Here is a 63,039-nt window from a genome sequence, read left to right on the forward strand (position 1 = left end):
CCAGAAAGGGATATACAGTGAGACCCTGTCTCAAACAAACAAACACACACAAAAGTATGTATATTGAAAAAAAAAAGTATGTATATTGCTTTGAAAAACAGGCATACACTAGATCTTGGCCAAAAGGCTGAGAAGAGATGAAAAATATATATGGAATTAAACAGGATCATGAACACTGAAAGTATAATGCTTTTAGATTCCCTTTAATGTTATTATAGTGGATAAACAATCACACAAAGAGAGTCATTGGTATAACCTGTGAGTAATTAACAAAAACACGAACTTGTGCAGACAGTAGCTGGGCTTTCTGTCCCCTTCAGCCCATGTTGATTCTTTTTTTTTTTGGGGTTTTCGAGACAGGGTTTTTCTGTGTAGACTTGGTGGTCCTGGACTCACTTTGTAGACCAGGCTGGCCTCGAACTCAGAGATCCACCTGCCTCTACCTCTCAAGTGCTGGGATTACAGGCGTGTACCATTGCACCCAGCTAAATAGCTATTTTTTTATTTATTTTTTATTCTATCTGTGTGAGTGTTTTGCCTGCATATATATATGTATGTATGTATATATTCATGTGTGTGTGTGTGTGTGTGTGTGTGTGTGTGTGTATGCATACATGTATGTGTGAGTGTCTGGTGCTGGCAGAGGTCAGAGGTAGACACTGGATCCCCCTGGAAATGGAATTACAGATAGTTGTGAGCTGCTGTGTGGATTCTGGGAATAAAACTCTGGCCGGCATGGTGGCGCACGCCTGTAATCCCAGCACCTGGGAGGCAGAGGCAGGTGGAGCTCTGTGAGTTTGAGGCCAGCCTGGTCTACAAAACAAGTCCAGGACAGCCAAGACTAACACAGAGAGACCCTGTCTGGAAAAACAAACAAACAAACAAACAAAACTCTGGTCCTCAGCCTGGCATGGTGGCACAAGCCTTTAATCCCAGCATTTGAGAGGCAGAGGCGTGCTGATCACTGTGAGTTTGAGGCCAGCCTGGTCTACAAGGCAAGTCCAGGACAGTCAAGACTACACAGAAAAACCTTGAAAAACAAAACTCTGGTACCCTGGAAAAGCAGCCAGTGCTCTTAACTGCTGAACCATCTCTCTACCTTGCCCCTCCTTCTGTTTTTTTTTTTTTTTTAAGACAGGTTTTCACTGTATAATCTGGGTTGGCCTGGGATTTCTCTGTGTAGATCAGGCTGCTTTGGAAACTCAGAGAGATCTGCTTGCCTCTGCCTTCAGGGTGCTAGAGTTTAAAATTGTACACCACCATGTCAGGCCTTAAAGGGCTCCATTTTAACTGCTATATATAAGTACACACATAATGTCTATAACTTTACCCCCTCAAGCCCATAAAGCTTAAATAATTTATATCTGATCCCCAAGGAATAATTGCTACTCCTTTCTAGCCCCCAACAGGGAACTTAGTGACCAGTTAGTTAGGAACAAAACAAGCTGTCACTGCCTGGACTTCTGGTCTGGCTTGGCTGTGCCGCTGGTACCAGGTGGCAGCAAGCCTCACAGTCCTCTTGGGAGTGGGTTGGGCTCTCCAGATGTGGCCAGACTGCAGCAGAGTTGTTTGTAATTGATGAGACTCTCATCAGAGAGCTTCTGAAGCTTGGGACGGTGCTTGCCGGTGGCGGGGGCAACCCCACCGCTCACGAAGACAGAAATGCCAGAGCAGGGCCGCACAGCTCAGCAGAACCAGGGCTGTGCTCACTCCTACAGCTGCATGGACCAGGGTGACAGGCTTAGGTGGCAGGATAATCCTGCGACAGGGCCCAAAGGGAGGGCCAGCCCAGTTCTCCGAACCCTCACCATCTGCCTCAGGAACATGGCTCTCACCAGCGTCATTAGCAGCCACCACACAAAGGTTGTAAGCAGCCCCAGGCTTCAGTCCCGTCAGCTCTGCCCTTCGAATTGTAGCATTGAGGGGACCAGTCTTCTGTGGAGCCCCGTTGTTCTCCCAAAGCAGAAGCCAATAGTGGCTGACCGGCGAGAAGGGAGCACACCAGTGGACCATGGCACAGCCTTTCTCAGCCACAATTTGTATTTCTCCCAGCCTCGGGGGGTCTGGCTGCTGATCTTCCCTGGAGAGCCCTGGGCACATGCAAGCCACTGGCCCAACCTTCTGCAGCTCCTTGCAGGACACCTGCAGGTGGCGGCAATGGTCATAGTTGCAAGGGACAGACCGGGAAGGTGTAGTTACCCTCTCATCATCCTCTTCCTCGTAGTCTTGCGGGGTCAAGATCTGAGCTTTGGAAACCAAGGAAGTGGTCATGGCCACAAGGCACAGAAGGGAAAGAGGGCCCAACATGGGGTCTGGAAGGGAAGGAATGAATGGGTAAATGAGGCTTCTGTGAAAAACACAACACAGGATCAAGATGCGCAAAGGGAAGAGATCGGACTGAGACACACAGTCATTTGTCAATTGATCTTCAGAATCCAGCCTTTTGTTCTTTGGCTGGTCCTCAATTCCTGTTCCCCGTCTACACTTCTGATCACTAGCATTTTTAGTGCACCGTCACCAGGCCTGGTTGTGCTTGGTTTGGGCTAAAAACAATGAAATACACTTCCACAGGAGAGGCAGATGTTTGGGCGGCACCATGCAAAGTGCTAGCAACAGGCAGCTAATGGATAAACAACAGTGCTGGGGAAAAAGGAGGAGGAGGCAATAGCTCTGAAAGGTGGAATGAGTTAGCCGCCACCCGGAGAAATGACTTACTGGAAACAACGCTCAGTAAGACTTACAAAAACCCAGACAGACAGAAGAGAGACGGGCGCCCGGGAGCCCACACTCCCTACCTGCATTTGTGCAAATCCTAGCCAAGCAAGCCAGGGTCCTCCCTGCCCACCCTCCTCCGGGGACCCACAGCAGCCTCTCACCAGTGGGTAGGCCTTGACACAGTGAAAATCTGCCTCCAGACATCTGTGAAGATCAGGGTGAGGGGGTCCCTGTCATAGGGACCAACTGTCAAGTTGTATCTTCAATTCTATTTTGACTGAGAGCTTTTATATCCCTCCACTCCGACGTCACCACCTGCCCCTGGTTGCCAAGAAGAGGGCTGGTTCCCTCAGAGGGACTGACTGAGTCACGGGGGCCGGGGATAGGGAAAGGCACATGCAGCGGTCCCAGCTGGAGGCCAGGATGCCTGGCTCCTGATGGAGGAATGAAGTGTGGCAAGCAGCCAGGGCCTGAGACTCCAAAGGCTGCGGCCATGGGAACGGGTGGGAGGGGAGTATTATCAGAGGGCGGGCGGGCACCTGGCTGGTACCAGACAGGAAAACATCTGTGGATGGTACAGGGCCTGAATTACAAAATGCTGTTCTGGTAAAAATTGTACCACATTCGTGGCAGTCATTTCCTGTCCTCTGCCTCCCAATGGGCAGAGAAGGGAGGGGTGGAAAGTGCAGAAAAGGCTGTAGGCTAGGTCTCTCCGACCTGCCCTGGCCTATCCCCCTCCCCTGGGGCAGATGAGAATCACATGGATGGAGGAGGAGGCCTGTTTCTGGCCGGGATAGGGTTTCCTCTCTAGCTTATGGATGGAAACAGCTACATTGGATGTGGTGGTTCCTGTCCTGTTTTGAATTCCTGTCCTGATTTCCTTTAACGATGAACAGCAATATGGAAGTGCAATCCAAACAAACCCTTTCTTCCCCAGTTGGCTTTTTGGTCATGGTGTTTCATCACAGCAATAGTGACCCTGACTAAGACAGTGGCCCACAGCCCACAGTGGCAACTCCGGAGGATCCAGTGATCTCTTCTGGCCTCCAAGGGTACCCCAACTCACATAAAATATTTAAAAAGGGAACACACTGGGGGCTGGAGATGTCTCAGCAGTTAGGAGTGCTGTTCTGGCAGAGACTGCAGTTCAGTTCCCGGCACTCCTGTGGGGAGGCTCATAGCCACCTGTGACTCTAGCCCCAGGGGACCTTGCATCCTCTTCTGACCTCATGGGCTCCTGCACACATGTGGTACACATATACTTATGTAGATACACACACACACACACACACAAACACAAAACAATCTTCCATGACCCAAGTTTGACTCCACAAAACCCACATGGTGGAAGGAGAGAGCTGACTCCAAAGCTTGTCTTCTGACATCCACGTAAGCAGCTGGCACAAAATAGTTTATTAAGGGAACAAGGGGAAATGGGTCCGAAAGTGCTGGAATGTGAGGAATCAGCCCTCTTTTGCTCAAGAACTGGAACATGTTGGGCGTTGCCTGAGGGTGCCGCTAGAAGGCTCATGGCTCCCCAAAGTCTCAGGGGCAAGGGCAGATGTCGAGGCAGAAGTAGGCAGGTTAGCCTCTGTCAGCAAAGCTGTATCTTCCCAGGAGCCTGAACCTGAGCCAGGAAAGGCCAAACACAGTTGCAAATGAGACAGGTTAAGATGGGTGAGATCGGCACCCCCACCTCACGTCACCCATTGTACAGTGGCCCTCACCATCGCTAGCCTCCGGCTCTTGCTCATCTCCACTCAGCGGCTGCTTCTCTGGTTTCTCTTCCTCAGACAGCTGGCCCTCTTCAGCCAAATGGGGGACAACAGAGGAGTGACAGAAGGTGAGACCCAGGCAGGGAAGGGAAGTGCGGGGTGGGGGTGAGGGGGCGGGGGGGGGGGGGAGAGTGAGGAAGAGGGACCTCATCCTACCCAGTCCTGAGGGATCTTCAGGGCTCTCACCGTCCTCTGTCACATCTGACTGCTGGGTAGACTCCTCCTGGCCTTCAGGTTCCGCAAACAGAGGACAGCTAGGCTCAGTGGGTCGGCTGGCTTGCACTGCCAAGCCCTCCCTTCAGCCCCTCCCTTCACCCACAGCTCTAGAGTAGCTTGCACTTCATCCCAGAGGCAGGCAGCCCCGCTACCCCAGGCAGTCTACCTCTCAGGCACACCGCCAACCGACCTGGCTGATGGCGAGAGAGCCGCCGCTGGACACCGGGCCGGGAACTATCCCTTTGTCGGATATTGACCTGTGGAGGAGTAACCGCTGAGCAGTGAGGGCTGACTTCCCTTGGCAGCAATCGTGCCAGATTCCTACCCTGTCCCCCCCACCACCAAAGACCACCAAAGAAGAAAAACAGGGCCTTTGCCCCTGGAGACCTGCAAAGAGAAGCGGTGTCGGGGCCAGATACCGCCCCACACCCACTGCATGTAGCTGAAGAGCACGATGACGCTGAGGAACGTGAAGTTGCTGGCCACACCCACGAAGGCGCAGGTCATGGGGAAGTTGTATAGCAGGTACCTGAGGTGGGACACAGGGCCAGGAAGTAGCAGTTACCAGAGAGCACGGGCCTCTATCACTCCAGTAGGGTTTGTAGGACAGTGCGTGAGGGTGGCCACAGCTGCTTTCTGCCACTATGGCACCCACTCCCCAGCCCAGTTTCCAGACCACACCATACCAGGTTCTAAAAAAATGGCCAAGGACTTCAGGCTGCCTCAGTGTCACAGGGCCACAGCATTAAGTTGGCTTCCACTGCGACCTCACTAGTCACTCCAGTTCTTGCTCAGCAAGAGGCGGTGGATTTCATAGAGATTTCACTGGGTGGAGCAGGAGCGTGTGTGTGTGTGTGTGTGTGTGTGTGTGTGTGTGTGTGTGTGATGGAGAGGGTGGTGTGTGTGGCTCCCGCTGTGTTGCCTGAGTAGCAGGGACTAGACACAGGGCAGGGCACCTGACTCATATGGTACTTTTCCCCTTTTCATTATTCATGTTGAGAGTCTTGTTTGTAGCTCAAGATTTCTTGCCTTAGCACCCCACCCCCACCCCAGTGCTGGAATGAAAGGGTATCATCACATTTAGGATTTTTTTTTTCTCTCCCAAGACAGGGTTTCTCTGTATAGCCTTGGCTGCCCTGGACTCACTTTGTAGACCAGGCTGGCCTTGAACTCAGAGAGATCCGTCTGCCTCGGCCTTTCAAGTGCTGGGATTAAGGATGTGTGCCACCACACCAGGCCACATAACGGATTTTAAAAACTGATTCTTAAATTTTTATGTGTATGAGTGTTTGCCTGAGTATGTGTACATGTGCCACATGGATGCCTGCTGTCCCCAGAGACCACAATACATCCAATCCCCTGGGACTGGAGTTACAAGATGGCTGTGAACTATGCCTTGTGGGCGCTCTTAAGCCCGGATACGCATAGTAAAGCCAGGGAGGAGAGCCTCTGGCCTTTGTAAAATATAATGTGATGCTGTTCCTGGTCCCCTCTGCATTTGGGGGCGGGTTTCCTTCCATGGCTTCCTACCTGAGCCCAGTGAAGTGGGCATGGATCCGGAGGGAAGCGCCGTACATCTGGATGCGCTTGCTATGGATCTCAATAATTGCTCCAGTTGTTGGCACATACTGCAGGGGAGGGGTGAGAGCAGAGTCAGGCCGGCTCCTGCCGCGCCAGCCTTTGTGGCTATTGCAGTTGACTGCGCACGGGCCCTCAGGTGTAACCTGGGCTAACAGGGCCCCGCAGGTGTAACCTGGGCTAACAGGGCCCCGCAGGTGTACCCTGGGCTAACAGGGCCCCTCAGGTGTACCCTGGGCTAACAGGGCTGTCTGTCAGGTGTACCCTGGGCTAACAGGGCTGTCTGTCAGGTGTACCCTGGGCTAACAGGGCTGTCTGTCAGGTGTACCCTGGGCTAACAGGGCTGTCTGTTGTCCCACTCACCGAATTCTCCCTATAGTCCGAGTAGAGTTCGACCTCCAGCAGCTGCTTCTGCTCAGCAAAGCCAAACAGCAGGAGGCTGGAGAACACCAGCGTGTCAAGCATCTGGAGCAGGTGGGAGCGGTAATGTAGCATCACCTGGTGGGGCCATGAGACCAGGTTGGGGACAGGCGCTCTCTCCAGTCCGCCCACGTGTGAGCGGTCCATGTGGGCAACACGCTCATTCTGGGCATGCTTCTCCACCTTCTCTTTCTCGCTCCCAGTCTCCACCCAACCTTTCCATCTGTCCCAATAACCGCTCCCTACTACCCAACCTCATATCTCAGATCTAACGCAGACACGGCCCCCTCTCCCCTGCACGCGAGTAAGCAAGTAAGCAGTCTGCTCTCCTGTACCTTCCCTCTGTACTCTGTCTTCTGGGTTGGAATCTGCGTCCCAGTGCACCACCTGAAGCCTTCCTCAAATGCAGATGTTCACAATATGGCTCTCCTCACAGTCTAACAGTGGGCTCCAGCGCTGCTGGAGCGCCCACTACATGCTAATAAGAACCCTATATTTCTTCTTAGTCTTGCAAAGAGGATGTTACTCTTTTTTTGTTTGTTTGTTTCTTAAGTGGATTCTTCACTTATCCTGGGGTGTGGGCCTGATCTCAGAGCCAAGGAAGTCTTCTCTGGAAGCACTAGTCACTTGCCTCATTCCTAGACTGTCCATAACACTTACTGAGCGTGAAGACGTCGAGATGACACGGCCACCTCTGGTGTAGCAGGAAACAGTGACTAGGAACATGCCCAGGGCTTGATTCACAGGGGACTCTGGCAGTTCAAGCTCCAAGGTGACTCGGTATGGCTGTCCATACATCAGTACCTACCCAAGGTAACATACATCTTGTTGAAAAAGTTTTTCATGGGGACAGATGGCAAGGGGGATTTTTTTTTTCTTCCTTTGCCGGGGTGGTGGTGGCGGCGCACGCCTTTAATCCCAGCACTTGGGAGGCAAAGGCAGGAGGATCTCTGTGAGTTCAAGACCAGGCTGGAATTAAAGGTGTACACCACTATGCCTGGCTTAATTATTAAAAAAAAAAAAAAAAAAAGTGGACAGTCTCCAACCCTTAAATACCCTATAAACTCCCATGGACAGCCAGCACACAGGCCACCCATTGTTTATCATGACCTGATGCTGCCCTCTCCTGGTCACAGGACACCCTGGCTTTTCAGCCGGCGATCTTGTTTGCGGGTTTGAGTTTATTTGGGGGTTGGGAGTTATCAGGTAGGGAACCCTATGTTTTGAGAGAGTCTTGCAATGTATCTCTGGCTAGCCGGGCACTCAGCATATAGCCTCAAATTCATGGAACTTTTCTTGCCTTGGCCTCTGGTGCTGAAATTTTGGGCATGCAGCATCACACTCACCCTGTCGGCTAGGTCTGAGTTGGACTACTATACTGGCCTGGGAGGAGCCCTGTTGCATTTCTTTTCCAGAAGTGAACAGTCACATTGCCAAGTGGGCCATCTGTGATTCAGGCCTGTGTGCCGCTGGAGCTGTCCCCCTGGGCCCAGCCTGACCTCGCTTGCTAATTAAGCAAGTACAGCTAAGCCTCCCCAGCCAGCTCTTGCACAATCACTGTAGTGGCAGATCATCCTGTTATCCTGGTCTCTCTTTTAATTTTTTAAAGGCAATTTAGTTTATTAATTTAAAAAATGAAATTTATCTATTTCTGTTTGTGTGTGTACAACACTGAATTTATTAAAAATGATAGAACTGCCTGGGGTGGTGGTGCATATTTCTAATGCCAGCAGTCAGGAGGCCAGTGGAAGTGGATCTTTGTGAATTCAAGGCTAGCCTGGTCTTGGCTATCAGTCTTTCTTAACTTGAAAGTTTTGTTTTTGTTTTTTTTTTTTTAGTGGTATTTAAGAATAAACTAACTTTATGGTAAGGTATCAACAGCTCTGGCACAGTGGCACACATCTGTAATCACAGCTACTTAAGTTGACATTGAAGGATGCTTTTCTCTCTCTCTCTCTCTCTCTCTCTCTCTCTCTCTCTCTCTCTCTCTCTCTCTCTCTGTGTGTGTGTGTGTGTGTGTGTGTGTGTGTGTGTGCAGAGACAGGGTTTCTCTGTATAACCCTGGCTGTCCTGAAATTCAAGAGATCTACCTGCCTCTGCCTCCTAAATGCTGGGATTAAAGGCGTGGGCTGTCATTGAGATTTTAATTTGGTACTAGAAATTGAATCCAGGGCCTTGCACATAGGAGGCAACTGGGACTTGGTAGAGTCCCTGACCCTCCTTCATCTGTTTTTTTTTGGGGGGGGGGAATTCTAGGGTACTGCTATATAGGCCAAGCTGATGTCACATTTAGAATAACCTTGCTGCCTTTTCCTCCTAGTGTTGGGCTTACAGACATGTGCAGAGTGATTGGGACCACATTCCAGACTTTCCCCACCTTTCTCACACAATCAAGCTTTCCTGACACCTCTACCTAGCTCTCACACTTACCCGGTCACGTCCATTCTTAGCCAGTGAGACATTGGCAACAGGGAAAGAGCAGAGCGAAGCAGTGGAGGAATCACAGTCTGTCCTAAAGGAGAAGGGATCAGGTGTACTTCGTGGAGTTACAAAGCCCACCTGCCCACACACCGGGGCTCCAGGGCTCCCACCTGCCCACACACCGGGGCTCCAGGGCTCCCACCTGCCCACACACCGGGGCTCCAGGGCTCCCACCTGCCCACACACCGGGGCTCCAGGGCTCCCACCTGCCCACACACCGGGGCTCCAGGGCTCCCACCTGCCCACACACCGGGGCTCCAGGGCTCCCACCTGCCCACACACCGGGGCTCCAGGGCTCCCACCTGCCCACACACCGGGGCTCCAGGGCTCCCACCTGCCCACACACCGGGGCTCCAGGGCTCCCTCCTGCCCACACACCGGGGCTCCAGGGCTCCCTCCTGCCCACACACCGGGGCTCCAGGGCTCCCACCTGCCCACACACCGGGGCTCCAGGGCTCCCACCTGCCCACACACCGGGGCTCCAGGGCTCCCACCTGCCCACACACCGGGGCTCCAGGGCTCCCTCCTGCCCACACACCGGGGCTCCAGGGCTCCCACCTGCCCACACACCGGGGCTCCAGGGCTCCCACCTGCCCACACACCGGGGCTCCAGGGCTCCCACCTGCCCACACACCGGGGCTCCAGGGCTCCCACCTGCCCACACACCGGGGCTCCAGGGCTCCCACCTGCCCACACACCGGGGCTCCAGGGCTCCCTCCCGTCATCCACCCCTCTTCTCCATGGCAGGGAAATGGGAAACAAATGTGGCCACGAGATTCAGGATCTCAGAATAAGGCTTTCATTCTCTTCCCACTATTTCAGTTTATTTCCTCATTAAATCAGAACCTAGCCAGGTGTGGTGGTGCACGCCTTTAATCCCAGCACTCGGGAGGCAGAGGCAGGTGGATCGCTGTGAGTTCGAGGCCAGTCTGGTCTACAAAGTGAGTCCAGGACAGCCAAGGCTACACAGAGAGACCCTGTCTCGAAAAACAAAAAACAAAACAAAACAAAAAAATCAGAACCTATAGTGAGGAGCCAAAGGACACTAGGTGTCTCTACAGGCTTCCTTGCAGAGCTCATGGCGTAGAGACTTCAGGGTCCCATCCTAGAGATTCTGACTCAGCAGTTCTGATCTAGTTTCAAAAAGAAAACATTCCTTCAAAAGGCTCTATGAATACCTCTTTTCAGATAAATTATAGACAAAAACCGAACAAGGTATATGGTATATGGCTCATACCTGGGCGCACATGCGCACACACAAACACACGCCCTATATATATAAGACTCACGTTCTCACCAGGTGTGGTGGAGCACGCCTTTAATCCCAGCACGTGGGAGGCAGAGGTAGGCAGATCGCTGTGAGTTCGAGGCCAACCTGGTCTACAAAGTGAGTTCAAGACAGCCAAGGCTACACAGAGAAACCCTGTCTCGAAAACCCAAAAAGAAAGAAAAAAGAAAGAAAGAAAGAAAGAAAAGAAATAACAGCACATGACTAGGGATTGGGGACAGGGAAGTAAAGATTTTAGGCTGATAATAAAACCATTTTCTGTATGTAGTGATTACTAGTCTTACAGCTATTGTGGGGAGACACACAGAGAACTTGGCAGCATAAGTGAAGCAGGCATAAGCTGGGAGGCTCCGTAAGAAGCAGGACTGGAGGAGGTCGGTGCCTTCGGATTCTTTGTACACCAGTGGGGGTGAGTGGCAGCGACTGAAAGGCAAAGGAGCTACTTCCTGAAGCCTCCTGTGTTAATAGCCAGGGCAAGTCTTACGCCCACTGGGTTGAGTTGGGTCAAAACTCTAAAGTGGCTTAACAGAACAGACTCATTATTTGAGTCTAAAGCTGAATTTTCTTTTTCTAGACTTCAGTTTTTGTTATTTTTCTTTTTTAAACAAAGTCTCAACCTGTAGCCCAGACTGGCCTAGAACTCATGGTAATCCTCCCAATCCAGCCTCTCAAATACTGGCATTACACACGAGACCAGGACTTTTCTAGTTTTTTAACCAGAACTTAGCAGCAGAGGTAGACCTAGAAGCCCAGAGCCCGACCAGCCCAGACCTGCTCCAGCCTTAGCTTGTGAGGTAAGACATCCTGTTAACACACTGGGATAAGATTTCACCCTCTGTCAATACTGGGATCCAACAGAGGATGCGCCAGGAGTCCTTGCAGTAATTTTCAAGGTAAGAGTCTTGTCCCTGCCTGGAGCAGCCCTCTCACCTGTAGTGGAAGTGCACAGGGCTGAGGTGGCTGACAGTCGGCATGTACGAGTAGTAGAAAGAGCCATAGAGGAAGACAGACACCCAGAGCAAGAGGAGGATGGTGCAGAGGAGCACCCCAAACTGCAGCAGCAGCCTGCGGGCACGGACTGCCAAGATATGGCCCACTTCCTGGGCCCACAGTAAGGCGGGTACTGGCGGGTCATTGACCATGTTGGGGACAGCAGAGGATCTGGTCCCAGCTTCAGGCTTTGAGTTCCTGGCTGGTCTTCCACAGGCACGATACCCTTGGCCATGGGATAGGGCAGCTGAAGGTTTCTCCTGGAGAAAAAGAAAGGAGAAAAAAAAAATAGTTTCTTTCCCAGGGGAGCTAGGGATAAAAAAGACAAGCTAGTAAACTGGCTTTGGGAAGTAGAGACAGCAGGACAAAGCAAAGTCACTGTTTCACATGTGCGTCTTTTCCATTGCCGCCTTCACCTTCCTCCCCCTGAGTGCTTTTCCAGCCACTGCCTCAACGAACCCTTCCTCCAATCACCGGAGCCTGGGACAAACCTCCTTGATATAGTCACAGCTCTATTACATACAGAGACCAAGGAACTTAAATCTCTCTCAAAACGCAGATGACACGGATCCACAATGGCAGGGGTTGGTTGCAAGGTGAGGGCGAGTGACTTGCCTACGGTCGCACAGCCAGTCCGGCTCAAAGCCTGCAGCAGCCTTAGAACAGTTACAGTAACCTCCCGAGTTCTACCCCGCGCCCGGACCTGTGCTAGCTCTCGGAGCGGGTGATGCCTATCCGGTGGCACAGCTCCCTGCGGCCGACGTTGCGGTGCCCACCCCTGGGGTAACGCGGTAGTAGACATCAGCCCTCCACCGCAAAGAGGCGGACTCACCAGTCTCCGCAGCCCAAGCAGTCTAGAGAAGGGAGTTCCGGCTGCCGAGGGAAGCCCCGCCCCTTCTCTCAGTCGCCTGTTAGGCGCATAGGAAAAGCTCCTGCAGGGGCGGGGCCCTGAGCAGGGGGCAGAGCCTGTAAAATGCTTTGCTCCGGTCCCCACTGTCTCTACCAGAAGCCACACTTCAGTTGAGTGACTAAAGGGGCAATACACTCCTCATTCAGGTCCCATTATAACCCCCAAGGCAGTATCCTCCTTTCGGGGCCGCAATCCCGGCCTTTTTACCCCACAAGCCAGGCAGGATCCGGGTGGAGGCCCGGTTAGGGGAGTGGAGACGGTGAAGTAGGAGCTATTTTTATTCAGCAGAATTCCATGGGTCTGTAGGTGTCCAAAGGGAGTGGAGGGGGAAAGACGGGTTCACGCAGAGAACCTTGCACCGGGCACGGATAGCTTGCCAGTCAAGCGTGGCAGCATTTCAACCCCTTTCAGTCTCCAGGTTTTAGGCTGTGTGATTGACCTTCTGTGACCCACGTGATGCAATCAACCTCAGAATCCCTACAAAAACACGAGACCAGGTCTCTGAAGGTAGTATCTTCTAGAACACATCCTCCAGGAGGCAAGGCCAATGTACATCTTTTTGAATAGCAGCAGTCTTCTCAAATCACATGAAAAAAAAATTAAAATCAACTCCCTATCTTCCCAACTCACTGCTTGCCACCGTACTCCCCACTCCAAGAAGCCCGCCTGGGTTGACAACATTCACACTGCCTCCCGTGTATGGCGGCTTACCTCCTCTTTGTCCGATCCTTTGACCTGGTCTCTGCATGTCCCTTTCCCTCCAGCTTGTCCTCTTTGGTGTATCATTGCTTTAGATATCTTCCTGACGGGTCTCTCTGCCGCCCCCTGGGTCACCCCACTCAAGTCACTTGTAGCTAGAAAGTGGTGATCTGGCAGCTGCTCACCTGTAGAGCATCACATTTTCCTGGATCTGCAGAATGGAGGGTCACTGAAAGAAACGAAGATTCAGGTGCTAAGTGCTGTGTCAGGGTGGGGGTGGGGGTGGGGGTGGGGGTGTGCAGCACAGCTGATGTCAGATTTTCAAATGAGCAGGGTCTCCTGCAGCGTGTACAGACTCCTGCAGGGTTCTCACAGGCCCAGACCACCCCATTTGAGAGGGGGAGCCTGCTTCAGCCTCAGGTCCTTTGGGGAGGGCTCTAGTTCAGACTAAGGACTTCTACAATGGGCATGAGCAGGGAGTGAGGTAGTAACTGTGGGGGTGTGCACAGGGGACGCAAACAGCAACCAGACTCCCCCACTGGCCAGGCAGTTGGTATGCTCCAGAATCTGAGCAGCTCCTTCTAGCATCCTTCATCCTTCAGGTACCAGCCATCTGGACAGTGCTTGAGCAGCAGAAACTGAGACCACCCCTCCAAAGGAACTCCACTCTGAGCATCTTTAGTTACCTTCTCTGCATTGCCTGTCACTGCTACAGATAATTTTAGCTCCAAGTCCCTGTAGGGTGGGGCACCTATCTGAGGCAGGGTTTGGTGCCCCTTCCTCACTGACCCTGCGTCCCAGGCTGCTGCTGCCGCCTGTCACTTCAGGTGAGTAGAGAGCAGCTTGTTTCTCTCATTAGGGCTTAAGGGGACAGGTGGCTGATGTGATTTCATCAGGGTGGGGCTCTTTCCGACTGAGGCTTTCATTGCTGGTAACATACTTGGCTCAAAGACTGAAAATTCTTAAGTCATTTGTACAGTGTAATGACCAAGATGCAGGGAGTTGGAGAGCATTTCATCTCAGTGTTTCCATTCTCCCCTCAGACAAAAAGAGAGGGGATGGCTAATGAAGAATAGAGAAAAATAGGGGGACAAAATATTGGGGTACAGTCTCAGCTGTGTGGTTATTGAACTGAGTGCTTCGGCTTAGAGTACTGAGTTGTCTGTCTTTTTCCAGCATGAAAGGGGAGACCCCTGTTAACAGCACTATGAGTATTGGCCAAGCACGCAAGATGGTGGAACAGCTTAAGATTGAGGCCAGCTTGTGTCGGATAAAGGTGGGTGCGACCCTGCCTCCCATTAGTTCTCCAGGCCTCAGCTGTAGGTTTTCACCCCCCGGGGGGGGGGGAGATGCTTCTTTTTTGATAGTCTGAAGTCAGAGGCAAACCTGGGCTTTGTCAGCAAAGCTGTTCCTGAGGACTGGGGATACGGGAGAGGACTGTCTCAAAGGGCACTAGAAACTAAAAGAGAGCCTGTTTGGCGAAGGGAGCTGCAGTCCCTTTCAGAATTCTGCCTAATGTTCCCCATCCTGGCTGTGCCCCAGGTGTCCAAGGCAGCAGCAGACCTGATGACGTACTGTGATGCCCACGCTTGTGAGGACCCCCTCATCACTCCCGTGCCCACTTCGGAGAACCCCTTCCGGGAGAAGAAGTTCTTCTGTGCCCTCCTCTGAAGAGCGTTGCCCCTCCTCTTAACTCCTCAGCTCCCTCCCCGAGGCCCGCCCTTAGATCGGAAATTGTAGCAGTCTGATTCCACCCGTACCTACCCTGAGGTTATCTGAAGCACAAGGCCCTCCCTTACCCATGCCTGCCCCTTTTCCTCACCCTCTGAGGCCGATTCCAAGCACCTCTTATTCTATCCACGGAAGGACCCCGCTAAACTACTAGAATCCTGCTTGTTTCCCTCTGTGATCCATCCGTTCAGGTGATGGAGAGGGGGATACCCGGGTGCTTGCTCTAAGTCTCACCTGGAGCTAGTGGAAAGATAAAGGCATTTGAAGAATAAAGTCATCAAGAGCCTCAGAGGACAGCGCCTAAATTAGCGTTCTTGGTAAAGAGGATTCCTAGTCGATACACTTGCCATATCCAGGGAACAGGGCCAGTCGAGCCGGTTAGACATTATAAGGGCTGGAGAGCGCCGGGCGGGAGGCGCGCGAGCGCCCCCAGTGGGGGGTTGCTGAACGAGCGCTCAGAAGCCGCGGAGCATTCACACTGGCGCGCAACGAAAGCAGCGAGAACTTCTCTCCGCACCCCGAGTATGGTGGGTTTCCGCGGGCCCAGGGACAGCAGCCCCGGGTGGAGATGCTCTGGACGGAGGGGCGGGACAGGGCGACTCAGCGCCCGCAGCCGATGTCCAAGATGGCGGCTGCCTGTGCGTGCGTGTGGTACAGCACTTTTCTTAAAATGGCGGCCCCCAGCGTTCTCAAATATGGAAAGATCCCTGCTCTTAAAATGGCTTCCCCTGTCCTCTCGAAGTCAGGCTCTGTGTCCCATAGAATCTGGAGAAACCAAGCACCGGGGGTTAGAAAGAAGAGGTCAGTATGGTGGCCACACTGGGGAGGCAGAGGCAGGTGATCGCTGAGTTCCAGGTCAGCCATGGATACAAAATGAGATCCTGACTTAAAAACAAAACAAACAAACAAACAAACAAACAAAACCCAAAACCCCAAAACCACTGGTCTCTGGGCCCAGGGCCCATGAAGCACAATGTGGATTTTGTGAAAGAATCTCAAATGTGTTACAGTCCATTTTGGAGCACTGTTCCTTGGTCTTTCTGGGAGGTAAACAGTACATTTCAGTTTGTGTTTCCTTGCTAAATTGAGCCTTTTTATTCTCACCACAAGGTGACTGAAGAACATATATTAGGAGAGTACCTAACACTTCGTTGTAAGGGTTCAGAATGTTGCCTGGCCAGAGAGCATGTCTCATGGGCAGAGGCAAGAATGTGGTGGTACCTGCCTGTAATCCCGGCACTCTGGGAGGCAGAGGCAGACAAAACACTTGAGTTCAAGGCTGGCCTGATCTACCAAGCGAGTCCAGGACAGGTAAGGCTACACAGAGAAACCCTGTTTCGAAACAAATAAATAAAAACAAAAATTGTTGGAGGCGTCCATGTGGTGGCGGCACAGGCCTTTAACTCCAGCACTCAAGACCAGCCACGTCCACAAGAGCACAGGACAGCCTGGGCTCTTACAAAAAGAAACCCTGTTTTAGAAAAGAAAAGCAAAGCCAGGCACGTCTTTAATCCCAGCACTCAGGCAGAGGCCGGTGCATCACTGTGAGTTCAAGGTCATCCTGTTTTACAGAGACACCCTGTCTTGACACCCCCCCCCCAAAAAAAAAAGGAATTGGAGAAGGTTTAGGAGACTCATTATCTTCCTAGAAGCTTTCTTTTTTTTTGGGGGGGGGGAGGCTTCCAGACAGGGTTTCTCTGTGTATCCTTGGCTGTCCTGGACTCGCTTTGTAGACCAGGCTGGTCTCAAACTCAACAGAGATCCACCTGCCTCTGCTTCCGAGTGCTGGGATTAAAGGTGTGCACCACCACGCCTGGCTGCTTTTTTGTTCTAAGAGTGAACATAGCTGCTATAGACCCTGGGCCATGATTTAACTGCCTCAGCTGTTTTTATGCATCACCATCTCCTGATTTCAGAGACATCTGACTAGGAAGGACTGGTAAGAGGAGTTAAATTCTGCATGGATAGAATTGTGCTGCTCAGAATGACCAGCATGTTCTCAGGATGGACCACCATTCCCAGCCCCCTTTCCTAAACCTTGTCCTTTCCCAACATGGTAAGTGGAGTGGAATAAACAAAAGTGGGGCGGGGGTGGTGACAGGCAATTCCCTGATGTCATGACTCAAATGACTGAATAGGCAGAGGTGCTGGAGGTGCCTGACTGCAAGCCCAGTGACCTGAGTTCCATCCTTGGACTCAACAAGGTGGTGGGGCAGAACTCAGAGTTCCTCTGACCCCCATAAGGGTGTGTTGGTCAGCACAGGTGTACGCACACCACCACCAGACTTTCAGTGATGAAGTCTGACTTCAGTATTTTAGAATCGTTGTTCCTTCTTTCTTGGCATGTGTGGAAACTCCAGAACAGAGCCTTGTTATAATCTGTTTGTTCACAATGCCTAGTATGCAATAGGTGTTTAATATATAATGAATGGCTTTTCTATTTGTACATATAGCTTAAATTGTACACAAGGAATAGCAGAGACTAAAAACCTTTTCCTAATGTATTAGTGTTGGGCAAATACCAAGGTAGTAAGAAAATCTTATCAGCTCAGATGTGGCAAAAAGCCAAGAGTACTCAAATGTAACACCAATATTAGATTAACCCTTACTCTACCTTACCCTTTAAGACATGCATCTTATTTTTCTCAATTTGGTACCTATTCAGGTGTGATGTCAGGTTGAGGAAACAGGGCTAGCAGCTACTACAGACAAGGTGTAAGCCATACCCACTAAAAATAGACTGGGGCTAGAAAGATGGCTCTGATTACATCAGCTGTTGCTCTTGCAGAGAACCTGGGTTTAGTTCTCAGCACACATATGCTGTCTTACAACTGACCTTAACTCCACCTCAAGTAGATCCAACACCCTCTTCTTGCTCTGCACACACCAGACATACACACGGTACATACAAATACATGCAGGAAAAACATGTATAAACATAAACCTTTTCTTTTAAAAAAATTGGTGCTGGGTGGTGGTGGTGCAGGCCTTTAATCCCAGCATTCAGGAGGCAGAGGCAAGATCTATGTGAGTTTAAGGCCAGCCTGGTCTACAAAGCAATAGCCAGGGCTATTACAAGGAGAAACTGTCTTAAAAACAAAACAAAACAAAAAATTAGAGCTGTGGACCATTAGCAGATTTTTGGAGACAGGGTTTGATCGTCGGCCCCCAACTCCCAAGTGCTGGGATTATACATAAACACTGCTATACTCAGCTGTTCTTGGTTTATATATGAAACAGGGTCTTGCTCTGTAGGCCAGCTTGATCTAGAATATACTAGCATTGAATTCACAGTATTTCTCCTGCCTTGACCTACCTAGTGTTAGGACAAAAGACAGGTTATATCAGGCCCAGCTGTGCACTAATTATAATTAGTTCTAACACTAAGTTTAAAAAGTCCCAGGAACGGAGGCCAAGAAGATGGTTCACTGGATAGATGTGCCTGCTGTCCAGCCTGATGACCGGCATTCAATCCTTGGGACCTACCCTTGGTAGAATAGAGAACAAACACCAAAAGTCATCCTCTGGGCTGGAGAGATGGCTTAGAGGTTAAAAGCATGGCTGCTCCTCCAAAGTTCCTGAGTTTAATTGCCAGGAACCAAATTGTGGCGCAGACATCTACAATGAGATCTGGTACCCTCTTCTGGAGTACAGTTGTATATGCACGTACAACACTGTATATAGAATAAACACTTTGTTCTTCAAGACAGGGTTTCTTGGTATAGCCACAGCTGTTTTGGAACTCACTCTGTAGACTAGGCTGGCCTCAAACTCCCAGAGATCCTCCTGCCTCTGCCTCCCAAATGCTGGGATTAAAGGAGTGTGCCACCACGCCGGCCTAAATAAATTTTTAAAAAATTATTTTTATTTTTATTTTATTTATCATATATGCACAGTGTTTTGCCTGCATGTACACCAGAAGATGGCATCAGATCTCATTATAGATGGTTGTGAGCCACCGTGTGGTTGACTGGGAATTGAACTCAAGACCTTTGGAAGAGCAGCCAGTGCTCTTAACTGCTGAGCCATCTCTCCAGCCCCAATAAATCTTTTTTTAAAAAAATCCAGCCTCTGATGTTCAATCAGCTGAGAAGAAGAACAGGAAGTGGAAGGCGGGACTTCCTGGAGGGGAGGAGGAAAAGTTGGACGGTTGGAGAAAGAGGCTTTTTTTTTTTTTTTTTTTTTTTTTAGCTTTTCAAGACAAGGTCTCTCTCTGTAGCCTTGGCTGTCCTGGACTCACTTTGTTGACCAGATTGGCCTCGAACTCACAGCGATCCGCCTGCCTCTGCCTCCCATGTGCTGGGATTAAAGGCGTGCGCCACCATGCCTGGCAAGAGGAGGTTTTTGACGGAGGATGACGGAGGGAACTGGACAAGGACCGGCTCAGGGGTCATGGTGGCAAGTGTTTAGAATATATGTATGTTATATAAGGTTTAGAGTAGTTTGTTTAGTTTACGAGTAGATTAGAATCAGTTCAGACTCTGCCCAGCGAAGTGCTGGCAGCTTTAAAGTACGTTTCAGTCTCCCTGTGTCAGTTATTTGCTTTGTAGGCCGAACAGATACAAAATACTGTAACACAGGTGTACCGTGGAACATGTGTGCCCCCACATACAAAATTAACAGGTTAAAAAACAAACAAACAGCCGGGCGTGGTGGCGCACGCCTTTATTCCCAGCACTCGGGAGGCAGAGGCAGGCGGATTGCTGTGAGTTCGAGGCCAACCTGGTCTACAAAGCGAGTCCAGGACAGTCAAGGCTACACAGAGAAACCCTGTCTCGAAAAACCAAAAAAACAAAAAAAAACCAAAACAAACAAACAAACAAACAAAAGTTGGGCTGTGGAGATGGTGAAGTGGTTAAGAGCACTGTCTGCTCTTCCAGAGGTACTGAGTTCAATTCCCAGCAACCACATGGTGGCTCATAGCCATGTATAATGAGATCTGGTGCCCCCTTCTGGTGGGCAGGAACACATGAAGGCAGAACATCGCATACATAATACATAAATCTTAAAAAAACAAAACAAAAAAAAAACAAACCCAAACCCTAAAGGTATTAGGGAGCCTAGTATGGTAGCAGTCTAGGTTACAATAATCAATAAATACCCTGTTTCAAAAGACAAAAACAAAACAAAAAGTTCTAGCTCCCAGCAACAGCACATACACACCAAACCCTGTCTGTTCAGTACTAGTGTTGTAATGTTTCTGTTTTAAAAAAAAAAATTGTTTTTGTTTTTCGAGACAGGGTTTCTCTCTGTAGCCTTGGACTCACTTTGTAGACCATGCTGGCCTCGAACTCACAGTGATCCACCTGCCTTTGCTCCCAGAGTGCTGGGATTAAGGGTGTGCATCACCACACCCTGCTGTTTCTGTAATTCTCATTCTTCAAATTCATTAGAAAAATGAAAATTTTTCTTCATAATAATTATTCGTGCATAAATTTAATGACTTTCATAAATGAAACCTTTGATTTAATCTCAAACATCCAAATCCAAGTGATTTTAGCAGAGCCCAAGAGTTAAATTTTCTACTCTAACGACTCAAGATCTTAGTATAAGAGAGGGGGTGGGGGGCTTGATGGTCTGGACACTTGCTGCAGAGCACCAGGATTCAGTTGCTACCATCCCCATAGAAGCTCACAACCATGGCTGACTCCAGTTCCAGAGGATTCAATGCCCTCTTCTAGCCTCCAAAGGCATTGCATACATGTAGTGGATCTAGACGCAGGCAACACACTCACATAAATAAAATAAAACATAAAAAAGAGGTTACTATAAGCACACGTAGGGTAGACAGACCTCCCGTATAGCTGATTCCTAAGTGAAGGCATTATAGAAAGGGTACAGCAGTCACACACACAGAAGCTACCCTTGGTTGTACCTAGTGCACTTTAATAACTAAGCATTTAAAAACAGATGAAGGGGCTGGTGAGATGAGACGGCTTTGCACTTCATGCAAGTTTGGCAATTTGAGTTTGATCCCTGGAACCAGCATAAAAGTAGGAGGACTCAACAAAGTTGTCCTCTGACCTCCATGGGACCTCTATGTCCCCATCTTCTGAATGTACACTTGATCACTGTGTACATCTGTGCACACCCCAAAATTTAAAATAAGCGAATACGCTATTTGTGGTGACAAACATGTATAAATGCTGTATTTTCGGGCTTAAGGCATGATGATCAAGAGTTCCAGGCCAATCTGGGCTACAATGAGATTCTGTCTCAAAATAAATAAAAAGTACATTATTAAAACAAGCACCTCCAAAATCCAGTCAGTGCAGTCACAGGAGATAGGGAAATTCAATCAAAATGGTAATTTATTCTAAAACTGGAACTACCGTGCCCACTTTTTTTTTTTTTTTTGCCAGAATGGTGTAATGAGAACAGGGTTAAGATTTACAGATGTAAACAATAACACAGTTACATTTTTAAAAAATGGTGCCCCCCCTTTTTTTACTGGCCACTTCCAAGAATGCTTTACAGGTTGTGCAAAAACATTTACAGGCTCCATGTGGTGTTTGTTTTTCTCACAAACGTTTCCATCTATAACTACAACAGATGTCTGATACGTCCGCTAAGGAAAAGCCAGGGATCTCTCCTGTTACCCTCCCCCAATACCATAATATTTCTTTTCATAATAAAAACACAAGACAGAAACAAAATGCAGACACCTCCGTTGACACAGGGGACCTCCTGGACAGATCCAGCAAGGATGTGGCCGTTTCCTTCTTCATTCAACTACAAAACCAGCTTTTAAAAAAGACAACTTGGATTTTTCTAGCATCAAAAATCAATAGGAAGTATACTCTCTAAGCCCTGTTGCCCCAAACTTCAGCGTTAAGTTTGTGCCTGTCTGAGGGCCCTACCATTCAAACCCAAGGTCACAGACTACTATAAAAGTATTATTTGTTGGAGGACTAAACATCTGAAGCAGTAGCTTCTACCTCCAGAAATCTAAGTTTTCTACTATAACATAATCTTCTCCTAAGGGATTTCTTTTGGCTCCAGTTTTTACCTTTTTGCCCTGACATTATAAACAACGCTTTCTCAAACTCCCTTAATAATGTCAGTGAGTTACAAAAGATACATGCAGTAATTCCACCCACTGCCACACACAGGTCCATTTGTGGCACCTTAAGGGACAGGTGCAATAGAAAAGACACAGTATGAGCAAGCTCATCTCATCTCCTTCCAGGCCCCACTATGGCCTTTACAAAGAGGCCCTTGAGCAGAAGGGTGTGTCCCAACAAACAGGAAAGTCAGAATGAGGGTCTGCATACCCCAAGAAGCAAGCAGTGTACGGCAAGGACATCAGGGCGGGGCGATCCAAACCTCAGCACAAGGTCAAGTAAGAACTCTTAACTGCTAAGGTGAGGAAGTGTAAGTCAAGTATGTTCTAGTAGCTCAGCCTAGAGGTTTTCTCATCAGGAAGTACTGTAGGATGCTGTTGCTGTTGCTCAGTAAGCCTTTAGCTAAGCAAGATGAGGATTTAAATGGAAGCTCAGTGTTGAAAGCGCACGGCCACATCATCCTACCCACACTCTTGAACACAGCAAGCCGAAGCTGTTTTGTCAAGAACTGGGAGGGTGTTGTTACAGTTACAAACTATATGATCCCAAATGAAGTCTCTTGATGAGAGGCCTCTCTGGGGACTAGACGGGAGCACCCCAGAAGGAATCCTGATTTAACAAGTCGGGAAATGGTGCTCCCTTGCACGCACTCACGCACACACATTCACATCGTCTTCCCAAGTTTCTGCAGCCCAACTGAGCTGCCTCCTACCCCTACCCCCTTCTGCTCACTCTCTACCTGTGTATCAAAACAAAACACAACAGCAGCAGGGCAGAGTCCCCCACCCTGTATAAAATAGTTGCTATTCTCAGCACCCGGGCCTGACAGCCCTCACCACAGGACTCACCTATATACATAGCCTGACGCAGCCAACAGCGTCTTGCTGCGTTTCTGGGAGCTGAAACCCTGAGAATCATTCCTTCCCTCCCACTCTAAGAGGCAGGCAACCTTAGCAAATGAGTCTAGAGATCTCTTGCCTCTATCAACTTGGGAGACAGAGACTAGGGACTGGAAAAATCACCATTTTCAGGCTGAGGGCTGCGTTCCCCTCCGCACTTTATGAGAATCCAAGGAGCATAATATGGATGGGGACAAACTATTTTGCTCTGCAGTCCAGCCCCCATGTCCCTGTGGCCTGGAGATCCTATATAATAGAACCACCCAACTAGCAGTCTCTGTGCCTTAGGCAGACAGCACAAAGGCACAACTAAGTGGACAACTGGACATTTGGGTTCCCATCTTAATAAGACTACGTATCCCAAAAGGGAAAGGTTGGTAAAGAAAATACAAACGGTTAGTTGGTACAAGTGATTGATAAGAGCCAATCGTTTATTTTCACTGCCCTGGTCACAGGCACTCCCTCTGCCCCTGCCCCTGCCTCCTCTGTCCCCACTCTTTTCTGCTATGCAGAGTTCCCTCATGCCGGTCCCCTTTCCCACTCTCCCTCCCTGGGCTACCAGCTTAGCTGTCTTAGAATGTTGGAAGGTATCATTTTTACTTCTTTTCCTATCCAGCTGCAGGGTACAGAACAGGCTGCCTTAAGTGCTGCTTTCTGTGCAAATGTTTTTTGATTACAAATAACCTAACTAGGTTTGAAATGTTTTATAGAATAAGACAATATTCTTTTCAACAAACTTTAAAAAAAAATGTACAGTTTTGTTTGTTTCCACTTCCCCCCTCCCCGCCCCCTGCTTGCACACCCTCCCCCCAACCACCCCTCCCTGGCAGCTCAGCCCCACCCCGACAGCCCGTTTTCCTTGGTTGTGTTTTTTGGGGTGCCTGGCACCCCCAGAGACTCAGCTTCATGGCTGACAGGCGAAAACAGCACGGGCTTCACCGATACCCTTGGTAACCGTAGTAATTCCTGTAGTATCGGTCTCTGTCCTGTTGGTGGTGGTAGTAGTAACTCTGCCACTAGAAGAGAGGGAAACCCCATCACTCAGAGCCAGAGCTGGCCGCGGAGGAAGAGGCACAGCACTCATCCAGCTGGCCCTGTCCCCTTCACCCTCACTCTATCCCAGGGTAATACTCACATCCCGGTTGTACTGTCTGTAAAAGTCTCTGTATCTGTTGTACTCATAATCTCGACTGTAGAATCGTTCATAGTCACCCCTGTATCGATCATAGAAATTACGGTAGCCCTGAAGGAAGAGAAAGAGGAGTGAGGATGATGCACGGGTCTCTGGAAGCACAACCCAGTTTCCCATTACTGAACAAGACATATTTCATCTTGATGCTGTATATAAGCAGGGTAAATTCTTCCAGATGATCATATTAAGTGGGCAAAACCCTAAAGCCCTAAGAAAACAGCCCAAACCCCTCTGCTCCCCCAAGTCAATAGGAACGGCTTCACAGCCCAGAGGGAGGAGCAGAAGGAGAGCTGCACTCACCCCTCTGTTTCCAGACTGCCCCCAGTACTGCTGCCCGTAGGCCCGGTTGTCGTAGCCTCGGCGCTGCCCGCCCACTGGAAGAGAAATGGAGAGGGCGCTCAGACAGCTGGCATGGGGTCCTGGCTCCACATTGGAGTGGAAATCAAAAAGCTGGAGCCAAAGGCAATACTAGGGGAGGAGGAGGCTTGCTCTGGCCAGGCTTACACACTGTTAATTAAAGCACCAGCCAGGATCTTTATTAAAAGAGTCTGAGAGGGGAGGGCAGAAGAATAGACATAAGAAAACAAAAGCCACCCTGCTTTTAAAGCTCCCTAACCCTACAAAATATTTTAGATGACGAAAGGATACATGGCAGAGTTGGAAACATGAATAAAAACTGCCACTCATAGGATCAGACTCTCAGCCCAGAAAGGGAGCTAAGGTGTTGTGTAGCCTACACCCATCACACCCATCACTGTACACAAAGTGAACTCTACACAATACTCTAGAAACCGTTGTTATTCCCAGTGTCTAGGACACGGTTAGCTCTAACCACCTGTTCATTTACAGTCACACAGATAAAAACACGCTTTTAAAAAGAGCAATAAATTCACACTGGGGATTTAGACAACAAACTAGACATTTAGAGGAAAAATTAATTCCACTAATAACTAACTTTCCTTTTTACACTCTAAAATGATGGAAAAATGCATTCACTTTTGTCTGTGCAATTGGGTTGATTCGATAAAGCACCAAGAAATCTTAAGATGAGAATCAGATCTCACTGCACACATCCTTAAGACCCCTTGAAGTGGGGAACCCACTTGCTCGCATGGAAGCTGGGCAGATCATGAGGCACAGCACTGTGTTTCAAAGAAACATATTTTTGCCCCACAGTAACTATTTTCTGGCTGAAAGACTATGGAGAAAGCATAGGAAGCAGAGGTAAAGGACACAAGGAGAAATAAGCTTCCTCAGGAGGTGCATGTTGTGGACAGCCAGGTCCTGCAGGACTCACCATAGCCTTGGCCACGGCTGCGGTTCTGCCTGTTTCTCTTGTTGCGGTTGTTCCGTCGGTTTGTCCGCTTCTCCGAGGGGGGCAGCAGCTTCCTCGCTTCCTCCTTGTACTTAGTTACAATGGGTTGAGCTTCCTCTTTTTCCAGCTCCCCATATGTCACTTCATCCATATAGTCGCATTTCTCAGGCAGAGAGAAGTTGGCTATAAGAATAAGAGAGAAGCTTGTGGGCCTGGAAAGTGCACAGACAGGGTAAGAATGCATGAAAATCTACCAGAGGAAGTGTGCTTTTTTTTTTTTTTGGTGGCTTTGGGGATCAAACCCAGGGCTTTGCAAATGTTAACAAAATGTTTTCTCATTGGGCTATATTCAAGGTTTTGTTTTCTTGTTTGTCTTTCGATTCTGAGATTTAGTTATGCGTGCCAGGCTAGTTTCAAGTGCCTTACCCTCTTGCCTTTTGAATGCTGGAATTACAGTTATGGGTCAGTACCCTTGGTTTGTTTTTATTGAGGCATGAGCTCTTTACGTAACCCTGGCTATCCTGGAACTTTCTATATAGGCCTGGGTTTGAATTCAGAGATCCACCTGTCTCTGATGGGACAAAAGATGTCCATCACCATGTCCAGCTTTCTTGTTAATAATATATGTCTAAGTGACACCATTCCTTTGGAAATAGGGTTCCTCACAGAATCCAGAGCTCACCATCCTCCTGTAGCTATCCTGCTCAGTGGTAGGATTTCAGGAGTGCACAGGGTCCTGGCTTATTATGTGGGTGTGGGTACTAGGACCAAAACACCAGGCTTCGTGCTTATGCAGCAAATACTCTTTAAGGGCTGAGCCATCCAGCCCTTGTTGTTTAAGACATAAGGGCTCATGTACCCCAAGCTGGTCTAAGCCTTTCTGCCTCCTGCCTTCTGAAAACTGGGATTACAATTTTAGTTGTTACCCACACTTTCCTGCTGCTTTTTTTGTTGTTGTTGTTTTGTTTTGTTTTGTTTTGAGACAGGGTTCCAGGCTGTCCTGGATTTGCTCTGTAGAACAGACTTGCTCTGTGGATCTTCCTGCCTCTGCCTCCCTGGGTGGTGCTGGGATTACAGGCATGAACCACCATGCTGGCCATATTCCCCACCCCCACCTTTGAAATAGTTTTGTTATATATAATTCAGGCTGGACTTTAGCTTGTTATGCAGTCTGTGCCAGTACTGTACCCTCCCCCAAGGGATAGAATAATAGGTCTGATCACCACAGCAAGCCAAACCTAATGCTTTCAAAAGTTAACTTAGTCATGTACTAAAATGTGCTGGGCTCATATCAACTCACCCTTAAATAATCAAACCAACTGCTTTTTTTGAGACAAGTTTCCATGTAGTCCAGGCCGGCCTAGAATTCCCTTATACTTGAGGATTATCTTGATACTCCTGCTTCCGATCTCACTAGTACTGAGATAATAAGTGAGTGCCACCATGGCTTTCTTTGCCCTTGTAAAGGCAGGGTCTATCTACAGAGCTCAGAATGAGCTAGAACTCACAGCAATCTTCTTGGCTCGTCCTTCTGAGTGCTAGACAAGTGCTACCATGCCTAACGGCAAATTTTCTTTTCCCTAAATTGTAGTAGCACAAGACAGAGGGCTAGATGCACAACAGATTTACAAGTTCTCAAGTGATCCATAATAAATTAGCAGCGAACTATCAGGACAGAAGGAACACAGGCTAAATATAACTGAGAAAGTTTTGGTGTTGCTTGGATAAAAACTTGGTCTCAGAAGCTGAAGAGATGACTCAGTAGTTAAAATCACCTTGTTGCCCTTGCTGAGGTCCTGGGTTTAGTTCCAAGCACCCACATGGTGGCTCACAGCCATCTCTAACTGCAGTTCAGGGGCTTTGATGCCCTCTTCTGACCTCCAAAGGCACCAGCATGCATACAGTACACATACATATGTAGGCAAAACACTGATAAAAATAAGTAAGCCGGCACTCGGGAGGCAGAGACAGGCGGATCACTGTGAGTTCAAGGCCAGCCTGGTCTACAAAAAGAGTCCAGGACAGCCAAGGCTACACGGAGAAACCTTGTCTGGAAAAACCAAAACAAACAAAGCAAGCCAAAAAAAAAAAAAAAAAGGACTTGGTCTCATTATGTAGCCTGCCTGGCTTATAACTTGCTGTCTAGACTAGGCTGATCTTGAAATTACAGACACCCACCTGTCTCTCTCTGCCTCTGCTGGGATTAAAGGCATGCACCACCCCTGCCTGGCCAAGAAGTAACATTATCAGAGCTTTAAGCTGGTACTGAGGATATAGGTGAGGATATAGCACTTGCCTAGCATGTACAAGGCCCTGGATCTCAATTCCCAGCATCCCACCCCATAAACACACACAGACACACCATGAGATTAAAGTATCTACTATCTTTAAAGGCTCCTCATCACATACATGGAGGCCAAGCTCATCTGTCCATCTCTGGACATCAAGCCCATAAACTTTCACGGTGAATTTTATTTCAATTATGATTCTCAGATGAATCCAGTTATCCCTACTTTATAAACTGTACTAACTTCCTCTAAGCGCCAGCTATGGATGGCATAATTCATTCTGTATGACTTCAGACACTGCAGATGTGCAGATGTGCAGGTGACAGGGCAAATGGGCCACCACAAACTGAAGGAAACAGGACGGAAAACATGGTCCAAGGGGAAAATCGTGAAGCAAGACCAATCAACATAGTTAATACTGCCTGAAAGGACAGTACACTCAGGCAAATATAAAACCAAGGAAATAAGCAAAAATAATAAAAATGTACCTAATATACCAGAAACCAAGATGGTAAAGACACAATTTTCTACCACTACTGCATTTTTAATTTGAACCCTAACAATCATCTTTGTCATTTTCATAGAATTTAATCTTTTTTTTTAGGTGGGGTGGAGTTTTCGAGACAGGGTTTCTCTGTGTAGCCTTGGCTGTCCTAGACTCCCCCTTTACAGACCAGGCTGGCCTCAAACTCACAGTGATCCACCTCCCTCTGCTTCCTGAATGCTGGGATTAAAGGCGTGCACCACCATGCCTGGCTTAGAATTTAAATCTTTTTTTCCCTAATTAAATAATAAACATTCTTATTTCTTTGATAACTTTTAAAATGAGAACGTTCTGATTTAACCAGTCTTTACTTCCAAGTAACTTCTTCACTGGGCCGCAGTTCCCTCTGAAACAGCATGCTCTTATTCTGGAAGGCAGCTAGCTTTTCATCATCCCTCCTGGCTAGGTAACATCCAAAGGCAAAGCCCACAGGGACAAGTACATGAACCCAGTGGACATGGAGAAGCTGAAGTAGCTTATCTTGACCGCAGCCTGGTGCCAAGCCAAGCACGACCACACAACCAAGGGCAGCGGTAGAGTTAAATCTTAAAAATTTCTTTTAAGAGGGTGGAATTTCATTTCAGTATGTTGATATTTCCCTAGGACTAGAGCAATGCTGGACAAACAGTAGACACTGTAAATACTTATTCATTAAGTGACTCAAGCCTGTTCCTTCTAAGTATCTTCTTTGTATTTAAACATCTTATTTCCTCTCTCTCTCTCTTTTTTTTTTTTTTTTGGTTTTTTGAGACAGGGTTTCTCTGTGTAGCCTTGGCTGTCCTGGACTCACTTTGTAGACCTCGAACTCACAGCGATCCACCAGCCTCTGCCTCCCAAGTGCTGGGATTAAAGGCGTGTGCCACCACGCCCGGCTATTTCTCATATTTTTGAGACAGCATCTTGATTAGTTCAGACTAACCTTCAACTCCTTATCTTCCTGCCTTCAACTGCCACATGCTGAGATCCAGGCATGCATTACCCTGTTTTTTCTCCCCATGTAAAACATGGTATACTACTATGCATCAAGGCTTGCCTCCTAATTCATAACCTTCTGTCTGAAGCTTCTCAAGTGCTGGGGTTACAAGCATGTGCTATAAATATAAAGCACAGATATTCACCCTTTTTTGTAGCTTATCCATGAGTCAAGGGGTTTACTGTTTTCCACTCTACTCATTAGCTTATCCACAGGTGCTTGCACCCATTAAGTTGCTCTTAAATTTACATTTTGGATTGGAGTCACTCTTGGTAATGAGAGGTCACAGCAGGGTTGTACTAGCCAGGGACAGGGTTCTCTAGTCCATGTAATTTTAGCCCACCTTTCATCTCCAGCATTATAGACTCAGGCACATCATCTCCCTCCACTTCTTTCCTCAACTCCAGCCTCTTCTTCCAATCTTCCTCATTAGGGACAACTACCACCACTTTCCTAGAGAAGGTCTTGAACAGCAATAACTTCCTTCGTTGGCCAGAGTTGTATACGTTACACTAGTAATAGGAGTAATAACATATTTAAGAATAAAAGTCACCAACTTATGAAAGAAAACTTATTCTTCTACAACTGAAGCATAAAATTAGAAGTCATATACAGTTTCCTTTAATAATTTAACAATATTATTGCTTTGTGGCAATCAGGATCAAACCTAGGGTTTTTGCATATGCTAGAAAACTGCTCTATTGCTGAGCTATGGCAGCTCTCCTTTGATTTTTTTTTCTCCCCCAAGACAAGGTTTCTGTGTATCCTTGGCTGTCCCGGACTCATTTTATAGACCAGGCTGGCCTCGAACTCACATCCATCCACCTGCCTCTACCTCCCGAGTGCTGGGACTAAAGGTGTGCACCACCACACTTGGCTCTCCTTTGATCTTTGAGACACTACTTGGACAAATATTATTTCACACATCAGAAAACTGAAGCAAAGGAGGTAAAAGACTTGTCCAAGACAGCAAATATAAGTAGGCCATGACAGATTCAGAAATTCAAGTGAAATGAATGAACCAAAATCTCCTCTCCCTCTATCACCTGAGTCCACACACTCGGGTAAATAGTGTAAGCTCAGGTACATTAAACAACTCATTAGGTGATTTGAACCTATTTCTTTCTTTCTTTCTTTCTTTTTAATTCCCCCCCCCCTCTTGAACCTATTTCTTAATTCAGTTCTACATATGCATCCTCATCTGACTCTTTAAAAAGATGCACATTTTCCATCTCTGGACCTCCTGTAAAACCAGGTTCCTCTTAGTGTCTGAATACCTGATCAAGAATGAAGTTCCTCTTTGATCGGGAAGCAATCTGGACCAGCTTACTAAGGCACTGGGAGGCTTGCTGAACTAAGAGGTCTCGGCTTTTGGGGTCCATCTCTGGCTCTTCGAGCCCCTTCATCTGATGAATGAGAAACACAAGGAGTTACACACCAAGTTCAAGAGCCCAAAAGTCACCTGCTGCTGCTTTAAATGCTACGTGGGTCACAGGAACTCATCTCATTGCCAATTTCCTGTAGCACTCACTTCCTACTTAACCTGGATTTACTCCAGATTGCACATTTTCAGAAATTTGACAATCCAGCAGGGGTGGAGCATATATTTTTGTAAAGATTTATACACTGACAGAAAGTTACATTTCTGTGTGTGGTGTCTGTGTTCTCACATACTTCAAAGACCCTTCATCCCTGACTAAGGATAGGCTATCAAAGATTTTCAGTTATCTCCAGAGCAAACGTCACAGTGGACTAAGCATCTCTCCCTACTTCTCAGCAACTGACCTTCATTTGATTGAGCACACTCTCAGCTCCCAGGACATTGTATCTTTTCTCAGGGTTTTCCTTTGCATATTTCAGTGCCCACTGGGTCTTTCCAGATCCAGGAAGTCCCACCATCAGAATCACCTGCAAGTAAAAAGAAACAGGAATGCAATAAAAATCAATCATTTTTTTAAAAATCCAACTTTCTTTTTAAAATATTCTTTTAAAAAATGTTTTATTTATTTTTTAATTTATGTGCATTGGTGTGACGGTGTCAGATCTTGGAGTTACAGACAGTTGTGAGCTGCCATGTGGGTGCTGGGAATTAAACCCAGGTCCTTTGGAAGAACAGGCAGTGATCTTAACCACTGAGCCATCTCTCCAGCCTGAGCATAGAATCCAGGTGTGATAGTAATTTCAGAATACACCTGAAACCACACATCCTTCACTCTTCTACCACATGAGGCCTGTACTTCTGCATACCTCACACTCCTCTGTGGTCTTAGGAGGGACTGCAGTCCGCACACGCTCGTCAACAGGCACCGCATGGATGAACACAAACTCTTGTGGTGGTGGAAAAAATGGCTCTTCCTTCTGACCAAAGTTTAATTCTACAACACAATTCTTGCAGAGGACATGGGGTAGAAGGGCTCGATCTGCCAGAGATTCCTTACTAATCCGGAATGCCACACCCAGGTCTTCCCCATTCTTAGAGAAGGAAAGCTCGACTTCTTCAGTCTCAAAATTCTGCAAGAACAAAAGCACAAGAGCACTTTATAGCTTGACAAGTTAAGGACAATGAAGTCTTACCACTTACTCCCCCCCCCGCCCCCCCGCCGAGACAGGGTTTCTCTGTGTAGCCATGGCTGTCCTGGACTCACTTTGTAGACCAGGCTAGCCTTGAACTCACAGCGATCTACCTGCCTCTGCCTCCCAAGTGCTGGGATTAAAGGCGTGCGCCGCCCCCCACCACCCCACACACTTACTGTTTATTTAAAGTTGGGTGGATGAAAAGATGGGTCAGTGAATAAAGGCACTTATCACCATGTGTGATAAGCCAAGTGTGGTTACTAGAGCCCACATAATAGGAAAAACGGTCCTGACTTTCACACATATACATTCATATGCCCCCCCAATAAATAAATAAATGTAGAAATAAGCAAATAAGCTGGGCATGGTGGCGCACACCTGTAATCCCAGCACCTGGCAGAGGCAGGTGGATCAATAATAGCTCAAAGGCAGCCTGGTCTACAAAGCAAGTCCAGAACAGTCAAGGCTACACAGAGAAACCCGGTCTCAAAGAAACAAACAAACACACACCTCAGAATTTATTAGTTAGTTAAACGAATTCTCTTTCTTTTTCTTTTTTGGTTTTTCAAGACAGGGTTTCTTTGTGTAACCTGGCTGTCCTAGACTTGCTTTGTAGACCAGGCAGGCCTCGAACTCACAGGATAGTCAAGGTTACAGAGAGAAACTCTGTCTCAAAAAAAAAAAAAAAAGAAAGAAAGAAAGAAAAAAAAAACACAAATTAATTCTGGGGCTACTGCACAGCTCAAATAACCAAGCAATGCATCAAATGAATAAAGTATTCAGAAATGTATAGAAGCCAGCAGTTGGCAGTTGGCTGAATTCTCAGCCCTTTCTCTACCTTTTGCTACAATCCGTAATTTTCGGGAACACTTACAGCAAAACAGCCAATGACATCATTCTCCCCAAAAGTCTGGCCAAACTCCTCAAAATGCCCATTCTCTGCCTTGAGTCCTCGTCCATCAAAACCATAAGAGAATTCATCTTCACCTGAAAGAGGCAGCAATCCATTACTAGCTGCAAAGCTTCCACAGAGTAAGCACTATGGTAACAGACACAAGCAAGAAGTTACAAAACACCCTTACCAAGCTGTGGACGGGAAGAATCAACAGACCACCCAACCCGAAGCAGAGAAACTTCTGCGCAGCCTTCTTTCATCGGCAGATTCTGAGTTACCTGGTCAAGTCAGAAAATGAGTTCTTAGGAACTTTGACCAATGCAGGTACAAAGTCTGAATTACAAAGATAAGATTTGTATACAAACTGGAAAAAAAAATAGATCACAGCTCAATATCAGAAAAAGACCTTATTAAGCCTAAACCAAAGCTGTGGGCCTGGGGTGTAGCTCAGAGATAAAGCACCCGACACGTACAGGCCCTGAGTCCAACCCCAACTCACAGTCACTAGGGTCCTTTTGTTGCTCAGAGTCAAGGATACTTCCTCTGAACTAATAAAATGCCGGATAGAAATCTAATACACAGTTTTCATTTAAGATTTAATTTAAAGATTCCCTTACCTTGGCCTCAAAGCATACTTTTCCCTTTGTTACTCCATAAGTACTTCTTGCCCCAGACCAAAGGGTAGGGAATTTTTCTGAGAAAAGTGGCTGGCCTCCATATCGGTCTTTGCTTATTTGAAAATGGAGATCCGAGGTATCTGTTAAGAAACAAAGAGGTAAGTGTTAGCTGGGTGGAGTGGTTGTGCCTGTAATCCCAGGGCTCAGGGAGGCAGAGGCAGGGGGATCTCTATGAGTTCGAGGACAGCCTGGCCTACAAATCAAGTCCAGGCTAGGCAAGGCTACACAGAGAAAACTCTGTCTCAAAAAACAAAAACCAGAGCTGGTCATGGTGGCTCACACCTTTAATCCCAGCACTCAGGAGGCAGAGGCAGGCAGATGGCTGAGTTCAGATGGCTGTTGAGTTCGTGGCCAGCCTGGTCTACAAAGTGAGTCCAGGACAGCCAAGGCTAACACAGAGAGATCTTGTCTCAAAAACCCCAAAACCCAAAACCAAAAAGATGTAACTGGTTTACTGACAGGAAGTGCTGAGAGCGCCATATGCCTTGTTATCACAGACGCTGTGCTAGTCCTCAAGCCGTTACATTTCACTCTCAAAATCATTTTTAGATCACTACAGAGGCCATAAGTGGGAAACCAGGCCCTATTTCAAAACCCAAAGCCATCTACTTTATACATACACGTGTCCAGGTTCACAAGTGTCTGATCCTCCTCTTCGTCTTTTGCTTCTTCTTCTGGAGGTGGTGGGGACTTTGAGCTACAGGTAGGAGAGGAGAGCAAACACAATATAAGCAAAGCTACCTTCTATGAGGTATTTGTGCGGCTGTCCATCTTAAAACTATCAGTGAATTAATCAAATTCCAGCAGACGGCTCCTTTCAGTCAATGAGAAGTGGGAGCAGGACCTTCCATCATAGGCTTATTTACTCTCAAATGTATGCCTATAAAGACCTATGCACTTTTCAGTCCACCCTCCGTCCACACTGTCCAGTCAACACCAGGAACACCAAAAGCAGAGCAGACATTCCCATCGGGGCGTGTTCCCTCACCGGCTGTGGTAAGCCTCCTCTCGGAATTCATAGTAAGCTCGGCCATGTTCATCCTTCTCATCCCGCTGTCTCTTTACCCCCCGCCGCTCACCATCTGAGCCTGCTGCTTTTGACTTGTCACTATCTTGGTCATCTCCTACAAAAGGGAGGGAAAGAAAATCAGTAGTTTTTATACAGGAGCATAGAAAAAGCTCAGAACTAAGAGAATCTGAGTTAACCAATATGGGAAACTGAGGGTATTGGATTGAGACAGAGTGCTCCTATAATATCCGTATGTTTTATTTCCAAGTATCTTTTCACTGGTTAAGATGAGGAGACTATGGACTAATTAATTAAAGTCAAGCAGGAGAAAATTTTTGGGCAAATTTTCCATTCTAAATGTATCTACTTCAACCAAGCCAACCTGGCAGATCTCTCCACTAACAGAATAGGAAACTATCCCTTAAGTCTTTTTAAATTCACTTCACAGGTGAATTTCAATTATTAGATCTGGATTTATGGCAAGCAGTTTTCAGCAGCTACATGACACAGAAGCCTCACATTTTAAGAGTGCCCTTTCTGCATTAAAATGCACAGCCACACAATGGCAGCAGCATTTTTATTTTATTTGGTTTTTCCAGTTTTGGCTGCCCTAGACTCATTTTGTAGACCAGGCTGGCCTCAAACTCAGAAATCTAACTGCCTCTGCCTCCTGAGTGCTGGGATTACAAGTGTGAGGCGCTGTGCTCAGCTGCAGCAGTATTTTTAACAGGAACTTGAAAGTTGCCAGAGCAAATCATTAAGTCACAAGCAAACTGTAACTAACACTGCATGGAATTTGGGGCAGGAAGGTTGTATATTTAGCAACACTTTTTTGTTTTGTTTTTTTCTAGACAGGTCTCACTATACAGACCAGGCTGGGCTCAAACTAAGAGACCTGCCTGCCTCTGCAGCTGGGATTGAAGGCTTGTGACACTAAAGCTGGAGTAACACAGCGAGTTTTTTCCTTAGGCTTTTGTGTTTTGAAGGCTTAAAAGTCTTCAACAGTTCCTCTAAAGTATTCCCTTATCCTTCAGTGCTTTTTATCTGCTATTTGGGATACACACAAGGATTATGTAATAGCCAGGACATCAGACACAACAAAAAAAACCCCAACACTATACTTTGTATATAATCATTGTAAAATAGATTACAACTTCATGACACTCACTAACTGCATAAATAAAGAACAACCTAAGGTAATCTACTTGAAAGTAAGACTGAGAAGCGCTCTCTCCTCAGACAGACTTGAAGGGATTAGCTCGTACCATGCAAGCATTTCGAAGGAGAAAGGTCATTAACTCTGGGGGAAGTCTCCACACATCTACCACAAGGTTACTCAAATGGCCCACTAGAGTCCCTCAATCATTTCAGCTCAGGAAGTTAGGAGCCTTAAAGGCAACAGTGTAGAATATATCTACAAATATTCTCATTTACTGACTCAGCAAGAAAATTAAAATATAGACACAATAGGGACCAGGTAAAAAGCCCTAGTCAAGTTAACTAACATGCTACTAAAATGTTAGCAGCCTAAGACTTTCTCTCTGCTAGTTAATGATTAAACCCAACAGGCTCATACACACTGTCTCCTACCACTTAAGCAAGGAGCAAGGTTAGACAGACAGAGTCTCTGTGAGGCTTAACGTGGGTTTGACAGCGCAGCATTTCACGGACTGTTTATTGCTTAACATTTTTACGGTAAGTAATGAACCGTCAGGAAGGCGGAAGGCCTAAGCTTTCAATTGGTCCCTGTAGATGATCAATTTTTCGGTTAAAGGTATTTAGCCAAAGAGGGGCGGGGAGGAGTATCAGAAAACTCATCCACAGGTAGCTCGAAAGCAGTACAGTATGTACACAGGCGCGCGTGAACGTGCACACACACGCGCGCGAGCACACACTTCCATCCATTAACACCAAGTAACCACGTTAGGTAGGAACCTCCCCTCTGCAAATAGTGGAGCCACAGAGCGCCCAAAAAACGCTCACAAAGATGGGCTGTGGATAAAAGCCACCTTCCCTGGGGAATCTCATCAAACAGCTGCGGGAACCATGCACCTTCGGGCAAGTGGAAACAAGGAATCAGATCGCGCGGTGCAGGGTGGGTGTTGGATTAGAGACGCACCCGACAGGTTGGAGCCTGGCTCTGCTGCCAGTTCCTCACCTTGTTCCTCCGTGGCCTTGTCACCCGGTGGCTCGGAGCCCGGCGTTTCGTCTCCGCTCCGTTCCTCCGGCCCGTCTTCCTCCCCCTTGGCGCTGTCATGCTCTTCGCCACCATTTACTCCACCTGACCCGGCCGTGGCCTCCGCCGGTGTGTCGGAAGCTTCGGGCTCGGCCTCCATGGCTGACGCCTCCGGAGGTTCCGGAGGCGGCTGCGCGGCCTGGTCCAAAGCCTGAGTGGGAGGTGGCTCCTCGTCTTCGTCCTCAAGCAGCGCCTCCTCGTCCTCCTCCTCTTCGTCGTCGTCCTCGTCCTCGTCGTCCCCGCCCGGGCCTCCGCCCGACGCGGCCACAGGCCGAGGCTCCGCCTTGCAGGCCCCGCCGGGCCCGGCCCCACCAACGCCGGCCTCGTCCTCCAGCATCTCAGCATCCAGTGCCTCCTGAAGCCGCTGCGCTAGATCCATTTTGAGGCCGCGCGAATCCAGACCCCGCCGCTGCAGCTCCGACCGCAGCTCGGTCACTTTCAGCCGCTTCACCTCCATCGCCGCCGCCGCCTCCTCCGCCTCCCGCCGCCTCCTCCCCTGCGAACTGTCGACCGAGCCCGACCGCGCAGGCGCCGCCGCCGCCGCCGCCTGCCTCCGCCTCCGCCTCCCGCGCCAGCACTGAGCCCGCGCTAGCAAGCGCACACACACAGCGGCGGGGGCCGCGCTCTCTCCGCGGCGTGTTCGGGTCGCCTTCCTTCTGCCAAGCCGCGTTCGGCTCAGGGAGCCCAAAACGAGGCCAGCGAGGAGCAGCTTCCTAGACACCGGGTTCCCGATCGCCGGCGAGTGCGCGCCGAGGACGACGGAGTTCCCTCACTCCTCCTCCCTCCCGCCCCTAAGAGATCCGCGCCAATCAGCGCAGGCGGCATAACCGCGCAGCCGCACCGAGGCGGGAGCCCGGCGAGGCTGGCGGCGGCTCAAGTGCCTCGTTGCACGGAAGCGCGTACGCGCCCCTCTTTCCGTACTTCAGTCGTAGGCTCTGCGCAGTCGCGCCGGAGCCCCGCCCACCTTCTCACGCCTCTTACTTCCTGCTCGCTCCCCTGTGCCGGGCACCCTAGGTCTTCCTCGACCCCCTCTCTTCCTTACTCCTTGACAGCAACTCTTGAGGCTAAGACTGAAGACAAACTGGAAGGTTGGGTGGTGCAGAGTTCTCGTGGCTAGTAGGCGAAGGCCTTTTCAGTACCAAGGAAGAGCACGCAATGTCCGAACCTCTGAGTTTAAACTTCTACCCAGCAACAGAGGCGCCAATCCCGCCCTTCGCCTCTCTAATTGGTCATCTTGAATCGTAGTCTATTGCTCTGATTGGCCATCCGAGATCGTGCGACTTTTTTTCCTATTGGAGAAGTGGCCGGGAATTTTTTTTTTTCCGGGTTGGTCCGCAGGAGAGGCGGGATCATTTCTGGGGGATTATTTTTCTAGGCTTGTTTCTGATTGGGTTGTGTGACGCAATGCGCGTGCCCCATTAGATGCTAAACTGCTGGCCGGCCTACTCTTTTCCTGTCCGTGTTCCCGCACTTAAAACTGAATCCCAGGAAGAGTCTTCCGGGCTTGGGCCCTTGCTGTGGTGCGGTTGTTGGGCTTGCCCGGGCTTATACGGTCTTTCGTGCCTCACCTGTGGACTGGAGGCTCCGGCTTCATTCATTTCGCTTCCTCAGTTAACTGCAGAGCCATCAACAAATGTTTGTAGAATAAAGACAAATAAAAAGGTTGGAAAGGAGCGAAGCCTTTTTGACTTGTTTCAGTTGTTCCCGCCTACTCCGTCGTCTTCTTCCAGGTCAGGGGGTGTGCCTCACAGAAAGAAGAAACGAATTTGCGGAGGGTCATTCACTTGGGACGGTTGGTTGAGCCTTTGATTGTTCCTAGGGTCTGTACTGACTCCGGGATCTCTTCTGGAAATCATCTGGTCTATGCCTTCACTATTCCCCCACATTATTCCTTTTTTTAGTTTGCGCAACTTCTGGAAACTGAAAACTACCACAGTAGGGTAGATGGGGCTGTAGTAAAAACAGCAAAGCTCAAATCCTGGGGAGCCTCTTGAAGAAGGATACTTTTCTGCTTACAAAATCGACTGCCAAAATCAATTATTTTGATCCCAACGCTACTATCTCAATTTCCCTTTCATTTAACAAAGCCAACAGTCATGGAGAAGCGCCTGCAGGAGGCTCAGCTATACAAGGAGGAAGGGAACCAGCGCTACCGGGAAGGGAAATACCGAGATGCTGTGAGTAGGTACCATCGAGCTCTTCTTCAGCTGCGGGGTCTGGACCCCAGTCTGCCTTCCCCTATACCAAATTTGGGACCCCAGGGCCCAGCTCTCACGCCGGAGCAAGAAACCATACTGCACACCACCCAGACAGACTGCTACAACAACCTAGCTGGTAAGCATGGGACTGGAGGGTGGGTAGTACCATCAAGAGTCCGGCAGTGGTGGTGTATGTCTTTAATCCCACGTAGAGCAGGCCCATCTCTGAGTTCGAACCCATCCTGGTCTACAGCGTGACTTCCAGAACAATCATGGCTACAGAGAGAAACCCTATCTCAAAAAAACAAAACAAACGCCTTTAATCCCAGCACTGGGGGGGTGGAGGGGGGGCGGGGGCCGAGGCAGGTGGATCACTGTGAGTTCGAGGCCAGCCTGGTCTGGAAAGCAAGTCCAGGACAGCCAAAGCTACACAGAGAAACCCTGTCTTAAAAAACAAAAAAAAAAACACAGTACCATCGAGCCCTGTGAACATTGGAAGACGTTCTTCGATGTCATCTGGTTATTCAGCAATGAATGGAAACGAGTGTCCAATCTCTTAAGCAGGCAGGGTTTCTCAGTCCTCGCCTGGACAGTTTGTGAAAATACAACTTCCTGGGCTCTAAATCCCAGAAAGCTTGATTTAGTAGATCTAAGGTGAGATAGTCACAGTTCTAGGTATGTTCCATTTAAGAAAAGATGGGTACATAGGATTCATAGATGTGACATATATGACATGGAATGACAGGTGCTGTTCATATCACACTGAGCAATGTGATTGTCGCAACAGTTCTTCCAGATCAATCTAAGGAAATTGTCGAATATCTAGCAAGGAGTGGATTTAATTATACCCAAACAATCTTAATTCCCAGAACTTAAATTCTTATTGCAAGATTCTGTGCCCTACTGAAAAATTAGAAATGTACTAAGAAATTAGCCCAAAGATCAAAAACAAGAGATTTAGAGATGGGTTCTTTTTTTTTCTTTTTTTTTTAAAAGATTTATTTATTTTATTTATTGCATATGACTGCTTTATCTGCAGAAGAGGGTATCAAATTACATTACAGATGGTTGTGAGCCACCATGTGGTTGCTGGGACTCGAACTCAGGACCTCTAGGAAGAGCAGGCGGTGCTCTTAACCGCTGAGCCATCTCTCCAGCCCCTAGAGATGGGTTCTTATGCCTGCCTTGACTTCCCAGGTGGACCAAAAGGAGGCACTGTTTCTCCCCCCTCCCCCCCTCTTGCACTCTTTACAAACTCTGGGTAATTACTTCCTTAGAGAAACCTTCAGTTACCAAGCAACAATTTAACACTATTCTCCAGCAGTTTTATTTTCTTCAAAGTATCTTTAAAGTTTCATTTGTTTCTATATTCCTCCCACTTGGTGCCCTGCCTTTGCAGCTCAGTAGAGATCAGTCAAGCCTTATACACCAGAGTGTTTTCCCTCAGCTGGTAAAAATCCTCCCTCGTAGCAGGGGCCCAATGGTAGTGGGACAATAGGATTGAGTGTATTATATCTTGTCTATTGTCATTACTAAGCTGTTAAACTCAGATCCTTCCTCTCTAAGCTCAAAGACCTCTGTCTTCTAAAGTCTTTAAAAAGGAACTTCCCCCCTTGTTTCCTGGGTTGTTGCTGGGCTCTCCTACCTCAATCAAACCCGAAAGATATTTCTCCTGAAATCTGTTTCAGCACATCTCACATCAAGCCTTGGGAGGGAAAAACTTTATTATTTAGAATAATCAAGGCTGGAGAGATGGCCCAGTAGTTAGGAACACTGGCTATTGTAGCAGAGGGTCAGAGTTCAAGTCCCAGCACCCACAAGGCGATTTACAATTGTCTCTAACTCGTGCCCCAAGGGATATGACATGATTCTTACCTCCTCAGGCACCAGGCACAAACACGGTTCACAGAATTTTAAATAACCATCAAGACACATGCCTTGTTCTCTTTACTCGTTGCCTCTAGTTTACTGTCTTAGTATAGTCAGTACCTGGTAGGTAGTTATCGGTTGAAATGCTGAAGCTAAAGGGCTGGATTAATTGACATGTGGGAAACACCTCATGTAAAGCCTGTTTGGTGTGGGTGTTGTAGCAGTGATGCAAGCATAGTCCAGGCTTGCTAATGGCTTCATTATACCTGAATATCTGCCATCTGAGCATGATTTAGTTTTAATATACTTAACTCTCATAGCTATGAAATAGAATGTCTTTCCCTTCTTTTTACTTTTTTTTTTTTTTTTTGGTTTTTAGAGACAGGGTTTCTCTGTGTAGCCTTGGCTGTCCTGGACTCACTCTGTAGTCCAGGCTGGCCTCGAACTCACAGCGATCCGCCTGCCTCTACCTCCCGAGTGCTGGGATTAAAGGTGTGCGCCACCACGCCCGGTCCTTCTTTTTACTTTTAAAAAATAATTTTTATGTGTCTCTTTGGATGTGTCTCTGTGGGCATATGCACTTGTCAAGGAAGATGCCTGAGGTGTCCTGAAGAAGGCATCAAGTTTCCTGGAGCTTGCAGTTACAGGTGGTTGTGAGCTGTCCAGTGTGGGTGCTTGAAACCAAACTTGGGTCCTCTGCAAGAGCGGAGTGTGCTCTTCAACACTCAGTCATCACTTTGATTTTTGGTGGTGGTGGGGATTGAATTTAGAGCCTCAAGTATGCCAAGCAGTCAGTCAGTCTATTGAGCAGCAGCCTTTCTTTAAGGCAGAGTTGTTTTGAACATTGTTTCGAAACCAAGATTTATTCTGGGGTTCCATTAATTGGCCAAAAGAACAGTGACTTAATATCATGTCGTTGGAAATAAGGTTGCACAGAACTGTAGTCCCAGTGCTTTGGAAGGCTGAGGCAGGAGTGTTTAAGGCTACCCTGAGTTACAGAGTGAGTTTCAGGGCTGCAGAAACTACAAAGGGAGGACCCAACTGTTCTAGTCAGTGTTCTGTTGCTGTGAAGAGACACCGTGATGACATCAACCCTTATACTGGAAAGCAGTTTTTTTAAACTGGGGCTTGCCTAGATTTTCAGCATGCAGTCAGACATGGTGCTGGAGAAATAGCTGAGAGTTCTACATCTGGATCCATAGCAGGGAGAGAAGAGAGAGAGAGAGAGCAAGAGAGCGCACACCCCCGGCCGCCCCCAGTGGCACAGTTTCTCCAACAAGGCCACATCTCCTAATCCTTTCAAGTAGTGACACTCCCTAAACATTTAAATACATTAGCCTATGGGGGCCATTCCTACTCAAATCACCACACTGACTCAACAAGCCCAAACCCTGGGGGAGTTGATGCATGCCTATAATTCTACTGGTGGGGTATGGGGAGACAGGAAGATCACCATCTAATCCAGGGTATGGTGAGTTCAGAGCCAGCTGCAGCTCTGTGAGACCCAACTCAAAGTAACTGCAGTGACAATTCTGAATTTTGGTTTCTTTAACAAACACAAAAATAGGGCTGGAGAGATGACTCAAAGGTTAAGAGCACTGTCTGCTCTTCCAAAGTTCCCGAGGTCAATTCCCAGCAACCACATGGTGCTCACTACCATCTGTAATGAGATCTGGTTCCTTCTTGTACAGTCAGGCACACATGAGGGCAGAATACTGTATAAATAATAAATCTTTTTTTAAAAACCACAGAAAGGCCGGGTGTGGTGGTGCACGCCTTTAATCCCAGCACTCGGGAGGCAGAGGCAGGCGGATCGCTGTGAATTCGAGGCCAGCCTGGTCTACAAAGTGAGTCCAGGACAGCCAAGGCTACACAGAGAAACCCTGTCTCAAAAAACCAAAAAAACAAACAAAAAAACAAAAAAACAGAAAGCCAGGCGTGGTGGCGCACACCTTTAATCTTATCACACAGGAGGCAGAGGCAGGCAGATCACCATGAGTTGGAGGCCAGCCTGGTCTATAAAGGGAGTCCAGGACAGCCAACGCTACACAGAGAAACACTGTCTCGAAAAACCAAAATTAAATAAATGAATAAAAATAAAAACCCACAGAAATATTATAACAATATGTTTTTGTTTTAACCCCAGGTGTGGGCTATGGGGCTGCTTCAGGCTGACTATGACTTGCCTTAGGGTCTAGGGAGGTGTGGTTTTGTCAGCTGCAGATAGTTTCTGTGATTGTGTGACATTTGGAATTCTGGGAACTTTTCAGAGGGCATATAAATGCTAGGGTCCCAATGGGGCGGGGGTCGCTGTTTGCTCAGGGTGGTGGTGGTGGTGGTTTGTTAGTAATCATGCTTAAGAAGAAGCAAGAAGGAAAAATTAGATTTGAGAATCTCTCTATCCCCTCTATGCTTCATTTTCTCTTAACTAGCGATAGGGGATGAAAGGGAGGGGGATAAAGGGTGGGAAAAAGAAGAACCCACAAAGTAGCAAAGACCAGCTACGTGCAAGAAGAAACAAAAAAGAGATTGGATTCAGAGATCTCTTTCTCTCCCCTCTCTCCTTTCTCTCCTATCTAGTGATAGGGGGTGAAACTGGGGGAAATAAAGATAGGAAAAAGAACTGTGGACTTTAAAAAAAAAAAAAGTTGACTCTTGTTTTTAAAACTCTGTTTTATTTGGGGGATTGATGCCTCTACCTCCTCCCTTCCACCAACCCCTTAACCCCGGGTATTAGAAAGAATGTTAGTAGGAAGAGGGGTGCAGATCTCTTCTCCTGGCTGTTTAGGGTCAGCTGGGTTCTTTTGGGGCAATACCAGTTTCGGCAACAGCAAACACAACAAGCAGTCTTCTCTGAGCCTCTGCGTCCTCCTTGAACCATTTCTCTCCATCTGCCACTGGTCTGTGGTCCCTCCACACGCACACCACACCTCCTCTCGCGCTGCTTCTCCTGTTTATTTCCTCAGAGTCCTAGACCACGCCACTCTCGGGCCTCATGAGGCAGGCTGTTACCAGCTGGCAAAGATCACACCCCTGACAGACAAGTATACACTGTGGACAAACTAAAGCCCAAGCTAAAATCCCACCCTTGGGATTAAAACAAAAACATATTTACATACTGTAACTGAGTTTACAAAAAAAAAAAAGCCAAACTCCCATTACAAAGAAGCCACAATGTAACCAAGTCTAGCTCCAGTGAACAAACAGAAGACGCAGCACTTGGTACGGCTTTCCTGTTCATTCTACTGGGATGCTCTGAGATCTAGGGCAAACTGCTTATCATCCCAGAGCCTGGATTTTTTTCTATCCATTAAGTGGAGGCTCCACTGCTTTTGTACTGTGGGTGAAAAGATAGGATATATTTCATGTATCTTGGTCTTTCGTTACATAGTGACAAGCATTAACAATGCTGCAGTGTAAGAACTGTGAGGAGAGCAGGAAGAGCACTGGGTAGAAGACATAATGAAGAGTTTCCCCTGCTCCCCAGAGCCAAAGGGACGGGAGGAAGAGAGGCAGGGGGACTATTAGCCCAGACTGGCCTTGTAGCTGAGTCTCTTTGTCACTGTTCTGTTGCTGTGAGAAGAACCCATGACCAGGGCAATTCTTTTTTTTTTTTTTTTTTTTGGTTTTTTGAGACAGAGTCTCTCTGTATAACCTTGGCTGTCCTGGACTCACTTTGTAGACCAGGCTGGCCTCGAACTCACAGTGATCCGCCCGCCTCTGCCTCCCGAGTGCTGGGATTAAAGGCGTGCGCCACCACGCCCGGCTGACCAGGGCAATTCTTTTTTGTTTGTTTTTTGTTTTTCGAGACAAGGTTCCTCTGTGTTAGCCTTGGCTGTCCTGGACTCACTTTGTAGACCAGGCTGGCCTCGAATTCACAGCGATCCACCTGCCTCTACCTCCCGAGTGCTGGAATTACAGACGTGTGCCACCATGCCCGGCTCCAGGGCAGTTCTTTAAAAGGAAAGCATTTAATGGGAGACTCACTTACAGTTTCAGAGGCTTAGTCCATTATCATCATGGCAGGGAACATGGTGGCCTGCATGGCACTGGAGTAGTAGCCAGGCCACAGGAAGATGAGAACTGGACCTGACACGGGGTTTTGAAACCTCAGAGTCCACCCTCAGTGGCACACTTCCTCCAACAAGGCCACACCTCCTAATCCTTCTCAGATAGTGTTACTCTCTGATGACGAAGCATTCAAATACGTGAACCTATGAGGGCCATTCTTATTCAAACCACCACACTGAAACTGACCTTGGATTCCTAATCCTCCTGCCTCTACCTCCCACGTGTTGGGATTATAGCTATGCACTACCATGCCATATAATTGAGTTTTGAATAAAAAAAAGAGCACTGTCTGCTTTTCCAGAGGTCCTGAGTTCAGTTCCCAGCACCCACATGGTGGCTCACAGCCATCTATACCCTCTAGTGCCCTCTTCCAGGGTGCAGGTGTACATGCAGATAGAGCCCTCGTATACATAACATAAATAAAATCTTTGGGCTGGAGAGGTGGCTCAGAGGTTAAGGGCATTGACTGCTCTTCCAGAGGTCCTGGGTTCAATTCCCAGCAACCACATGGTGGCTCACAACTATCTATAATAAGATCAGTGCCCTCTTTTGGTATGCAGGCATACATGCAAGCAAAACACTATATTCTTAATAAATAAATAAGTTGTGGTTGGTGGTAGCGCATGCATTTAATCCCAGCACTTGCGAAACAGATCTCTGTGCGTTTGAGGCCAGCCTGGTCTACAAAGAGAGTCCAAGACAGCCAAGGCTATCATAGAGAAACCTTGTCTTAGAAAACAAACAAACAAACGAAGTATTGGGACTGGAGAGATGGCTTACCAGTTAAAAAGTACTTACTGTTCTTGCAGAGGACTTCGGTTTGGTTCAGCGCCCACATAGTGGCTCACAGTCCACAGTTCCAGCGCCTGAAGCCTGTTATGACTACATTGCACATATATACACACATATAAAATGAAGTAAACTCAGCCGGGCGGTGGTGGCGCACGCCTTTAATCCCAGCACTCGGGAGGCAGAAGCAGGCGGATCGCTGTGAGTTCAAGGCCAGCCTGGTCTACAAAGTTAGTCCAGGACAGGCAAGGCTACACAGAGAAACCTTGTCTTGAAAAACCAAAAAAAAAAAAAAAAAAAAGTAAACTCATGTATTTATTGTGAGTGTGCACATGCTTAAGGATGATCTACACATGTTGTGTCAGAGGAAAACTTGTGGGTGGAAGTTTTCTCTTTCCCAGGGATCAGCTGCAAGTCATCAACCTTGGTAGCAAGAGCCTTTACCCACTGGGCAAGCTTGTCAGCCAAAACTTTTACATCCCCAGTTCCTACACGAGGGTATGGATATGGGAAACAAAAGCATTAGTCAAATAAACGAACATCCGTGAATGCTTTGAGCTGGCCGGTGGAATCTCCTGTAATCTTTCCTCCTCTCTCCCTTTAACTTGGCCCACTAGCCTGTCTCCTCCAGATGGAGCCAGTGAACTACGAACGAGTGAGGGAATACAGTCAGAAAGTCCTAGAACGACAGCCTGATAACGCCAAGGCCTTGTATCGAGCTGGAGTGGCTTTCTTCCATCTGCAAGACTATGACCAGGCTCGGCACTACCTGCTGGCTGCTGTCAATAGGCAACCTAAAGGTAAGTGAATGAAAGGCACATTAAATAACAAGCACAGTACAGGAAGGGATCAGTATTTAAGGAGGTGACAGTGCTAATTGTTGTGCTCTGACGTTACACACTGTGTACTTCATGTGCTGAATTATTTGCACTATGTCCGTTAGAATGTATAGCTCTTACAAGTCAACAGAAAAATGCCTCTTAAAGAAACAAGGGGTGGATGATATATATATCTTATATACATATATATCATATATATATATATATAGTAGTTGGTAGGCTTGCACAAAGCTCTGGTTTTAATCTCTAGCTTTGCATAAAGTGCATGGAGTGGTGCACATGCCTTTACATGTGCTTTTACAATGCCCCAGCACTTGGGAGTCGGGGCATTGTGAGTCTGAAAATGGCCTGGGCTATATGATATCCTGTCTCAAAACAAAACTGTCTCATGCTGGGTGGTGGTGGTGCATGTCTTTAATCCTAGCACTTAGGAGGCAGAGACAAGTCAGATCTCTTGAGTTTGAGGCCAGCCTTGTCTATATAGAGTGAATTTCAGGACAGCCAAGGTTACACAGAGAAACTCTGTCTCAAAACAAACAAACCAAAAACCATAACAAACCCCAAACAGACAAGCCGAAAAAACCTGTCCAATTGAAGTAGTACCTGTGAAAATGAACTTTTAGTTTAACTTTTCAGTTTATTTTTTTTAAGACCTATTTATTTTTCAGTATACCAGTGTTTCACTATATATATAGTTTACCGTTTTGCTAGTAGTGTAAACCTGGAAAAGCAGAGCCTAAAAATGAAGTGGACTAAAGTCCCGTGCTGTAAATAGCCAGCTTTACTCAGAGCATCAGACAGTTTATACTCTGACGATTAAGACTACTCAAGAGTAAGGACCATATCCTCAGCACTGAGGAGGCACAGGCAGGCGGATCGCTGTAAGTTCGAGGCCAGCCTGGTCTACAAAGTGAGTCCAGGACAGTCAAGGCTACACAGAAAAACCCTGTCTCGAAAAACCAAAAAAAAAAAGAGTAAGGACCAGACTCAAAAGGACAAGCCGCATGTGGCAAAAACATGTTTTCCATAGAGGCGGATAAACAAATAACAACAGCCAGCTGTGATGGGTAGTCTGAAGTAAATTCATTTCCTTATCCCCTACACCTGGGAGCGGCGTGAAATACAGTCCAAGAACAATTCCTTATTTTTTAAGAAACTGAGGTCACAAAACTCTTGTCTTCTTATAGTTTTCTCACAAGCACTCAGAATTCCCCTCACACATTCTTGGACTGTGTTTGACAGTGTGGCTGCGCACCACATGTGTGCCTGGTGTCTTTGAGCCAAAAGAGGCAGTCATTTGATCTTCTGGAACTCGAGTTACAGCCTGGAGTGAGACACCATTTGGGTGCCAGGGCTGAGCCTGGGTCCTCTGTAAGAGCCGCAAGTGTTCTAAGTAGCTGGCTCACTCTCTAGCCCCAGTTTTTAATTGTTTTTAAGGTAGGTACTACAAGCCAGGCAAAAATCCCAGGAGGGATCAGGTGGGCATGAAATTCCCAGCCGAGGAGCTGGCATTTAATAGCCGATGAGAGAGGGGGGGGGGGGAGGGGGGGGAGGGAGAGGGGGGGAGGGAGGGAGAGGGGGGGAGGGAGGGAGGGAGGGAGAGAGAGAGAGGGAGAGAGAGCGCTAGTTCTGGGGCTAGAGAGATGGCTCAGAGGTTAAGAGCACTTGCTATTCTTCCAAAAGTCCTGAGTTCAATTCCCAGCAACCACATAGTGACTCACAACCATCCATAATGAGATCTAGTGCCCCCTTCTGGCCTGCAGTTGTTATATGCAGGAGAATATTGTATACATAATAAATCTAAAAAAAAAAAAAAAGAGCTAGTTCTCTGTAATGATAGGATCCTCTTGTAGGTCAGCCATACTCCAGGGCCAGCCCTGCTCCCAGGAGTACCTGGACAGCACACACTAGACTAGATGGGGTTAGAGAAGAAGAAAACGCAACCTGTATTCAAAGGGACTCGGAGGGTGGAGTGGGCCGAGTGGATGTGGGAGGAATCGGAGGGAAATTAATATGATTAAAATGCATTGTGTAAAATTCTCAAAAGAATAAAATATTTTAAAAAATAGATGACATTTACTGGGTGGTGGTGGCACATAACATTTTAAGAAATTTTAAGTATAAATATAAAAGTGTGGCTGGGCGGTGGTAGCACAAGCCTTTAATTCCAGCACTCAAGAGGCAGTGGCAGACGGATCGCTGTGAGTTCGAGGCCAGTCTGGTCTACAACGTGAGTCCAAGACAGCCAAGTCTACACAGAGAAACCCTGTCTTAAAAAAAAATAAAAATAACCCCCCCCAAATAAGTAAATGTAAAAGTGTGCACATGACTAAGTTTCCACTTCTGTGGGGGGAGGGGTTTGAGGGTTTTTTGGTTTATTCATTTATTTGGGGGGGGGGGCTGTTCACAGGCTACAGCACACGTGCGGCCAGGGGACAGCCTGTAGGAACTACTTCTTTCCGCCCACCATGTGGGTTCTGGACTCCCTCTGGTTGTCAGCCTGGCTGGGCAGTGAATACCTTTCCTGAGACCTTTGGGTAGTCTGTGGTTTTGTTCTTCTGAGGCAGGGGTCTCCTGCAGCTGCATCCCTAGTGTCAGCCTCCCTGAGGAGTGCTAGGTTTTACCACCGTACCCAGAAGACTTCTGTCCATATCTGTTGCAAATAACTTGTCAGTATGGCCTAGGGCGCAAATAACTGACACAGTGGGATTATAGTGTATTTTAAAGCTGCAACCACTATGCTGGGCAAAATCTAAACTAGTCTAATCCTATGGCCTCAAAACCTACCAATAACTTGCCAATCAGATGACTCCTGGGGCAGCTTCTTTCCCAACTGTCAACTGTCCAGCTACCTGCTCTTCCAACCCCCTCGAAAGCTCCGCCTTCCACTTCCTGTCTTTCTGCACAGCTGATTGGCCAAACTGTGCTTTATTGACAACTGCTACATCCACTCAAGGCATTCCTCCACATATAGCCTTAGGACTATTGATGCTTGATTAGGCATATATGTAAATATTCCCTGTACCAGCTCTGTAGATCAATGGTTTATGTATTCAAGCCTGTTTCTGTTTATTTTGCTGTTCTGTAGATCAAACCCAAGGCCTTGTGCCTGCCCTGAAAATACTCTAATCCTGTGACCTCTAGTCTGTTTATTCTGTGTATGTAAAATACCTACTGCTGCTCCCTCTAACCCTCTCCTGTTCTGTTGCTGGGAACCACACTCAAGATATTACACCGACCAGGTGCTACACACATGGCCTTATTAAGTTAAATAATGTGTTTATTGTAGAGGTCTGAGGGACAGAGTTTCACCATATAGCCCAGGTCAGTCTGGAGCCCACCTAGCACCCAAGCTGACGTTGAACTTGTGATCCACCTGCCTCGGCCTTCTTAGTGCTGGAGTCACAGATGAGTGTCAGCGTAGGGGATTTTAGGAACTTCGTCTTTCTTTTCTTTTTCTTTTTTCTTTTTACTCTTTTATTTTAGGCAAGGGTCTCGTGGATTTTAGACTTTCCTCAAACTCAGTTTGTAGCAGAAGCTGGCCTTGAATTTCTGATCCCCTACAGATATGTGCCACCATACCAGCTTAGGAGGTTTGTTTTAAAGCCTCTACCTTTTAAAGAGTGTGTCAGTGGACCCCACATCGTCATTCAGCCTGCTCTCTAGACAGGAGCTGGCCTCTACTTTAGATATTATTTTATTTTTTAGCTCAGCTAACTCCGTTGTGACCTAGAAAAAGAAGCCAGTGACCGGGGGAATTTTAGATTTGGCACTGAGATTTCAGGACAGAAATGAAGCTGTGAAGCAGATGGCTGGCTCATTTCTTCATTGGGTGGTTTAACACTGAATATTTTGTTGTGACCCCCCCCACCCCCTCCTTTTTTTTTTTTTTTTTTTTTTGGACTGGGTCTCTCTACATGGTCCTGGCTGACCCGAAACTATGTAGACCAGGCTTGCCTCGAACTCAAAGAGATCTACCTGCTTCTGCCTCCTGAGTTGTGAGATTTAAAGCCACCAAGTCTGGCTTCCCTTTTTTCTTGTTGCTGTTTTGTTGTTATTGTTTTCAGACAGGGTTTCTCTGTGTAACAGCCCTGGCTGTCCTGGACTCACTTTTTAGACCAGGACAGCCAAGGCTACACAGAGAAACCTTGTGAAAAACAACAAAAACAAAACAACAACAACAATAAAACAAAAGAGTAGAATTTACTATTGCATAGAATAATTATGATACATTCAGATTTTGGAGAACTAAAGTAGCTAGGAGTGCTAACAATGCTCCCTGGTCCCTTTGTGTCGTTGTGGTCTATCTGTAAATGCCTTCTCCATTGTCTTTGAAGATGCCAATGTGCGGCGGTACCTCCAGTTGACGCAGTCAGAACTCAGCAGCTACCACAGGAAAGAGAAGCAGCTGTACCTGGGCATGTTTGGTTAATGAAGAGAAAAGATGCTTCTCCATTTGAACTCAAGTGAACCACTAAGGACCCATCAAGGGGAAACTGAGCCTCAGCAAAAGAAATTCACCCTTTACCTCTGACCCAGGTGGATTTCCGTTTTGTTTCCTGTTCTGTACACGCTCTTTGCTACTTAGACCACCTGCGTCATTTATTGTGTATCCCCTAGTATATTTGTCTGGCTTGAAATCCATATTATTTGCATTGAGAAACAGACATTGACTGTGGATGGAATCAACTATATTTTAGGTTTTTGTTTGTTTTTTTCGAAACAGGGTTTCTCTCTCTGCAGTCAGAATCAACTATATTTGCGGCACAGATTTAATGAGATGCTGTTGAATGTTTTCAGATACAGAAGGGAGGGCTAATGAAAGATGAAACAGTAAGGATAGGCAGAAAGGAATCTTCTGCTGTTTCCTCGGATGCCTTTGTTTTTCCCAGTGGGAAATATGTATATTTCTTATGAAACTAGATAATTATAAATTGAGCCCAAGTATTAAAGATTTGAAATGAATCATTTTTGGGCTAAGGCTGTGGCTCACTGGTAGATTGTTTGCCTGTCTATGTACAAGGCCCTGGGTGTGATGCCCCAGTGCTACAAAAATAACTAACTAAACAATAACAAAATCAAACTTTTGTTATTTAATCTCTTATACTCCTTTAATATTTCTTTTTTTTTTTTTTTTTTGGTTTTTCGAGACAGGGTCTCTCTGTGTAGCCTTGGCTGTCCTAGACTCGCTTTGTAGACCAGGCTGGCCTCAAACTCACAGCGATCCGCCTGCCTCTGCCTCCCAAGTGCTGGGATTAAAGGCGTGCGCCACCACGCCCGGCTCCTTTAATATTTCAGACACATTCAGATTCTTTTCCCCCACAAAAGTTATCTTCTTTCTAGGCAAACATGGTGGAGTGAACGCCTAGGATACATGAAATGCTGTTTCTTTGTTTAAATGCTTCCGGAGTCAAGTGCTTAAGTAGTTAAAAGTATTTAACAAATCCTGTCCTTGAGTGAAAAAGGGCCGCAAATGCTGGTGAGCTTTTTCTGGGTGTGTGCGCGGTGCTGGAGTTTGAACCTATCTTACACATGCTAGGCAAGCATCCTATCTCTGAGCTACGCAGCCAGCCTCAGAGTGTTTTTTTGTTCGTTTTTGTGTTTTGGACAGGGTTTCTCTGTGTATCCCTGGCTGTCCTGGACTCACTCTGTAGACCAGGCTGGCTTCAAACTCGCAGAGATCTGCCTGCCTCTGCCTCCTTCCCGAGTGCTGGGATTCAAGATGTGCACCACTACACCCAGCCTTAATTGTTTTTAAATGAATTTATTTATTATGTATACAGTGCTTTGCCTACATGTACTCATTCAGGCCAGAAGAGGGCACCAGATCTCATCATAGATGGTTGGGAGCCACCATGTGGTTGCTGGGAATTGAACTCAGGACCTTTGGAAGAGCAGCCAGTGCTCTTAACCTCTGAGCCATCTCTCCAACCTGTGGGTTTGTTTTTTTTTTTTTTTTCCCAGCCTGTGTTTTAATAGATACATTTCTAAAGTGTGTTCACTGTCCTGAGATTCCTTTGTCTTCTTGAACAAGTACCATAATAAAGCATGATAGAACCGAGTGTTCTCTTTACCTGTCACTCTAGTTTGTAAGAGCTCAGGACCTCACAGAGAGAGGAAACTACAAGGAAAGGCATTAGGTGTCATGGAAGCACCTGGCAGAACCCTGGAGAAGCTAGGTCACTAGGCGTGGGCGCCGGGTGCAGACGTAGTGCAGTCCTGCCTCTGGGTTCCTCACCCAGTGGCGCTTTGTCATGGTGTTTACTTTGTGGCTTGTGTCTTACGTTGTGGGTGCCAATTAGTAGCTAAGACCATGGAGCAGCCTCTACTTTGTAAGTAGAGATAATAAGCGTGTCACTAGCCGTCATATAATCATAGGCCAAACATGTCTCTTGGGGTGGGATCAGCCTGGCTTATTAACACCCCAAACTCTCCCAACGCACTATTCTTCTTTGTTCCTCCCTATAATTTAAATAACATATCCATCAAGGTACAACAAAAGGCTTTCAGAAACCAAATAACCTTAAAGGAAAAAAAAAAAAATCCAAGGACAGAATTAAGTAGAGTATTTTCCTCATCTCCAGACTTCTTAAACTGCTAGGCTTAGCATTTACTTGTGATCTCAGCTCTCAAGAGGATTGCTATAAGGCTAGTCTGGGCTATATACTGAATTTTAGACTAGCCAGGGCTAACAAGATCATGTCTTAAAAACTCAAAATAGGCTGGACAGTGGAGGTGCACACCTTTAATTCCACCACTCGGGAGGCTGAGGCTAGCCTGCTCTACAGATCAAGCTCCACTATAGCCGGGGCTACACAGACAAACTCTCTCGAAACAAAATAGATAAAATTCCTATACTGGGCTTTTTTTGTTTAGTTTTGTTTGAGACGGGGTTTCTCCATGTAGCCCTGACTGTCCTGGACTCCTCATTTCGTAGACCAGGCTAGCTTTTTTTTTTTTTTTTTTTAATTTATGTGCATTGATCTTGGAGTTACAGACAGTTGTGAGCTGCCATGTGGGTGCTGGGAGTTGAACCTGGGTCCTTTGGAAAAGCAGACAGTGCTCTTAGCCACTGAGCCATCTTTCCAGCCAGACCAGGCTAGCTTTAAACTCCCAGAGATCCACCCGCCTTTGCCTCCCCAGTGCCGGGATTAAAGGGTGCGCCACCATGCCTGGCTTCTCTACTATCATAGTGAATGAATCCTGTCATACTGGGTTAGGCAGAAGCAGCCCCTTTATTGTTGAAGTTTCCTCATAGTAATTTTCCATCTACAAATCTCAACACTACCCCTCAACTATATATATCCACTTGTCTTGGAGTTAGTTAGGTCCAATCTGTGCCCCATGGCAAACCTGGTTGTTGTGGTTCCTATTGCCATGATTCTGCCCTTGTATAGTCTGTGTCACCATGCTTTGAAAACTGAATTAAAATCTTTGTCCTCTTGCATGTTTCACTTCTTTGGAGCTAGTTTTGCTTACTGGGTGTTGCATAAAAATGTGATGTAAAAGGAAAGCTACCTGCTACAATAATGAGGATAAAATAAAACTGATATTCACAAACATTATCTTTTTGTTTTGTTTGTTTTTTGGGGGTTTTTTTGAGACAGGGTTTCTCTGTGGAGCCTTGGCTGTCCTGGACTCATTTTGTAGACCAGGCTGACCTCGAACTCACAGTGATCCGCCTGCCTCTGCCTCCCGAGTACTGGGATTACAGGTGTGTGCCACCACGCCCGGCCACAAACATATCTTTTTAAAAAATATTTATTTACTACCAAGAAGAGACTTGATACCCTGTGAGCATATACAGGGGGAAGAAATCCCCCTCAGTCACAGTCATAGGGGAGGGGATTAAGGGGAAAGCAAGAGGGAGGGAGGAATGGGAGGATACAAGGGATGGAATAACAACTGAGATGTAATATGAATAAATTAATAAAATACATTTTTAAAATATTTATTTATTATTTATTCAGTATTCTACCTGAATGTCAGAAGAAGACACCAGATCTCATGTTTAGAAGGTTATAAGCCACCACGTGGTTGCCAGGAATTGAATTCAGGACCTTTGGAAGAACAGACAGTACTCTTAACCTCTGAGCCATCTCTCCAGCCCCTCACAAACATATCTTAAAATTTTATTTTACAAGCTAGCGTAGTGGCACACGCCTTTAATCCCAGCACTTGGGAGGCAGAGGCAGGTGGAGCTCTGTGAGTTTGAGGCCAGCCTGATCTCCTACAAAAGTGAGTCCAGGACAGTCAAGGATACACACAGAAACCCTGTCTCAAAAAACCTAAAAAAAAAAACAAAAACAAAAACCTATTTTGCTGATCAGTCTTTTAGTCTTCCTAAGATGCAGCACAGGGGTCAGATTCACACAGCAGCTCTTACCCTGAAGCCCCGTGCCCAGAAGAGACTTTAAGGAACAGAAGAGTAGACGAGGGAAGGTACTTGAGGAAGTCTGACAAGCCTACGTCATGAGTCGGCCCCAGCGGATTCCCTAAGTATGTGTTCAGAAGTTCAAAGAAGCTCCTTGCTTTGCCAGGCTTTAAGCCTTTCCAACAAGGTTTGAGGATTTTGAATGAAGAGAAAATCTTTGTGGTGTACGTGAAGGGTAGTCTGGGATCCACTACCTTCATAGTTTCACCTTAAGGTCTATTTACATGTCAGCTATATTAGTGTTTAGTCAGTGTGTGAGGGTTGGGGCGTGGCTTTGTGGTAGAGTGCAGTGTTCTGTATGCATGTGTGCCTGCAGGTCAGAAGAGGTCACTGGATCTCATTATAGATGCTTGTGAGCCGCCACGTGGTTGCTGCGAATTGAACTCAGGACCTTTGGAAGAACAACCAGCGCTCGTAGCGTCTGAGTCATCTCTCCGACCCTGCTTTTAAGCTTTTGATGTTTCTGTATCCTTGGCTGCCCTTGACTGCATCGAAGTCCTGCCATAGGCATGAGCTAGCCCACCAGCTATCTTCTTTACACACTGCTTCATCCTACATTGCCCAGGCTAGCTCAATCTGTTGAGCTCAAGTGAGCCTTGCTGCTTGAGCCTTCCACGTAACTAAAACTGGCAAGTGCTACCCACCTCCTTTAGAAATGAAGGTGTATTCACTTATTCGTGGGTTCTTTTTCTACTTTTGTGCTAGTAATGGAATCCAGGGCGTCATGAATGCTAGGCCAGTTCTCTCCCACTGAGTTACACTCTGGCCTCTGAAGCTTGTTAAGTATTGGCCAAAGGTTGTGGCCTGACTAGCCTAGTACTGACTGTTACTCATACTTTGAGGAACTGATGTTTTAAGGCAGCGTATTCTTTTTCAACCCCGCCCAAACACTTTATGTGAAAAAGTAAAACAAAAACCAAAACTGTAAAATCCACTCTTGAAGGCAACTGATTCTTTTTTGATTTCGTGAGACAGGGCTTCTCTGTGTAGCCTTGGCTGTCATGGCCATGCGGACCTGGCTGGCCTCGAACTCACAGCGGTCCGCCTGCCTTGGACCTGGCCTTCTAGGCACTTTGATATTTACTGGAGGAAAGACTAGGAAAGGTGCTCCACTAGAATAGCTTTTATTTTTTTATTTGTTACTTTTGGTTTTTTGAAATATGGTTTCTCTGTGTAACAGCCCTGGCTGTCCTGGAACTCGTTCTGTAGACCAGACTGGCCTCGAACTCACAGAGATCCACCTGCCTCTGCCTCCCCAGTGCTGGGATTAAAGGCACGCGCCACCACCGTGCTTTGTACATTTTGGCCTGTTTTGGAGGAAGGAAGGCAGTAACACATCTGCATAAATACATCTGGAAGAGTTACTCTAATAGGAATGTGAGCTTCGCCTGTTTGTAGACCCTGTAATCACAGGACTGACAAAGCTAAGGCTAGCCTGGTCTACCTTACAGGACCCTGTCTCAAAAGACCAAGGAGGACAAAGTGAGTCTAGGACAGCCAAGGCTACACAGAGAGACCCTGTCTCGAAAAAACCAAAAAAAAAAAGACCAAGGAGGTAGGCATAGTAGTTTACGTCCACACCACTGGAACTTGGGAGGTTAAAGGCAAGTGGATAAGGAAGGAGGGCGGAGGGAGGGCAAGGTCATCCTCAGCCATTTAATAAGTTCAGGGCCAGACTGGGCTACAGGAGACCCTGTCTCCAAAAGCAGACGGCAGGAAGAAAGGAGTGTGACAGGTATACAATTTAGTCTTCATTCCGGGAAGATGTGGTCTTCCTTTTTTGCTGCCTCCAACTGCCAAGCAGCTAGGACTATAGGGGCAGCTGCCATTGTACCTGGTCTCAGTTCTAGAATTTTCTCAACTCTTGCTTCCCATAAGGGAGCTTTAACTAAATCTTCACTGTTCAGCTCGGCGTCCTTCTGTTTCACCAGCAGTAGCTCAGGAGGAACAGCTCATAGTCCTGAGTAGGACCCAGAGCCTCCGAGGAGGGGAAAAAATGGAGGAAGCGTGGTTGGTTCTACTTTGCCCTTCAGTTTCCCTGCCTCCTTGAGCTGTATTTAGGTCTCGTGTGCCAGGTGAGGGTGTTTGCAGGCTGCTGGTGGCCTGTTCTACAGTTCTACCCTTCGCAGCCCAGACAGCTGCTGCTTTTACATCGAGCTCTCCCTCCCGTCCCATCCCAACACTTCAAACTCGAGGTTTGGTTTTGTTTGCTACCTCTACTGCCAGTATAACTTTAGTGGACATGTTAGGCTTTTTAGGCTGCTGTTATCACACTTTCAGTTTCTTTTTGAAGTGCCAGGGATCAAACCCAGGCTAGGGTAGGAGTCACCCGCTAGCCCCACACATTGGGAGTAGTAAGATCAGGTGACTGTAGGATTCTCATGGGATTTCCTGCCTTAGCCGCTTTCTGTTATTTTGATACCTCTACAGATTCTTAGTGCACACTGTTTTCTCATCTTCAGAGACCTCAAATCAAATTCACAAATAGGCAAAAATTTCAAGTTAGCAATAGAGTGCCTTTTTCAAAACAGCCAACCAAAGATCTTTCTAGGTGCAATGCAGAGGTGACAAGGTAAGGGAACAAAGTTACACTCTCAAATGAGTAAGAAAACAACTTCTGGGGCTGGAGAGATGAGTCATCAGTTATGATCACCTGCTGCTGTTCTTCAAGAGGACCCAGGTTCAATCCCAGCATCCACACAGTGGTTCACAATCATCTATAACTCCAGATCCAGAGGACCCAATGCCTTCTTCTGGCCTCAGTGGATAAAGGCATGCATGTGGTGCATAGAAATACATGCAGCAGGCCGGGTGTGTTGGCGCACGCCTTTAATCCCAGCACTCGGGAGACAGAGGCAGGCGGATTGCTGTGAGTTTGAGGCCAGCCTGGTCTACAAAGTGAGTCCAGGACAGCCAAGGCTACACAGAGAAACCCTGTCTCAAAAAAATAAAAAACACCAGAAATACATGCAGCCAAAACCACCATATACATAAAATAATACAAACTGGGCAGTGGTAGCCACACATTTAATCCTAGCAGTCAGGAGGCAGAGGCAAGCTAATCTCTGAGTTGGAGTCAGCCTGATCTGCAGATCTGAGTTCCAGGACAGCCAAGGCCACACACAGAAAAATCATGTCTCAAACAAACAAATAAACCAAAAAACCAAAAAAACCAAGCACAAAAAATAAATAAGAATAATTTTCTTTTTTTATTTTTTATTTTTTGAGACAGGGTTTCTCTGTATAGCCCTGGCTATCCTGGAATTTGTAGACCAAGCTGGCCTCAGAGATCTGCCTGCCTCCCAGTGCTGGGATTAAAGATGTGCTTCCCCACTGTCCTGTAATTAAATAAATCCTTTTTTTAAAATAGCCCTCTCTGTAATTATTATTATTATTATTATTTTAAATAAAAAGGCTACTTGGTGCATGCATTTAATCCTAGCACTGGGAAGCAGAGGCAGGTAGATCTCTGAGTTCAAGACCAACCTGGTCCACAGAGTGACTTCCAGGACAGCCAGGGCTACACAGAGGAAACCCTGTCTTGAAAAACCAAAAGAAAGAAACCTTATAGTTGTTGGCTAACTACCTGCCCTGAACATTGTTATGAACCAGTATAGCGTACATATTCTCTGGAGACAGAAGCCAAGTTCAAATGCTAGTTTTCTCCTTAAGCAGCTCTATGACCCTGAACAAATGACTGGGTCCTGAGTCTCAAGTTCCTTTGTATCTGAAGGGGGGTGGGGCTGCTATCCCCATGAAGTTGTCAAGAGAGCATATGCAGTGCCCACTACAGCCCGGAACACACAAGTTCAACTACAGTACCCACGTGTAAGTATCCCTACTTGCATTCTTTTGCTAAGTCTACGCTGCCTCCTCCCTGTCCCATTTTTTGGCCTCATAAGCAATGGGACTCACATGCTTGCCCAACGCAGCTGTCAAATAAATGAACTGGAGGGCGGACGTGAAGGCATGAGGACTTGTGAAAGAAACCAGCCAACACCAGTTCAAAGGGATCATTTCACTGCTAGTTTTATGTTCTAGAATGTGGAGTGAGAATTGGTTACACCTCAGCAAAGTCCCCAGTGCCCTTGGAGAACCCTGGCTCACCTGCTCTGCCCTATAATGTCCTGTTTATCTGGCTTCAGCTTGGGAAGAACCTTCATCCTGCCACCCAGTGGGAGTGATGCCTCCAACCTTCTCTGTGGCCAACTCACAATGGGAAGAGCAGGCCTGGCGTCAGTTCATGCTCCCCAGATGTTAAATTTTGGGACCAAGTACAAATTCGTCTTTGAGTGGTCCTCCACCACCACTGCTCTGTCTCTCCGTTGTCTGGGAGCCAGAGAGGGACTGCACCCCGAGAATGGAGCTAGCCTCTGGATCCGGTTTGCTGCGTTTGGCCAGGTCCTCATTGTGAGCCTTTCGGATGTGGCGGTAGAGGTCCCCTGACTGTGTGTAGCTTCGTAGGCAATAGCGGCACTCGTACGGTCGCTCACGGGTGTGTACTGTGGCATGTCGCCGGAGTGTATAAGAACACGAGAAGGTCTTTCCACAGGTCTTGCAGGTGGGAACATCCTCTGTAAAATTCCCAAAGTTCCCTGGGGCTGCTGCTTCATACTCAGAAGGAGGGTAAAGCGGTTCCTGCAGGGCTGGCGGTGCAGGCAGGGGTGAGGTCACCAGTCCTCGATGATACTGCCCTGGGCCTGGCAGCAGATGGTACGGCAAATGAGATTCTGGAAGCAAGAAGTGGTCACTTGGCCCCACCTCCTCTAGTCCTGTTGCCCCTGGCTCCTCAAAAGCCTCTGGGTGTGAAGGCTGTCCCCTATACACTGCTCCCCCAGATGGGAACAGCCCTTCAGATCCCTGAGGCTGTTCATCTGGCAAGTCAGTCTCCTCATCAGAGATCACAATAGCTTCTACCTTCACCTGGACCAATTCAGCTTCTGCTGGGGCCGGGGCCTGGGACAGAACTGGGGCTGGAGCCGGAAGTGGGGCTGGAGTTGGAGGATAGAAGCCTTGCAATGGTCCTCCACTGTCCCTCGGTTCCACCACCACCCTCAGACTCTCAGGAACCACATCGAGAGGAGTCAAGGGCTCCACCGGAACTGCTGGAAGGCCAGAAGAGAAGTAGTTTACAGGAATGGTCTCTGTAGAGCTACTGGGGCTGGCGAGAGAGACAGAGACATCAGCCACTGGTGGGGGAAGTGCCCGCAGATGTGAGGAGTCAACTTCCACGCTTGGCTGTGTCGTGTCAGCCCCACTGGACGCTGGTGGCTCATCTGCAGGATGAGCAACAGGCAAGGGAGTGGCCGGAGCCTTCCATTCCTCTTTGCTCCAATGGGCTGAAGGCTCAACAGGTGCCAGTAAAGGCTGGGGGCCTCGAGAACTGCCTGGCAAAAACTCCAAACTAACAGGAGTGCTTTCCTCTTCCCTCTTGGTACTGTCTGCCTCTGCCAGGGGCCGGGCTTGCAACCGCTGCTTACATACCTTGACGATGTCATTCATGTGCAAGTAGCTGGCCGCTGCCAGCACATCTTCCAGAGGGGTATCCCCTCTAAGGGCCAGCTGGCCAGCGTACATAAAGTCCAGAAGCAACCCAAAGGCTGGGGCTGTGACAATCTCGTTGTGAATACACACCAGATCCCTCTTGTCCAACTCCCGCTCCTTGTAGAAAAGCTGAAAGAACGGGCTGCAGGAAGCCAGCACAGCCCGATGGGCCAAGAACTGGGTGCTACCAACCATCACAGTGCAGTCACAAAGGAAACCCTGGGACCGCTGCTCCCGTAGGCTCTGAAGCAGCTGCTGACTGTGTTCTGGGAACTCCATAGCACCCCACGGAGGGAAGGGTGCCCAAGAAAGTTCCCCACCAGTGGCTCCCTGAGAAGAAAAGACAGTGAATTAGGACAGGAAACTTCCACAGCAAAGTCCACATCAGCCCTTAACGAGGGCTTGCCACCTAAGGCCTCTGGCACCACATGCCCCCCGCCAACCACCACCCAACCATATTTCAGTTAACTGCCCCTTCTCCCGGGTAAAACCCCAAGACCTGTTAGCTCCGCCCCCTAGACCTACCTAACCTTAGAGTCGTCCCCGCCCCTATTCGAAAAAGCCCTGCTCCCGGAAGTCCCGCCCCCTAACCAGCCTCCGCTTCCTCGATCCCCAGCCGGTGCTTTCCAGTGACTCCTCCAACTAGGACTGTCTTTCGCGTCCAGGCTTTCCAGGATGATGGCTTCACGCCCTGGTCCCGGAACTCTCTGCGCCTCTCCCTCTCGCATTCCAGGGCTAGGGACTCCCAACGTAGGAACTAACAGAGAAAGCTGAGCCCTCACAACCAAGCATCCACCAGGAGAGCTCCGCCCCTTCCCACCTTCGCTGTCCTAATTGGCTCAAGTTTGCCCTCTCTCGTTGTGGATTGGTTCACCGTGCACTACCCCGCCCCTCGGTAACTAGCTTCTCCAAATGGGCCATCCGTGCCATCGCTCAGGCTTCAAGGCTTACGATTGGTTGTTGCTCCTGTCTTAAACTCCACCCCCCCTCATCCCGCCTTCTTTGCTCCAGAGCTCTCAGGATTGGCTGAACTTCTTCACTTATCTGTTTCTCATAGGGAAATTACCCGCCTGGGTGGGGCGCGAGTTTGGCACCTGCGCAGTGTGTTCGGGAGTAACGTGTTCCTGCTGCAGAGTGCCTAGAAGGGAAGAAACACAAGATAAACTCTTTGGGTACCCTTGTAGGCCCAGGTCTAGACCAGGCTCTACCAAAACAGGGCAGTAAGCGACCCCTCTAAAAAGTGTAGTACGCTCTCACAGATCCCGTTCTCAAAAATTCCAGGATGCCCCACTAGTTTCAGGTTCAGCCGTGGTGTTAGGCAACCACCGCCTAAACTTTCAATGTAAGCTTGTGAGAACAGGAGTGGGACAGAATCTAAAAATAATCTCTTGTTAAACTAAGGAAGCCGGGCGTGGTGGCGCAGGCCTGTAATCCCAGCACTCCGGGAGGCAGAGGCAGGAGATGTCTGTGAGTTCGAGGCCAGCCTGGTCTGCATAGTGGATTGCAGACCGGCCAGAGGGGCACAGTGAGCCCCTCAAAATAAATAGTTCCAAGAAGTGGGGCTTTGTTCAATGTAACTTCTTTGTTGGTGTTGTTGTTCGTTTTTAAAATAATGTATTTATATTCTTTGCATTGGTGTTTTGCTTGCATGAATGTCTGTGAGAAGCTGTCTGATCCTCTGAGAGGGTGTGTAATCCTCTGGAACTGGAGTTACAGACAGCTGTGAGCTGCCATGTGGGTGCCAGTAATTGAACTCAGAACCTCTGGAAGAACAGTCAGTGTTTTTTGTTGTTGTTGTTGTTGTTGTTGTTGTTTCGTTTTTTTAAATTTTTTAAAACTTACTTTTATTTTATGTGCATTGGTGTTTTGCCTGCATCTATGTCTACTCAAGAGTTTCAGATCTTGGAGATACAGACAGTTGTGAGCTTCCATGTGGGTGCTAGGGTTTGAACCGGAATCCTATGGAAGAGCAGTCAGTGCCGTTAACCACTGAGCCATCTCTCTAGCCCCTGTTTGTTTGTGTGGCTGGTTGGTTGGTTTTGTTTGTTTGGATTGATTGATTGGTTGATTTTTGCTTGAGAGGGTTTCCCCATGTAGCCCAAGTTTTCCTGGGCCTTGGGGTGCTCATTCCTCTGTGTCACCTGCTGGTTCTGTAGGCAGTTACTATCACAGCTGTCTGAATATTGCTGAAGAAGTTGAAGAAATCTCCTCTGTCTCTTTCTCTTTTCTAGTCTTTCTTTTCTTTCTCTTTTTTTGTTTTTGTGGTGTTCTGTTTGGTTTTTGAGACAGGAATTCTCTGTTTTAGCCTTTGGCTGTCCTGGAACTCACTCAAAGAGGCCAGCCTCTGCCTCCTGAGTGCTGGGATTAAAGGCCTGCGCCACCACGCCCGGCTCTTTCTTTCTTTTTTGTTTTTTGTTTTTGTTTTAATACAGGTAGCCAAGAACAACCTTGTACTCCTGATCTTCTCCTGGGATTTTTGGGTATTCATCAACACATCCAACCTGAATACTTTGTTTGTTTTTATTTGTTTGTTTGTTTTTTGGGACAGAGTTTCTCTTGTAGTCCTGGTTGTCCTGGACTTGCTTTGTAGGCCAGTCTGGCCTTGAACTCACAGAGATCATCCTGCCTCTGCCTCTGGGATTAAAGGTGTGCACCACCACGCCTGGTGGCTCCTTAACCTGAATAAAACTTTGAGTGTCTCTAGAGGCAACAAAGGAAAGGACTGTAAAGTAAGGTTATAGCGCTCAGAAAGGGGTATAAAGTCTCTTGCCTGCCGCTCAGAGAATCATGAAAAGTTTTCAGGAGTGTGTCAGTACCCTGTCACTT

At 47.6% G+C, this 63,039-nt stretch overlaps 6 protein-coding genes across 16 annotated transcripts; 2 read left to right on the forward strand and 4 right to left on the reverse strand.

Annotated features, from left to right (window-relative positions):
• Nucleotides 1-330: 330 nt before the first annotated feature.
• On the reverse strand, nucleotides 331-3,353 carry LRRN4CL (LRRN4 C-terminal like). The gene is made up of 2 exons (XM_084773487.1): nucleotides 2,877-3,353; nucleotides 331-2,312 (listed from the first exon to the last, which is right to left on the reverse strand). Exons 1-2 carry the CDS (start codon nucleotides 2,917-2,919, stop codon nucleotides 1,591-1,593), a joined length of 765 nt encoding a protein of 254 aa, XP_084629613.1. The 5' UTR covers nucleotides 2,920-3,353; the 3' UTR covers nucleotides 331-1,590.
• A 738-nt stretch (nucleotides 3,354-4,091) lies between these two features.
• Nucleotides 4,092-16,123, reverse strand: BSCL2 (BSCL2 lipid droplet biogenesis associated, seipin). Of its 6 annotated transcripts, none has more exons than XM_084773474.1 (12): nucleotides 15,321-16,123; nucleotides 13,085-13,301; nucleotides 11,404-11,723; nucleotides 9,135-9,216; nucleotides 7,365-7,508; nucleotides 6,648-6,782; nucleotides 6,237-6,334; nucleotides 5,094-5,235; nucleotides 4,897-4,963; nucleotides 4,647-4,718; nucleotides 4,443-4,520; nucleotides 4,092-4,342 (listed from the first exon to the last, which is right to left on the reverse strand). In XM_084773474.1, exons 2-12 carry the CDS (start codon nucleotides 13,157-13,159, stop codon nucleotides 4,194-4,196), a joined length of 1,362 nt encoding a protein of 453 aa, XP_084629600.1. In that variant the 5' UTR covers nucleotides 13,160-13,301; nucleotides 15,321-16,123; the 3' UTR covers nucleotides 4,092-4,193. The 6 variants fall into 6 exon arrangements, with proteins under 6 accessions (XP_084629600.1, XP_084629599.1, XP_084629603.1 ...); XM_084773473.1 differs by having other exon boundaries at nucleotides 15,038-16,123; XM_084773477.1 differs by lacking the exons at nucleotides 13,085-13,301; nucleotides 15,321-16,123 and adding an exon at nucleotides 12,296-12,420.
• GNG3 (G protein subunit gamma 3) lies at nucleotides 13,461-15,092 on the forward strand. Its single transcript, XM_084773493.1, has 3 exons — nucleotides 13,461-13,899; nucleotides 14,249-14,348; nucleotides 14,615-15,092. Exons 2-3 carry the CDS (start codon nucleotides 14,250-14,252, stop codon nucleotides 14,741-14,743), a joined length of 228 nt encoding a protein of 75 aa, XP_084629619.1. The 5' UTR covers nucleotides 13,461-13,899; nucleotide 14,249; the 3' UTR covers nucleotides 14,744-15,092.
• Nucleotides 16,124-23,162: 7,039 nt separating the features above from the next.
• Nucleotides 23,163-37,218, reverse strand: HNRNPUL2 (heterogeneous nuclear ribonucleoprotein U like 2). Of its 2 annotated transcripts, XM_084773458.1 has the most exons (14): nucleotides 36,392-37,216; nucleotides 34,213-34,348; nucleotides 33,845-33,921; nucleotides 33,165-33,304; nucleotides 32,735-32,825; nucleotides 32,527-32,639; nucleotides 31,326-31,589; nucleotides 30,864-30,986; nucleotides 30,356-30,484; nucleotides 29,422-29,590; nucleotides 25,256-25,456; nucleotides 24,259-24,332; nucleotides 23,902-24,009; nucleotides 23,163-23,782 (listed from the first exon to the last, which is right to left on the reverse strand). In XM_084773458.1, the coding sequence occupies exons 1-14, from the start codon at nucleotides 36,924-36,926 to the stop codon at nucleotides 23,702-23,704; spliced, it is 2,241 nt and encodes a 746-aa protein (XP_084629584.1). In that variant the 5' UTR covers nucleotides 36,927-37,216; the 3' UTR covers nucleotides 23,163-23,701. The 2 variants fall into 2 exon arrangements, 1 of the variants encoding a protein (XP_084629584.1); XR_014777498.1 differs by lacking the exon at nucleotides 24,259-24,332 and having other exon boundaries at nucleotides 23,652-23,782; nucleotides 36,392-37,218.
• A 578-nt stretch (nucleotides 37,219-37,796) lies between these two features.
• On the forward strand, nucleotides 37,797-51,360 carry TTC9C (tetratricopeptide repeat domain 9C). Its single transcript, XM_084773491.1, has 4 exons — nucleotides 37,797-38,261; nucleotides 38,557-38,803; nucleotides 46,014-46,196; nucleotides 50,573-51,360. The coding sequence occupies exons 2-4, from the start codon at nucleotides 38,566-38,568 to the stop codon at nucleotides 50,665-50,667; spliced, it is 516 nt and encodes a 171-aa protein (XP_084629617.1). The 5' UTR covers nucleotides 37,797-38,261; nucleotides 38,557-38,565; the 3' UTR covers nucleotides 50,668-51,360.
• Nucleotides 51,361-58,678: 7,318 nt separating this feature from the next.
• Nucleotides 58,679-61,042, reverse strand: ZBTB3 (zinc finger and BTB domain containing 3). Of its 5 annotated transcripts, none has more exons than XM_084773468.1 (2): nucleotides 60,809-61,042; nucleotides 58,679-60,543 (listed from the first exon to the last, which is right to left on the reverse strand). In XM_084773468.1, exon 2 carries the CDS (start codon nucleotides 60,490-60,492, stop codon nucleotides 58,927-58,929), a length of 1,566 nt encoding a protein of 521 aa, XP_084629594.1. In that variant the 5' UTR covers nucleotides 60,493-60,543; nucleotides 60,809-61,042; the 3' UTR covers nucleotides 58,679-58,926. The 5 variants fall into 5 exon arrangements, with proteins under 5 accessions (XP_084629594.1, XP_084629593.1, XP_084629592.1 ...); XM_084773467.1 differs by having other exon boundaries at nucleotides 60,805-61,042; XM_084773466.1 differs by having other exon boundaries at nucleotides 60,976-61,030.
• Nucleotides 61,043-63,039: the final 1,997 nt, after the last annotated feature.

The sequence above is a fragment of the Acomys minous genome, assembly GCF_964271855.1.
Source record: "Acomys minous genome assembly, chromosome: 2".
Taxonomy (NCBI): Eukaryota; Metazoa; Chordata; class Mammalia; order Rodentia; family Muridae; genus Acomys; species Acomys minous.

What these genes read in the sequence shown, in the direction of transcription:
- LRRN4CL (XM_084773487.1), bottom strand. Translation starts at nt 2,919, where the DNA reads ATGTCTGGAGGCAGATTTTCACTGTGTCAAGGCCTACCCACTG. An exon ending in GTGTCAAGGCCTACCCACTG is followed by an intron (nt 2,313 to 2,876) that starts GTGAGAGGCTGC and finishes CTTCCCTTCCAG; the next exon opens with ACCCCATGTTGGGCCCTCTT.
- BSCL2 (XM_084773472.1), bottom strand. Translation starts at nt 12,265, where the DNA reads ATGTCTACTACCGCGTTACCCCAGGGGTGGGCACCGCAACGTCGGCCG. An exon ending in CGGACTATAGGGAGAATTCG is followed by an intron (nt 6,335 to 6,647) that starts GTGAGTGGGACA and finishes CCTCCCCTGCAG; the next exon opens with TATGTGCCAACAACTGGAGC. An exon ending in GCTCTCTCGCCATCAGCCAG is followed by an intron (nt 4,719 to 4,896) that starts GTCGGTTGGCGG and finishes CGGAACCTGAAG; the next exon opens with GCCAGGAGGAGTCTACCCAG.
- GNG3 (XM_084773493.1), top strand. Translation starts at nt 14,250, where the DNA reads ATGAAAGGGGAGACCCCTGTTAACAGCACTATGAGTATTGGCCAAGCA. An exon ending in CCAGCTTGTGTCGGATAAAG is followed by an intron (nt 14,349 to 14,614) that starts GTGGGTGCGACC and finishes GCTGTGCCCCAG; the next exon opens with GTGTCCAAGGCAGCAGCAGA.
- HNRNPUL2 (XM_084773458.1), bottom strand. Translation starts at nt 36,926, where the DNA reads ATGGAGGTGAAGCGGCTGAAAGTGACCGAGCTGCGGTCGGAGCTGCAG. An exon ending in ACTTGTGAACCTGGACACGT is followed by an intron (nt 33,305 to 33,844) that starts GTATGTATAAAG and finishes GTTTCTTAACAG; the next exon opens with ATACCTCGGATCTCCATTTT. An exon ending in ACAGACAGTACAACCGGGAT is followed by an intron (nt 23,783 to 23,901) that starts GTGAGTATTACC and finishes CCTCTCTTCTAG; the next exon opens with TGGCAGAGTTACTACTACCA.
- TTC9C (XM_084773491.1), top strand. Translation starts at nt 38,566, where the DNA reads ATGGAGAAGCGCCTGCAGGAGGCTCAGCTATACAAGGAGGAAGGGAAC. An exon ending in CTGCTACAACAACCTAGCTG is followed by an intron (nt 38,804 to 46,013) that starts GTAAGCATGGGA and finishes TTGGCCCACTAG; the next exon opens with CCTGTCTCCTCCAGATGGAG. An exon ending in TGTCAATAGGCAACCTAAAG is followed by an intron (nt 46,197 to 50,572) that starts GTAAGTGAATGA and finishes TTGTCTTTGAAG; the next exon opens with ATGCCAATGTGCGGCGGTAC.
- ZBTB3 (XM_084773466.1), bottom strand. Translation starts at nt 61,005, where the DNA reads ATGCTTGGTTGTGAGGGCTCAGCTTTCTCT. An exon ending in GTGAGGGCTCAGCTTTCTCT is followed by an intron (nt 60,544 to 60,975) that starts GTTAGTTCCTAC and finishes TTTTCTTCTCAG; the next exon opens with GGAGCCACTGGTGGGGAACT.